Genomic DNA, 71,118 nt, shown 5'->3' on the forward strand with positions numbered 1-71,118 from the left:
TCTTTAGTGTTTTTATCTGTATGTTTTAAAATAAGTGATTATATCTAGTCTGAAAAGTGATTTTTTTTCTAATTTTTTGACAATTAATTCCACTTTTTGCACACAAAACCCCCAGATAATGTAGAAAGGTTGTTGGTTCTAAAACAATATCCATAGTTTTCAAACTTTGAGTGTCTGAAAAGTGTAAAAACACCTCCCTTGTTGCCTATGTCAAAAATGATCTTTGCTTTTCTTGATGCTTTCCTGCCATGACCTGCCATGTCATTTTATTGTCTACCTTAAGATAAATTTGTCTTGGAAATAATCTATAATAGTACAGGCAACACAGTACACCACTAGGTGTGTCATAGGAATGGGTAGTTGAGTAACAGTTGGCAAAATTAACAAACAAAAGAATATAAGGTACAAACAAACAGGCAAACCACAGATGGCCCTCTCACAGCCTGAACTAATACAAAAAACAAATAACTCAAGGGAAAACATTGCTCAGACACTAAACCATGTGCATTTGCTCTCTTTAAAAGCAACGGGTTATCCACAGCCAACAGGCCGGGCGTGCGAGAGAAGCAATGAAGTTTTAGAATTAAGAATAAAGCCATGTTCTTCCAACAACAACAACCACAAGCACCCATGCGCCAAACAATTCAAATGACCGGCATTGTTCTCCCAGAGAGGAAGCGACGTATATGATCACCACCCACAGGTGGGCGTGTGCACCAGCGCTGCAGGATGATCACCACCCACGGGTGGGCGTGTGCACCAGCGCTGCAGGTCAGCCTTTCCACATACACACCTGGCTTTAAAGTTCACCGTCCTGCATACCTATCTACTGCCAAGGCCTGAAGGGGACGGGGAGAATATTTACTTCTGCTACACTGGCAGAGAACTCATGTGAAACAGACTGGTGGAAGAGGTTTGAATGCTGTCCGGCAGTATTATGAGTGGAACGTCTTAAGGGGGCCCTCTTCCCCATACGGCCTGATCTTATAGTGTGTGCCAATTCCATTCCAGTGTGGACTGGTACACGGTGGTATTATAGGCGAACAGGAGCTGGGAGCAACTGGGGCCATACACTTCTTTACAGGGGGTATGGTCCTGAGCAAGTCATGAAGTGTCCTGTTGAAATGTTCACATTGACCGTTCCCCTCTGGATGATAAGTGGTGGTTCTAGTCTTTGTTATGCTGTAGGTGTCACACAGGTGCTTCAACAGCTCCCCCTCAAAGCTGCGCCCCTGATCAGAGTGGATTCTCCTTGGCACGCCATACACATAGAACCATCTCAGTTAGAATCTTAGCTACGGTGGAAGCTCTCTGATCAGGGGTGGGAAAGGCTTGGGTAAACTTTGAGAAAACATTTGTGACTACCAGAACATTCTCTTGTCCTGTGCTAGTAAAGTCAATGGAGATTATCTACAAAGGCTTAGTGGCTAACAGATTTCCCAAGAAGGTTCTGGCTTGGGTTGTCTTGCTTTAGCAACCACACAGTGCTCACACTCAGAACACCACTTTTGCACCTCATGCCACATCTGGGGCCAGTAGCACCTCTGTCATATCAAATCTGTGGTACTGTCCACCCACAGATGGCCGTGTGGTTGTTGTGTAGGCTAGATAGCACTTCAACTCGCAACACCTTTGGCAGTAAAAGCTGCAGCACTGGATCCCTGGGAGGAGCTTGGATTGCTCGGTACAAGGTCCCATCCACTTCCTGCATTTGGGACCACTGCTTTATCAACTGCGGACTTCCCTTGGTTCACTCCACTTGTCTTAACGGGTATGTGGTCGTCTTGGTCACCAAAACCAGGTATCTGGAAATACAGGGATCAGTCCCTTGCAGGACTTTCAGGATAAAGGGATGACTGAAATCAGCATAACCTAGGACTGGCGCTTGAACAAGCCATTCTTTTAAGGCTCTGAATCCAAAAAAAGTTCTGAAGGCAAACCTGATTCAATGTTAACTATCCAATATTCAGATGTCTGTAATTGAAATGTATGCAAATTAGTGCATAATTAATGAGATATTGTTAAATTACATCCATAAACATATATTTTCTGAAAACTTGTAATGCAAAAAAATATTGTCTCTACATAAATAATTAACTAGTAAAGTTTCATAAGAATATCAAGGAGTTACATTTTTTACCCTATTCACCCATTCTGTGTTGCCTGCCAGTTTTAGGCCACAAATGCTAATTAGCAGGTTTAAAACTAAAAAAATATAATCAGCTAAATATGATATTCAGAATCAGCACCCAAACATTAGGCAAAATACCCTCTTTACCAGCGTTTTCTCACATCTGACCCCCAAGTGATAGTAGTCCCAGTCTTAATTATGCATTATATAAATGATGATGTCATCTAAGTGTGAAAATGGATAGTTTGAAAAAAAAAATGTGAAAATCCAGCAGGATTACACAAGACACCGTACTAAATGTAGATTACACTATCGCTCATAAATGTGGAAAAGTAATTGTTTTTTTAATATAGGCGGTCTTGTGCGTCTCCACGTTTCACGATTGGCCAACGTCATCCCAACACCGAGAACGCGCACAGATCTGAGCTGAAAGCCTAGTTTGACAAATATCACATAACTGCTATCGTAGTATCACTTAACGTATACCCCTGAGTCAAGGCTTTGTGAAGCCTCGATATGTCTACATAGCCTAGATATGTCTAAAGTGCTTCGTAGTATACCCCACAGGTGTTAACGGCTCTTTACACTGCTCAGATTTTTTCGGCGATGAAGGTTCTAATTTATGCCTATCATGTGTATAAATCCTGTGCATTTTAAATTGTTTGATATAGAGGGATTGAATGAAACTCACATCCCTGCTTGTGATAAATGTTTGTGTAATGAGAAGACCAAATCATAAACATTTCGCTGTACCAAGGCTGTTTTAATTGATTGAAATAGAGAACAACAAAAACTGTAGTTATGTTGGTATTGTAGTCAATGGTAATGCAAAATCCCAGTTTAAACAAACAAAAATCAGTACATGGAGGGTTTCTCTTCTCCCTTTGGGTTGGTTACTTTCTCCAGGTTCTTGCTGATGATGTCATACAGTTCAGCCTAGGCAAAAATATACAAATCATATCGTCAGGATGTTCATATTCATATTGTTATTTTCATTCAATAAAGTCTTTAAAATGCAATACTAAGAAATAGCCTTACTTAGAAAGAAAAATAAATGTTACTTAAACATAATACATTGAAAGGGTTAGCAAAAAGCTATAGCAAAAAAACATCTGATCGTATGAATAATGTAATGCCGGTCTTCAAAGTAATATGGCCTGCAAGATCTATGGTTTACTGTAACATTTCCAGTGTTCCTGTGCATTGTACTTCCATTTACTATACCATTCACTGTTGCTTCAGAATTACATGTCATCACTATATTTGACTGCCATACCAATCTGACTCTTGTCATTGTGGTCAAGCTGTAAATTGATGCCCTGTAGAGCTGGGTTTGAAGAGGTGCGATTGGTCTCTCTCTCTTTGCTCAATAGAATCATAGAAACAAACATATTTCAGCTTTGAACCCACCCAGCCTGATTACTTACATAGAAGCCACGAATGTCCAGGATAATCACTCGGATCTCAGAGTACACTGCTTCATCTTTCTCATGGACCAAAGCACGGTAGTCCATCTAGTGGTACATGTGTGAAGGGGAGAGAACAAGGAAACAATAGTCTAAGTAAAGCATTACATTACATTACATTACATTACATTTGGCTGACGCTTTTTTTAAGCACATTATAATCATGCCATATTCTACCCAGTACTACTTTTATTAGTAATGCGCAATTCCTTAACAGCAGCTGCACACCTAAAAGCTGCAGTACACATAAAATGTAACAAATGGTCATCTCACCACATGAGTATCTTTGGAGGCTTTGGCAACTGCATCCCCCCTTTCTGAAAAGTATCTAAAATCACCAGAAGAGATTAAAGGAATGTAGTTAGGCCAGTGGTTCTCAAACTTTTTCTGTCATTCCCCACTCAAGCCCCACCTGACCCCATCAACTCTGCAAAATGGTAATGTTAAAAAAAATGGTTCCACGTTGCATTTCCTGTCTGGGTCCGCTGGTTCAGATGCTATTTTAATTCATGTTGGTCTGTTTATGACTCATGTTTGTGTGTGGTTATTTTGTTTTGAATCTATAATCTTGTCAAAAAAAAGAAAGGCATAATTTAAAAAAAAAAAAAATATCCTGATCATCGCACCCCACCCGATTTGTCTCTATTCTCCACTAGTGGGGCCCGCCCCACACTTTGGGTTATGCCATTCTTGCAATAGCAATGTAAAAAGTAAAACATTTACACTTACTTGTTTATGTTAGTCTGAAATCCCTCCACTTTGGTCTTCACAGCAGCTATCCTTTCCACTATTTTTTCCTTGAGAAAGAGGAAAACAACAATATCAAAACGGGACATAAAATACAAGGACATGTAATAGATCGTTACAGCAATTAGTGATTAAAGTGGAAATATTCTTACTTGAATGGCAACCCCAAAGTCATTTCCATCTTCAATTTTGGGAATGAGATGCTGAATCCAACAGGATACCTAAGAGATATCAGGTCAGAGCATCTTTATGATGTACTTTTTATGTAGACAACACAATTTTGATTTGGATGTATTGAAATACAATTAAAATATTAAATGATCTGAAACAGTGTCTGTGTATGGCTGCTATATACTTTTAAATGATTTGTTAAAACCAGAGATGCCAGCTCATGCTATTCATAACTGAGGAGAGACAGTTGTAGGTAGGTGAGCTCCAAAATGGAATGTGTTTGTTCTTACTGTGATACAGGTCTCCTTCAAAACCACAATCTCTGGTTTTACTATGTCCAGGAGCTTCACAATTTTCTCATTTCCCTTGATGAAGCCACACTTTGGAGCTGTAAGGTAATGTGTAATGAAATATAATGATTATGAAATATAACAAGAATGGCATTACCAAGTATCAAATGTAGATAATTTACCCTTTTTCTTCTTCTTTTCATCATCTTTATCAGTCTCCATCTCCTAAGAAAATTATTTGTGTTAATGAATTTAATCACCTTGGTAATATAATGTGAACCCTTATCTGATAACACCCCCTAACCCTAAATCCATAGGCCTACTCAAATAAATGTGTATAAAGTGCTGCTGACCTCCTCCTCTGGGACTGGGGGATCTGGGATGGGAATGTCCAAGGGGGCATGGATAGAGGAGAGGTCTGTGATGGAGAAGCGTTCGTCCTGAGAGTAAGCATGCGAAAAAGACATCGAAATAGGAGTTAGTGGAGGAAATTATTACATGGATTGAGTTAATGGTCTTGCATGCATGCATACCTGGAGCAAGTCGTCCAGTTGTGCTATCTTCAGAGGGATGTGGTTTGAAAACAGATTCTCCGCCTGAACATAAACATGTAGATTCCAAGGTGTTATTTTAAAAATGTGTTACTAAAAAATGAACAGCACAGGCCTACAATTACAACGATTTAAGTAGTACAATTTAACCTGCCGTCATGATCAGCAACACAGCTGCTCGAAAACAGGTATGAATTCTGCTCCTACCTGTCGATAGAGTGACTGGCGAAAGTTCTCAACCTGGATGGTAGAAGGAAGAATCAGATAAAATTGTCTGGATTAAATTGTGTCTGCTATCTTGCATTGGACAATAGCTACGTACAGTAGCCTACGTACAGCGACAATAGGGAAATACCAGCCCCGTTTACACTTTCGATTTCAGTTGCTGCGCGATGACTAAGGAATTTATTGCAAAGAGCAAAACCATATATTGTGTATATAAGAAGTCTGTAAAAAACATCACGTTATGGTCATGCATCATACGCTGGCCGATATTTTCAAGTATTAATCAGTAGGCTATTTGTTTTGTGCCCTCGGCATTCACTCGCATACAGCGTGGCCACACATTTGACGTTGATAGCACGAAGCCCAACGAAGTTTTTTTAATATCCAGCATTCATAAATAACTTTAATGAACAGTCAGCCCATTGACTGTACACAAACTGTTTTGTGAATAAACTGTGCTGCATAACTTCCCATCATCTTACCTTAACTATATTCTCGCGACTTATCTTGAGTACAGAAGTTTTAGACATGTTGAGACTTAACTGTTAATCTATTTAAAACTGAATCTACAACACTTATATCTAAAATAGGCTCAATATTTTTCACTTTTCAGAGACACAATCATAGACGATAAAAGAAGGTCGTAATCCGTGTTGTCCTCAATTTCCGCTTGATACTTTCGATTTGTAGATAGTCTGCACCTGATGCCACCTCCTACTTAAGTATGCAGAGGCACAATCATTTTTAAGGAAGTACAACTGAAATCTGAACTCCAGATTTTAGGCAATTCGCTTTAGTAGAGTATTTTTTTCTCAGCCAACGGGCTATACGATTTTTATGGAATGAAAAATGTTTTCATGCTAACGTTCTAAAATTGAGATAATGTCGGTGTCTGTTGCCACCGAATGTATTTAATCATGACAATTATGTGCCCAGAAAGAGGTATGTCAGACAGACCACCTTAACTCTTCCTGTAACGCCGTAACATTTCGAAGTTCTAGAAATTATGCACTTCCGCATGTGTTCAGAGTTGTGTGAACATCCCGAATAGAGCTCACTGGAAGTGAGTAGACCTCCCAAGGTGACAAGACCATTGAAGAGAGTGGACATATTACCACGCTTTAAGTCTTCGTGGTAATGCGTTACTTACAATCTTTGAGTTTTAGAAAGAACGATAACGTTACCCAACATGAACGTCTTGTAAACAAACTTTCGATATCAACACACTGTTAGCTAGGATAGCTAACCTATTTGCAAGTTAACGTAGTTGTGGAATGTCGTAGCGAAACGTTAATGTATGTTTTGTGTTTTAACGTACTGTTAGGATGCTATTGCCAACGTTGGCAATTGTTGTCAATTTGTTGCTGTACAAAGTCCGTGATGACAGTTGATGAGAGCATTAATATAAGGACTAGACGTCTTAGCACATGAATGTACATCATGTTATCGTGTTATGTCGTTCGTTCGATTTTTGTGATTGGATTAGCCAGTGTTTTGACTTTTCCCATCCACAGACTTTGTGAGGTCTCCTCCCCTCTGTGCTTTTTGCTCAACCTTCTCTCACCTGTGTTTGTTTAGAAGCCCCATATGTAAGTCAGCGGTGTTATGGCACTTTCGAATCAGTTTGAAGAGCTCAGAAGGAGGACAAAGTCTCGACTGGCTTTGTCAGGCTCCATCCCAGAAATAAGGGCAGATGTCACAGCAATGGCTGAGATGGCCCTACCCCTGTCTGAGCGGTACCAACACATCAACGCTGAAAAAATGGTTTCGGAGAATGCTGTTGGACAAAGTAAACATGAGGTGTGTGGATATATAAGAGCTGGCTTCTGATTTCTCTTTCACTTCCGTTTTTGCATTGTGTCTGTCTCTGTCTTTGTCTGCTCAATTCCCTTTCCTTTTGTGCTCTCTTCTTATCAATTATAGTATTTTCTCCCCTCTCCCTATAGGTGCTTGAGTGCTTTGCACGCTTACTCAAAGCAGTCAGTATTCTGGAGAAATATGGCTGTAATCTGACCAACCCCAACAGGCCCAAATACTGGCGCAGTGTCAAACACAATAACCCAGTCTTTAGGACCACTGTGGATGCTGTTAAGGTAGATGGGAACCCTCTGAGCCTACATACATATGTAATTGTCGAATTGTATATGTATGTGAGTCTAAGTGCTGACTTTATGACTGCAAGCAAGTCTTTGTGAAAGTCATAAAGATTGAGGTATTGTGCACAACACAAAATTGATCTTTGTTTTGTTTTGTTTTTCCACAGGGTGGTCGGGAAGTGCTTTCTCTCTATGGATATACTAGTCAGCTCCCAGATGGCCTTAGCTTTCCAGATGATGTCACAGAGCCTGATGTTAGAAGGGTGGCAGAGGTTACTGTGGAAGTCATGATGTTGCGCACAGAGTTGGACATGCTTGTCAAGGTCATCATTGTTTTTGTGATCTAGGGATCTCATACAAGCTTGTTAGGTGATGATACTGACCAAATATTTCCTTTTTTTCTGTAAGGAGGTGCATCCACATCCTGAGTTCTTTGAGATTGTTATACCAGCTCTTCAGGGACAAAATAATCCTGAAGTATGTATGAGAACTATCCTTGTCTATACCATCTCTCTTGGTCTCTCGCTCCCCCCCCACAAACACAAACACAAACACACACACACACACTCACTCTCTTCTCTCTCAATCTCTCTCATTGTAGGAGGTCATGCCTGATGCCAGTGTTATTCTTGCTAAATCTTCACCACTTCAACCCAAGATCCCCACCCATACTCATGCCCCCATAGATATATCCTTGATTCCCACTCCACCAGCCCAGCTAGTAGTGCAGTCAGATCCTCCTCTAGAGCCCTCCTTCAGACCCCACCAAGTGTGTGACATGTGTGGCGGGGCATCCACACTCCTCTGTTCCTCTTGTAACTCAAGGCCCTTCTGTGATGCCTGTGATGCCTTATACCACCGTCACCCTGATAGGGCCAGTCACAGAAGAGATAGGGTTCAAGGTGAGCAAAACTGCACCAGTCAACTATGACTTGCATGAAATGCATGTTGTTTCGCTTTAGAGCAGACAATGACTGAACAGACAAACTACTAATTAGGGATGCACTGATACCAATTACAGACTGAATGCAAAAACGAAAATAATTGTACCGTATTTCTGTACCGTAACCAAACACAGATATTACTTCCAATGGCACTAATTCTTGAGAAATTACTAAAAACGAATGTGTTCCTCTTTCAGAAAGCTGTTCCATTTGTGGAGTCTCCCCTGTGTCTGACCACTGTGCCTCCTGCAGCCAACATCTGTGCATTGAATGTGACCGGCTATACCATTCCCATCCAAGTCGCAGGGAACACAAGAGACAGAAAATCAATTACTCACCACCGGTTAAAGCTTTGAGGTTAGAGACCGATATTGGTGAAAATATCTATTCAGAATGTACTTTCTTTTCCACTCATTGTAGTCATTGGTGTGTTGGGTTTGGAGCTGTACTAGTGAAGCAGAGTCACAGTTGGCTGCCTTTGATTCCGTGTTGTGACCAGTATACCACCATCTCCTATTTATTTAAAGCTTTGAAAATAGGAACAGTTGCCCTTGTGTCCTTGTACCTGAACAAATGATTAGCATCCAGGAGAGTCTGGGTGTTTCAGGGTATACAGCCTATTTTATCCAGTTGTAAAGTGCTTATAGTAGATGAGTTAAGCCACCAGCCACAGGAACAGCAAAGCTACCATTTCATTTTATATTTAGTTATTTATTGCTCAATGTGACACCCTTACCCTGTATATTTGTATTTTAGAATCATCTGTTAATATAATCAGCATTCAGTATTGAGGAGGGTGCGTATGTTTGTTATTCCTGTATATTTCTTTACTAAACTGTTCTGTGTACCCACAGTCATTCCTTGTCCACGTGGGAGTGTGTCCGGTGCACCACAGTGAATAATGTCCAGGCCGTGTTGTGCGCCAGCTGTGATTGCCCTCGCTTGGCCAGTGCTGTCCCAGTGGGCTCTGAAGAATCACTGCAGCCGTCCACCATCACAGGTTACCCAGGCACACCTGTCTACTTGTGTTCATGCTCATACTTACCATGCATTTTCTTCTCCTGTGCCATGCTGTTTCCATCACATCTCCAATCTGCATAATTGGGTTTTCTTTATCTCCTGTCTTTGTTGTTCCTTTCCCTCTCTCTCTCTCTCTCTCTCTCAGAGTGGCAGTGCAGGAGTTGTACAGTGGTGAACCCTGGCAGCAGCGTGTTGTGTACGGTGTGCGAGCGTCCTCGTCTCGCCACGCGACCCTCCGTCAGCCCCAGCCGCTCTCTCCCAGCTCCACCCACAACACCCACACCACCAGTCCAGCTGGGCGAGAACCAGGTTAATTTCATGGCTCTGTTTGCTCATCTCTATACACTGGGAAATTAGTTTGCACAGGTACTCTTTGGTGTATGGGAGAAATTTCTGACTGGTCGATATCCACACCAGACTTTATAATGGACTGACAGAAGCGTATGCTGATCCATCTTATCATTGTGTATGCTAAGTATCTAGTGTGCTAAGCATCTCAACAGTCAAGTTCTCCAGCTCCCTCCACATTCCTCTCTCTTAATTGGAATCTTTTTGTTTTTCTTTTCTCAGTGGATGTGTGAGCACTGCACGTTTGCCAACTCATCGCCCTCAGGGCTTTGTGAGATGTGCAACCTGCCACGCCAGGAGCCTCGAAAGAGCCATAAGCCCCTCCCTCTGTCGCCAACCAACACCAACACTACACCCTCAAAGCCTAAACCGAAGCCCAGGAACATGCAACTACAGGCGCAGAAGATGAAGGAGGAGGGCCAGAAACTTGTCAATCATATCAGGGTGGGTAGATCAATCGGCCAATAAACTACAGTTACACCTCGAGGACGGATGGGTGGATAGTTAGATTTCTTTCTTTCTTTAATACTCCTAAAGGGAAATTGAAATTTCCAGTCGCTTTATACCACTACGATACAGCTAGGAAAGAAGGAACAGTAGGAAAGCACACCAGAACATAAATAGGTTAAAAAACCTGAAAATCTATAAAGAGATGGATAGCTATTGAATACATATGATGTATAAAGAGCCTATGTTGCCTCTTTTCTGTCGTTTAGCTCTGTAACACCTCCCTGTCTTTGTGATCCCTCTGGTGCCTTAGAAAGGGGAGAAGAGGGGAATGACCCCAGAGGAGGTGTACGCTGCCCTCTGCGTCTCCAGCAATAGCAACGTCAACCCGTGTGACTGGATCGCGTCTGAACTTCCCCATCTGTTGGATGAAATCTGCGCCATGGCCGTGTCTGTGCACCAAACGTACAGGAATGGGGACTCTGCAGTGGAGCAGAGGGAGGGCGCATCAGACATGAGCACTGGCACGGCTCCAGGATATCGGCGTGGGGAAGTGCAGCTGTCCAGAGCCGAGGCCAAACAGGCTTGGCTAACAGCAGGGGGCGACACTGAGAAGGCTGTGCGGCAGCTGTTGAGGAGTAGACAAGCCAAGGTAACTTGGACAAGCTCAACAGGATCTCTCTAAAGAGTCTGAACAATCCTCTTATCTCACTTTGGGTGGTTTGTTTTGTTTGTTACTGCGTATTTACTTCTGTTACGTATGATTCCCAATTAGAAACAGATAGGTGTGTATGTACTTGTACTTGTACAATGTACTTAGCCCTTTTCGTGTGTGTGTGTGTGTGTGTGTGTGTGTGTGTGTGTGTGTGTGTGTGTGTGTGTGTGTGTGTGTGTGTGTGTGTGTGTGTGTGTGTTTGTGTGTGTGTGTTAACATGTATGTATGTTGTAGATGCAGGAGCTGCATTCACTGGGCTTCCAGAACGGGGCCCAGTGTGAAGCAGCCCTGAGGCAGAGTGGCGGTGACATACGGGGGGCGCTCTCTGTTCTGCAGCGGCCCCTTCTCGAGCCCTTTCACCAGCGTGTGTGGAGCAGTCTGCCAGAGGCCCCCATTGACCTCGACAACCCAGACAAACAGGTTTGTGCACTTCTCACTTATGCTGACTGTGCTTTTTTGCAAATAACATTTTTAGCTATGTTTTTTTTTCAGTTCTAATGGCATTATTTATGGGCATTTATGTGTAAAGGTGTGATATGGCGACTCTGTCTCTCATTTCTCTATAATAGCATTAGCAGTATGTTTCGTTTTTTAAAGAAAATGTTGAACTGCAAGTTCAAGGCAATAAAGCGTCTCTGTGGCTCTCTCCACTTCTCCCTGTAGAGGATGTGTCGCAGGCTGCTAGCGCTCTATGATCTGCCCAGCTGGGGGCGCTGTGAGCTGGTACTGTCTCTGCTGCAAGAGCCAGAGATGGACTACTCTCTGGAGGATGTAGTGCAGGCTGTCAAAGAGAGCCAAGATCGGGACTTTATCCGACGCATGCTGAACAACTCCTGCACTATGTGCTACAGCAATTTTCCTCTGAACAAGGTGTGTGTACATGCACGCACCGCACACACACACACACACACACACACACACACACACATACATACATATACATATATATATATATATATATATATATATATATATATATATATATATATATATATATATATATATATATATATTGTAGTAATGTGTCCAAGCGGATGGTGAGACTCAGGCAATGAAATTCAAGTTGACGTAATTTCCTTTTGTTTTATTACTATTATTAAGCTACCGGCAGGTTTAGGCAACAGACAAAACAGAAAACATTAAACAAAAACACTGATCAAACGAAAAAACAAACATGGGACAATGCCCGCAAAAACTAGGCCCTCCATAGTAACACTCGTAACACACAAACGCCCTCTCACGACAGAGGCGAACCCCGAATGCAGCGCTCACTGACATTTTATACCATCGGTCCCAACCACACCACAGCGAATAATCAATCGCCCCTTTGACCTATTCTTTTAAGCCATAAACTGCATTAGCGCACACACTACTCTACAACATTCGTGTTCCGACATCCCCAATGCGCTGCCATACCCTAAACAACAAATAAATAATAATTGTCCTAAACACCCCTGCCTAAATGAGCGCTTCCCTTACGGGAGCACGCCCCGACCATTTAAATGCGTCCCACCCCCTACTCCTCCTGTTTGCACCCCTGCACCCCGGAAGACAGGCATACCACAGGTAAGGTGAACATTCAATACATAATACAAACTAACATACAGGCACAGTTGGAGCGATCTCACCAAGATGTAAAAAGTGTGCACATGAAACCCTCACAACCGCCCCGACGCTATGCTTTGCATCAGACCATTTAGCGATACCATGACCGCATATGACATTTCAATATTCCTTTGCTTTTTCCATACAAAGTATACAATCCAATACATCGTCATTCTTTCTTTTCACATGCATCAAAGAAACATTTCATTTACCGCACCAGTCCGTATCCGTATATAATGTCCATTTTTTTATATATATATATATATATACACACACACACACACACACACCAGATGTGGTACAGATGTGTAAATGGGTATGTTGTGTGTGTGTGTGTGTGTGGGGGGGGGGCTATCACTGTTGTCCTTCATCTTGCAGATGCAGTCCCTGACTTCATGTCAGTGTTTAATGTGCAGCGAGTGCTTTACCCGTCACTTCACTATTGCCATCAGAGACAAACATATCCGAGATATGGTGTGTCCAAACTGTGAGGAACCAGACATTAACGACCCAGAGCACCTTGACAACTACTTCTCCACTCTAGATATTCAGGTAGGAGGGAGCAGGGAGAAGGCACCAAAATGACCAAACTCTGTTATATTTAGTATGCAAGGAAGGGACTTGTCCAGTTATTTGCTGTTTATGTACAGTATATATTAGTCAGATCTTTCATCCAAGTATGGAGTGTGAAGTGCACATTTGAGGAAGTTTGTACTATATGCATAGTGCTGTGGACTTGGTGGTGGTGGTGTGTGTGTGTGTGTGTGTGTGTGTGTGGGGGGGGCTCCAGGTGGGCTCAACAGAAATATGAGATAAGAGGGGGCCACAAAATTATGTTCTTTTAACTGAAGACCTGTTCTTACTAAAAAGTCGAACACATTAAAAGATGTACTAATAATATTAGAATGGATAATAAATAGCCCTAGATGTAGGCAGTTGCAGTCAAAAAGTTTAAGAACCACTGGACTAGGCCACAGATTGCATGTTGCAACTCAATAGGTTTGGAGAGGATTGTAGTCTAGAAACACCAGTGACTGACTTTCTCATCCTCTAGCTGCGGGACTGCCTTGCGAGAGATGTTTTTGATCTCTTCCACAAGAAGCTGACGGAGCATGCCCTCATGCAGGACCCTAAGTTCCTGTGGTGCACTCATGTGAGTAACCGCTCACCTCTAGGTCCATGCATCTACAGAGTGCACTCAGATCAGCTAATTCAAGTTCAGGGCAGTGCCTGTTCATATAAAGATGGCCTCTCTCTAGTGATCACTGATGAAGCACAGAGTGAGCTATCTACTTTCTCTATTATCTGCCATCACTAAAACATCTCTCCTTCTTCTCTTAGTGTACAAATGGCTTCATCTATGATGGTATCCAATTCAAGGTCACCTGTCAGAGCTGCAGAAAGAGCTTCTGTGCCCAGTGTAAGAAACCTGTAAGTATCTTTCAACAGCAAGATGCATTTTGGAAATAATAATAATTTACAAATCTCGTCAACCCTATATTTAGCTGAGAATAGTTCAAAGACAACATATCAACTGTTGAAGGAGAAAGATTTGTTTGAGGTTTTATTTAATGCCAGCAACACATCTCAAAAAAGCTGTGTTGCTTCACCTTTTCTTTAACTACATTCTGTAAACCAGTTGCTAGAGTTTTGAGAATGAAATGTGGTCACATTGCCCGATATGGGACTTCAGCTGCTCAGCAGTCTGCGGTCTTCTTAATCTTGTTTTTCATTCAATGATGCACTCAATTAGACAGGTCTGGACTGCAGACAGGCCTTTTCAGCACCTAGACTCTTCCTCTTTGAAGAAATACTGTTTAAATATGTGCAGAATTAATTTTGGCATTTTTCCCCCCTGAAATATTCAAAAAGATCCTTCCTGAATAGACATTGTCTGGATGACCATTTGGGCTCTGTGCACTAGCTTACTTGAAGTCGGCAAACCAGTTTCCTGTTCATTGACATGGCTGTCAACAAGCACCTGAAGATGAGTGCTTTAGTTGTACCAAAATGTAAGATGCAATGTATGTAAGTCTTAATGTCTATGGGCGGCTCTAAAGTGTGCCACTTTGCTCGGCTTCAAGACGTTATTAAAGCGATTTTAGCTTCCACCTTTTTCCTAAAAACACAAGCCATTCAGTGGCTGCACAAAATAAGGAGGGAAGGATTTTCGGTGAGCACACGTTTTCAGGTGCTTGTTGACAGCGAAGTCAACGGACAGGAAACTGGCTTGCCGACTTCAATTAAGCTAGTGCACAGAGCCCATACGGTCATCCAGACAATGTCTATTCAATGTCTTACAATTAACTTACCAGAATCACTACATGCATCCTTGTGGTGTCACTTATCAAATGAATGAGGGTAATCCTCTACACACTGTCACAGATTATTTTAGGCACTAAGGCACTAAGCTTAAACTCTATGCACTTTGTACATTATTTCCATTCAGTTGTGACAGATACCGTGATGTATCATAGATAAATCTTTTGCAATGCATTGAGTTATCGTTATAGTGGCCAAACTGTTGTGACCATATCGATTTGTGAGGTACTTTGCAATTCCCACCCATCCTGTACTTACCGGTATGTACTTGTGTTTGTTACATAGAGATTGCCTTGTGTAAAAGTGACCAACTGATCATGCTTTTCAGTGGGAAGATCAGCATGAGGGTGTGTCCTGTGACGTGTTCCAAGCCTGGAAGCGAGAGAATGACCCAGAATACCAAAGACAAGGACTCGCCGGCTACCTGCGAGACAATGGAATCAGTGAGTCCCCAGGGGTCTATACCTGTGGTGTAATAGGGACATCATTTTGACACCACATTTAAAGCATGCACAGTCCAATCATAACTAATAAACACACAATCCCTCCTTAGTCTGTCCCAACTGTAGGTACCAGTATGCTTTAACCAGAGGAGGATGCATGCATTTCACCTGCACCCAGTGTCGATATGAGTTCTGCAGTGGCTGTAACAATCCTTTCCACAAGGTAACTATGCTTGTGCTGTGTGAGTCTTCTTGAATTGCTTTCGGTGGTAAGGGGTCATTTGTTCATAAAGTTATTTACCCACGTACATGAACAAAGTGTGTCTCCTTTGCAGACTGGCTGTACTGTGATACAGTGCTCTGTCACAGGGCTGCATGCCCACCACCCCAGGGACTGCTTGTTCTACCTGCGGGACTGGGAGCCAAAGAGACTGCAGGAGCTTCTCCAGGTAGGAAGAGGGAGAGCTGACAAAATGTTAAATGGCAGTAGCCCAGGGGGGCGCTAGGAGGCGCTATAGCCTGGCTCTGCTCACTTATTGCTTTTAGCTCAGTTCCCACTGAGATGGTAGTGTAGACACCCTCCTTGCCCATATGAATCGCTCAGCCAATCAGCGAACAGCGGAGGTGGATAAGGGGGATGTTGAGCATTGAAACACTGTACTGAGAACATGCAAAGTGTTTGGGGATGGCTAAACAATTACCGGTACATGTTTCCCCTTTTGAGGTTAGAGAATTGCACATTTGATTTTGAAACAGTATGTGACAAGCACCAACATCAAACCTTTTAAGGAGATTGTGTGAAGTAGTCTATTGTAGGCTTTGAATGAAACCATGAATGTAATGGTTTCACTTTGATTTGCTTACGAGAGGTCATTTGAATTACTGAATCATGGGACCCTATTAAAGCTTAACCCTATTTCAACAGCGGAATGGAGTCGACTTCAACACAAACCCGCCGAATGGCACTCAGACTGGTATGGCAAGAACTGTTCTACAAACAATTGTACTCTTTTATTTTCACTTTTTCAGTCTTGCTTAATTCACACACTCTTTTTTTTTTCACTTGATAAGAGTGATCCCTCACACGCTTATTTTCCCTTTCCTCAGGAACATGTGGAGTGATGGAACAGAAGGATGAGGGTGGGCAGCACATGGACTCTCCCTGTGGGATTCAGACCCAGCCTGGACAGGCAGGACTGTGCGAGTGAGTTGTAGTCTCCCCTCCCCACCAACACGTTTCATATTCTCATAAATCAGTAGAGCCACTAATTGAAGTAATAAAGGCTGATTGAAGTTGTCAGATAGGACTTTTAAATGTCCTAAATGTAATTTATGTAAACAATGTAGAGTAAAAAGATTTGAGCGGGGAGTTGTCTGTGTTAGTGGGAGGCTGGGAGCTCAACATTAGTAACATGACTATACCTTAGCTGTAACTGACTGTGTAGACATAACCCTGTTATGTTTTTAAAACAGTTTAAAAACGCAGGGAACTGCAGCAATAGCTCCGTTGATGATTAATCAAATGCCATGTAATGATGCTGTTTAACATGCTGTGTGTCCTCCTGAGAGACAGTGTCTTGAAGTTTCACTATAACCACCTCTCACATGTCAGAATTATTAGAGACATGACAATGTTTGGACTCTTTTATGTATTTTTTTTTTTATTTGTTTGTAGGAAACACTACCGTGAGTATCTGGTGAGTCTCATCAATAGTCACACCTTGGATCCAGCTCATCTGTTTGATGAGACAGAATTGAAGGCTGCCTGTAGGAGACACCAAATTGACCTAACGCAGGAGGCAGAGGACCAGAGAATGTACCATGCAAGGCTTTTGCAGGTGACTATTAAAGAGTCTTTGGGGGTTATTGTGTATTGCAGTATCCTGTGTGCGAGTCTGATAGTTGAAATTATACTGATGGGAGTTTTGTGTGTGTTTGTTTTTCCATGTTAGAAAATGTTGGAGATTCCCCTTGGAGACAAGGTTCCTCGAAAGAAATAACTCCTGTTTATAAAGCAAATCTTTTTACTGTTTCTGAAAGATCCAGAACATGAATCCACAGAAATGTGGGTTTTGATCTTTTTAAACAACTAAAATATAAAAATGTGATTAAATAAAAAAGGTGACTTGTGTAAAATATTAAAACAAAATATGTCTTCCACTTATTTTCTTTGGTTGAATAGTCTCATGATGCGACAAACTAGGCCTAATACAGAAATAAACATGTTTTCTCTTTTATAAATGTAACTCTTAACCGTTAATATAGGCTACATTAAAAAATGTGAGAATGCAATCGCATAGCATAGTCACAATTTATTTCGAAAGCATGGTCTCTTAGCGCAGGACACAATATAGCACACTTTTCTGCCGCAAACAGCTAAAGATGTGCAGTTGTTTGTTTATTTTGTTTACAACCGATCTCTCTCAAGAGAGGTCAAAACACCGCCATCTATCGATTTCAAAAGATACATGCCTGGGATTTCTTCGATGTCACGTGGTTTCTGGGAAACGGCTTGGTTGTTTTCTACACTAGCAGCTGAGATCTGGGAACCACAGGAACTTCCTCCACTGGCATAGTAGGATCGCCAGGTAGGCTACTATCCGACGGAAGGCTTCACAGCTCTCTGGTACGTTATGAAGTAAACTATACGTTACTGGCTATTTATATATTTAAGAAACATGTGTGCAGTAAATACCGTGAACTTTGTAGAGTTTTAAGAGGTCTGAAATACGGGACGGTTGGTAATAGGTGACGTTCTTATACATGTTTTAGCCAGCATGGTATCTAACGTTAATTTTAACTTTTAAATTCAATTGAGTATGATGTTAAAATTGTTAAACAGATATTTTAAAAAAATTACGTGTCGCTATCGTTCATCCAGCCACACTGGTCATCGGGGAGAACTGTGTTGACATGAAAACTGACTGCAACGGCAGTTACCAAAGGTTAACCAAAGAAATACGCCGTTTTTGTCATTACTGCAGATATGCCTTCGGGAATTCGGTCAACGCGCCGACTGCGCTCCTGGATGGTGGACCAGGTAAATTGTGTCTGTTGTTTCAAAGATGCGCTATAGCTCAGTGGGTTTACCTCCGTGCGAGCGCTGAGGGCTGTAATGTTAAAGTGAAAGTGGCTGGTAGCTGGGTGTAGCCTAATCCCTGATCACTGAAAGATCACTGCTGTTTTTTTTTTTTTTTAAATGGCATGCCAGCGGTTACTCCTGAAGTTACCTGGCTTCATGCCTTGTTTCTAGTATATCCCTCAGAGGGACAGAGACCTACAACCCCATGTGTTTGTGAACTTAACAGGTGAGCAGTGGAAAGTATCCAGGACTGGTTTGGGATGACCAGAACAAGACTATGTTCCGCATCCCATGGAAACATGCAGGCAAACAAGATTTCCGCAGCGAAGAGGATGCTGCCATTTTTAAGGTAATTGCAACATAGCCACAGTGTGCACTCAGCTGGCCAAGGCAGTTTGAGAAGATTTTAGAAACGTATGCGTTTCTGAAGAATAGGCAAAGTGGTGTCTTCTTATGAAATCACAACATTGTGGCCACAGATGCAGACACACCCATTGTTGAAACAAACTTCCCAATTTTGTTTTCTTGTTATTCGCTGGTGTGCTAAAACTGGTGTACACTCCCTGCAGGCTTGGGCTGAGTTTAAGGGGAAGCTGACAGAGGCTGGGCGCACAGACCCTGCTTCCTGGAAGACTCGTCTTCGCTGTGCCCTCAACAAGAGCCCCGAATTCAGTGAGGTTACAGAAAGGTCACAGCTGGATATATCCGAGCCGTATAAAGTGTACCGTCTGGTTCCAATCTCTGAGCAAGGTAGTAACATATCTAACTACCTCTCTTTGCACACTATCCACACATTTAGGCTACAAGTTGGAGCACATCGAGTTTGGGATGCAATAGCTAGCGCTTTCCCTGTCACTCTCAGTGTCCACCAACAACCATTTATTTGGACTGAGAAGCTCCTGGTTTATGATACAAAAACATATGGTGTTTCCATGAAAACAACCATAGCTGCCTTCTGTGCTTCTTTAAGTAGAGTAAATCTACAGCGAAATTTATGGCACCTATATTTTTATATTGCTTAGGCTGAGGTGGCATGTATCAACCTGTTAACACTCCTAAAAAACAAAAGACTATTCATTATTCAAGGATTAAAGTTCTCCGTCATAGGACGGATTTCCGTCAATTTGATTTTAGAAATGTCATATTTGAGATCGATGCAGATCCGATGAGAAAACAAATAGGGGGGGGGGGGGGACTGTCACCTTTGCTTTTCCTTTTTTAAGGCAACTACAAATATTAGGTAAATGTTTAAAGACCTAATGTTCTTGAGAACTTTATGTGTCTCAATATACGTATCTCAATAAGATACGTCCTATACGGCCTACGTCAGCCATGAGTTTCGCTTTGTATGTTGTAGCTACACACTTGTCTCGGGCGTTTGCTTAAAAAAAAGAACACGTATGGAGGACTATAACGGTCTAAAAGTTGGATTATAGTGACACAATCGAGACAGCTGATGAGGTTGGCCAATCCGTTTAACTTTTTTGGATATGATATTGTGAGCTCTATGTGCGAATTCGGAGGCTGTGTTCTTTCCGTGCATCAATGTAGACACTTACTATCGCGAACTCTTGTCAGGGGAGGTCATTCATTTTGGGTGTCACCTATGACTTGAACAGATAGCCTGCTATGCCACCCGATGTAGGCTACTATTATTGTTACAGTTTTTAATCAATGCAACTAACATTATGTGTAAAGCGACGCAATATAAACCGTAGCCTATGCAATTTATTATCCCGTCTGTTATGACATACAACAATGTTTTTCACAATTTGCGACGGAAGGTTTTGACTGAGCGTGTCGAGTAAGGGGGTCAGTCGTGTTTGTGACGCACAGACAGCCTTGTAGCCTATTTTGCTTAGGCCTCACTTTTAACGACAATAGGTTGTGAGTGTATGTTGACAAAAAATAACCATACAATTAAAATAGTCAACTTAAAACTTTGCTATAAAATATTATTAATTTATAGCACAAAACCATAACCAGTGGGCCTACCAGAACCTCGCATATTAGCGTCATGATTTGTGTGCGTCTATTTGGCAAGGCCACTAGCTGTCGGATGCGTTGTTGCTAAAGGAAGGCAGGTGTCAAAAGTTAAAAAATAAATGCAGATGGGCAGCTGTTGGAAACGGGGGAGAACTAACAAGCCATGGTGTAAAGAAATTAAAGTGCCAGGAGTTTGCTTTTGCGCGGTTCGCTGCAAGAAAATTGTTTATGGATGCAATAGGAAAACGTTTTAGCACGCCACCAATCAGAAGACCGCCATAAGGTTAACGTTCGTGCACTTCAGGACATCTTACCTGGTGCAACTAGCCACCACGACAGAGGTAGGCTACGTTTATCTATGGCTGACCGTTTTTACGTTTAGAAAGTAGGCTACGCATGTTCTTTCATAGCGCAACACGACCTGTCCTTAACCATATCGCAACCTCTTGTCAACCTTATACAATCTGTTGCTGAAGACAAAAGCGCCGTCTCCAGATTGTCGTTACAAATGCGCAGACCTCCTGCATGAGCACACACAGTATTGCTGCTCATTGGAAAACTGAGTTGTCTGTAAAACTCAAAATTACCATGTTATCATTAAATGCGGATGAGGCAACAAATGGAAATATGAACAATATCTAGAATGTTCTGATTTGTTACTTTGATGAGGAAATGGGAAGTCTTGCAAACTTGATTTTATAGATTTTACTTGGTGTTGAATTGCATATTAACAAGAAAAAAATCTCCCCTTTAAACACTTTTGGCCTGAAGTAATTAAATAAGAGTGTGTTAAAGCCTTTCTACAATATTGCTGCAGTAGAAAAGAACAGCAATGGCTAATCAGCAATGGTCAGGGATGGTACTAAAATATATTTTTGTTCATCAGGAAAACTCAATCTCAATCAAGAACACTCTCAATTCGCCTTATTCACATGGCGGCCATTGGCGGCTAAAACGAGGCTACAGGGTACACAAACCATAGGATTGTTATGTTCTATGCATTCACCTGTAGGTGGCATTAATTATATAGTAAGTGTACCCTGTAGCCTCGTTTTGGTTTAAACAATGGCCGCTGTGTGAATAAGGCGAATACTCCCTTTACTTTGCTGTTTGCATCTTTTTGTACATTAAAAACCAATAGGTCGCGACCGCAAAAGGGGTGTTATCTCTATAGGTAGATATGAACAACGTATGACTTATGGCCTGAAAAAAGTTCAGTCAAACTATTTTTTTTCACTTTAATCCCTGATTATTCAGTGTAACAGACCTCATGAAACAGTATTATATACAAAATAATGGAATTGATGTGGTCACATTATGTCTGTTTGAATGGATACAATTGTGTGGTAGATGTTACCATCAAACCATCAAACAGACAGTCAAGCAGCCATTGTACTGCTAGGACATGTACTGTGAGCAGCAGTAGACTTCATGCTAACCACAAGAGGAAGTTTCGGAAAATACAGTAGAGTAGATTAACTTTTTCATTACCACAGTCTTCTCTCTACTGCTTTTCTTAGTAGGGAGATGACAAAGAAATATTTTCTTTTTATTAAGTGTACAAATTAAACACATCCCTATGTTTGCTTTACTGAGAACTGATTTTGGGGACACCATCTCTTTAAAAAAAAAAAAAAACTTTCCCTTTGTTCTTCTGAATTTCTGTACAGGGAATAGTTAGGTGGTAAATATTACATTCTTCCCTGCACTGATTTCAACAGGTGTCTCATAGCGTGTCACTTGTAGACATCTTGTGTTTACATTAAGGGAAAAGTTTGGATGCCGGTAGAGGAAGCATGTTCAGCACAGCCGCTCTAAAAGGGGTTTATCAGCGTAGGCCAGCGAGTGCGGACATTGCCTGCACTTTAGATTGGAATGGAGACGTGTTATCAGACCAGTTACACAACTGCAATTTGTTCCCTGGAGACCAATGCCATCGTAAGCAACTCCCTTTTGCCCATGCAGGATGTGCGAATGTCAAACCAGACCCGTCGAAGGCACGCACTGATAGAAGGAGGAAGAGGAGGAGTCAATCAGAGAGCGAGGAGGAGCTCTCAGCCAAGATGATAAAGGAAGAACAGTCAGCAGTGCAGAAAATCAACATGGTGGGTTTTCTCACAGCAAAATTGTCATTATTCTCATAGCAATTGTCCTCATTAGAGCTGTTGCTTACAAGTTATAAATGTTTCAAAAGTGACCATGGATTATATCACAATATAATACTATATCACAATATAATACATTACAACAATAACAACTTAACGGATAACACCAGTTGGTGTAAAAGTTGTGTGTTCATGCTGGTTTTATCACATTAGTTTTGGTTTCATTTTTTTGCTAAATAATACAGTATTTCCCAGGTTCAGTATATGTTCAGAACCAATTATTTCAGAATTTCAGGACATAACATTGAATTGAATTAAAAAGAATGTGGAAGCACAGTTCTTTATCTTGGATTAACTTGTTAGCGTAGGTAATTCCATGTGTGATTATGCAAATGTCATGCAGGAAATGGAAGCTGTCTCGGAGGTGAACACCCAGGTTGTAGAGGTCACTGAGCCCACAGTTACCTTGAAGAATGATGGCCGTAAGTTTCAGTTCTTCATATAACAACGCATTATCTTAACCTCATATTCCAGCATAGTACTGACCTGATGTAGAAAGGAGATGTGATTTAGTTGAGGCTCATGAAAATCCCATTTCTTGCAGCCAGAGAAATCCAGTTGAACGTTACATTCGAGACTTCACCGCTTCCCTCCACAGGTAACATATCATGTGTCAATCTTTACATAGACAGTTTTGCAGTTGTTTGCTTCTGTTAATCTTGATTAAAAACCCTGTAACATCAGGTTAGTCCAGGCTCACTGCTTTTCTTCTTTCCCAGCACCCCATTCCTTCCTGGTCTCTGTGCAATTCCTGGGCAAGGAGGTGCTCAAACGCGAGGTTCAGGGAAGTGATGTCCGAATCACCTACATGCCTGTGGCTCCAGTCCCTCCCTCATCTCAGACCACTTTCCCCCGGATCCCCCTGCCAGATCCTCCCATCTCAATGGCCTCTGAACCAGCCATGCAGGCCATTTCCACCCTGCTGCCCTTCATGGAGAGGGGTGTGGTGCTGATGTCTACAGGAGCTGGGGTGTACGCAAAGCGCTACTGCCAAGGACGGGTCTTCTGGAGGGGGCCTCATACTGACACCCCCGATTCTGTCAACAAGATGGAACGTACTGCCGAGCCAGTGATGGTATTCAGCAGGGAGGCATTTAGAGAACGTGAGTGATTTCTGTCACTGATCTCAGGGTGCTGCCTACAGTACACAATAATCCCCATTTCATTTGAAAGATGTTTGCCTTGTTATTGTCGTTCACAATTGTATCTTGTGATTTGGACATAGAACTGCAAGACTATCAAACTAATGGGGGACCAGCTCCACAGACCAGCATCACCCTGTGCTTTGGGGAGGAGCTCTTCAGTTCAGATGACCCTGCCACTAAGCTCATCATTGTAAAGGTATGTAAACTAGACTTTAGCCAGAATCAGTTCCAGACTGCAGTGATCAATGTATTGAACAGTAATTACAGACTCCTTGATCCAGTAATTACATTGGAATAATATGTTTGATAGTAATAAGTTTACAACTTTGGCTTTGGATTAAGCCAATGTTATTTCCTCCTCAATTTCACTCAACCATCCTTCCTCTGGATTCTTACTTTCTTTTTTTATCAGATCTCCTTTCCCTGGGCAGAACAACAGATCATGGAGGTTGACACCCTCAAGGAGTCTGTGTCCATCCTCGAAAACCTTGGAGAAGTCACTCTCAATCTCATCCAGATACCCCAGTCTTAAAGGTATCCTGAGTGATAGCCCCTACCGTGGTATACCCGTGGAAGCATTACCAATGGCAGAAGCACTACTTGCTCTACATGGAAAAATCCAAGTCTGTCAATGCACTTTACACTGAAGGATTTGGTCCACAGGTGGTATTTTGACACTCTTCTGGGACAAAAAGTCAATGGAAATAACACTTAACTAGAAACTCCAACCTTCTTCCAACCCAAAACAGTTCAATGTACTGTTTTCATACTTGTGGCGTCCAACTCCCCAGAAGTATCAAACCTTCTTGTTGAGTGAGGAATGAGAGAAAAAAATAGACATGATTTGACATGATGAAGTTGAATGACCACTGTTATCCCTAGCCACACATTCTTGATAGGCATTAAATTCAGAGCACTGACTATCTAGAAATGAGTTCATCAGTGTTTGTATTACTTCTTGCCTCAAACACAGGAAGGAAGTAGGAATGCGAACCTTTGTTGTCTAACTATAATGTGCCACCTGAAATGTGTATTTCAGATCTAATACATCACTTAGTAACTGGACTACCTTCCTAAATGCATAATTCTTTGTGAAACTAGCTGTGGGTATGCCTGTTTGTCATTAGGATTACTGTTGTTGATTGTAATGGGTCTATAGTGGCTTATAGTAAGGGTTTTGCACTCCCTGCTCTCATAGACATTAGTATTAATTGGACAAAAGGATGATACAAGAGTTACACGACACTGCAGTGTAAATGAAAATCATGTTCGTCATTAGGTTTTCTAAATTGTGTCCATAAACTGTTGCTTCGTAATGAACCTGTCAGTAATGAGTTAAAAAGCAATTACAGGCCAAAGTGTTGAATTCCTTGTGCTCTTAAATGTGTTTTACTGTACATATTCTACTGTTTGTGTCACTCACAGTGAGCTGAATACCTAAGTGCTCAGTCACATCCTCTAAAATAGTGAAATATAATGTAATCCGAAAATTCCAGTATGTTTCAAAGAAGACAATTACACGCTATTGGTTGGTCAAAATGTAGATTAAAAGCATACTTTAACAGGTGTATGAATACAGCAACACAGACCACAAGAAGTAAATATTTGTTTTGTACTTTCTAATGTCCACTACAACAATTTCTTTTAGTAAAAGGCACAGAATTAGTAGTGGGATTATGTTAACTAGTTTTTTTTGTTTGTTGTATTTATCGAAAACATAATTGTTTGTCAATGGTTCTGAAGTGTGTATGTTAAAAAATAAATACATATTTAACCTATTTCAGCGTCTGGTATAGTATGACACAATGTATAGTACATTACAACAAATCTAATCAATGCAAATAATTTTAAAAGTTGCCATTTTTAGGAACATTTCACATCAGTTTTTTATTTAATGTCCATTCCTACACCCATACATAAAATCACACATTCCCGTTGACAGGAGATGCCAATTCTGCTATTTTAGCATTTAGTTTTTGATTGGTCCAGTCCTTTGTTATGTCATCCAAATGGCTATCAAAATCCACCAAAAGTGTGTGATCTCCTGAGTCCAGTAGCTGGTTGGCTATTGAACGTGTCTCTTCCCACTGTCTTAGCATTACCCTGAAAGAAGAAACAATGTTGGCATGATCTGGGTTTTCATTTAATGAGTTAATGAATTACTCATACAATGCATGGACACTTGGGAAAATGAGCAAATACATCTCTAGTCCCACAGAAAATTCAATTGAACTTTAAAGCTGATAAAGTAATTTTTGAATATCAAGAATAACAAGTATCAAGTCTTTGGTTGTTTTACTTTTGGCATAATGTTTGTGCAAATTTTAGCAAATTACATTGGGGAACGAACATTATCTTGCCATGCTAGAGCTCACAGTAATGTAATTGTCTGTGCTTAACCGGTTGGCTTCTATTTGCACACCGGTCCAGGCTGATGCTGCTTGCACAGAAATCATGACGGAAGGGAAATGTAACAAAACTGACTGGGATGTACAGCATGTAGGTCAGGGGTGGGGCTATTTCTTCCGCATTTCCATTGTGAGGTTAGGGGTGGGACTGTCATTACCATTTTCAAAAAGTTCAGCCTATAGCCTGTCTACACGACAACGCAAGGGTGGCATCTTGAAAAGTCTGGTAGCGTCAAATTAGTGGGCGCGTTCGACTTCATCTCGCTGCACAGATCTCACGGAATCTTACAATACAAACATGCATCACGTTCAGTCATATCTGCACATCGCTGGAAGAAGTTAAACGTGCCCACCATTTTGTTGCTAATGCAAACAACGCTTTAGCTCAAAACTCCTCAGATTAACAGAATTTTGCTCCCGAACGAAAGTTTGAACTCGTCATCCATAAATAGACCCCAGGTTGTTTTAACTCTGAATCTTTCCTTTAAAGACCTGAACCCATTAGGGTTGTTCATTCCACCACAATAAATGCATAGGAAGACATCCTGTATATTTCGTTCTTCCAAAAAGTGTGCAATCCCCCCTTCATACATGTGCATGTGTATGTCTTACGTGTGTTTGTCTTTCAGTATCCAGCGGGAGTCTTTGCGCTCATACATCACTATTGGAGGCACCCTGTATCCTGGAGACATTTTGGCACCATCAATCTAAAAAAAAAAAAAAAACATCTCACGTCCCAGATGATAGTATATTTTTACTACCATATTTCTCTTGAGACTTAATCAGGACGATGCAGGTCAGAATCCAGGCTTTATTCTTTTCAATGAGGGGCCTAGTGCCCCTCAAGGGAGAAAAGTACATGTTTGTGTCACCCCATCATGGGTTTCACCAGATTCTCAATATTCTCTTCAACTTCTCTGACAAACAGAGACCATATTTAAAGTTACACACAAAGAAGGAGTGACCTCTAGGTCCAACCCAGTTTGAATATGCAATAGAAAGGGAGGATGAGGATTAGGCCTTCATCAGGTCTGGTCAGCTTCTATTATCTTCTAATTAAAACTACCCCCTTTCCTGGGAAGTCCTTCAGAGGCTTGGACACATGCTGTTCTACAAACATTCACACCTTGGCGATGGGCAAAAGGCATAAACAATGGATACACTGCATACAGACCAAAGACACACACACAGGGTACACATGGGTACACAATCACAAATGACCATAAGAACTATACAGTCTTCAAGTCATAAAGACTTGAATCATTAAACCATTCACATAAAATATGAATACAAAATATTCCCTTCACAGATAAAAATTCACATTTCAGCTAAACTAAACTATCTCTACTTAGAACTAGTTATGATTGTTCAACACTGCATTTGATTAATTAATTATTGAACCCAATAAATAACAGTAGCTTGTACTACCAGTGTATTCAAATAAGACAGTCTTACCATAAGCAGCACCGCTCCATTACACTGTTCAGCAATCTTATCCGCAATCTTCAAGGCACAAGGTGTTGGACTGCAAGAGATGAAAACTAAAAGCTCAGACATTTGTACAATATTTTAGAGATAGAGATATATTCAATATTCAACATACTAATGCTGTAAGGGGAAACAAAATGTATTGATGGGAAACATGATGAAACACCTGCTATCTGATATGCACGCATTGGCTTGATAGTATCCCACAATCCTCTGCTGTGTCTGTGCACACCAAACATCCACCTGAAGATAATGCATTGCATTGAAGAAGACATTGCAAGTGTCAATGTGACCATTTATTTATTCACATCCAAAGTCAACAGATCCCTATAAGCTCTTTCTGCAGCAATTGCATTCAAAGTATATTCTATTCACAATGTGGCCATCAGAATCAGATTTATTTGGCCAAGTGTCCACATAAGGACATTGTTTCTGGCCGATGGTGTGCTCCAGTAGTACAGACAATATACAATACAATTTATTGACAATATACAACACATACACATCAATACACATAGCCTACATGACCGACAATAAACATGTTATTTTATGAGAAAGGATTAAACTGACATTTCTGTAGGCAGCCTACTTAATCAAAGCATTGGCCTACCTGTGTGAGGGCAACCTGGGTGATGGGTGCTAGGGGCAGGTGAGAGTGGAGCAGAGGTACACAGTCTGTAACACACACGCCACCCCCTGCTGGATTGGAAGATAACAGCAGGCCGTTCACGCTGCACCGTGGAAACAAGCAAGCGTGTAGATACATCTTCACATAGGCCAGGCAGGATAACTCCACCTCCCCCATCTCTATCTCTGTCTCAATGCCAAGAGAGTTATCATTATGAGTTAGATGAAAGAAATAGTCAAAAAGATTGTAACAAATATTTATTAGAGCTCCAGAACAACCAGAGACCAAGACGCAAAAATGAATGGGCGGACTAGTCTCGAAACGAGCTAGTAAGCGAACCCTATTGTAGTTTCTGCACCAACACAACCATGACACATAATGTTTACTCTAAATGCAGTGAAGATTTTGTGGAGGAACTACCGCGCACAAACTGATATCATTTGTACCTTTACTGGCGAAATCTAACGATGATGAAGCAAACAAAAAACGGCTAACTAGCACACATCTCGTTCGATGGCATTATAGGCTATGCGCCCCGTCCTTACCGTCAGTGGTTATAGTCCTGTCGAACACAAAATGCGCAAAGGAAGTAATTAATCACTTGATGTTTAAAACTATATTTCGTAACACATGTCGATTACAGAAGCTGGAATGAATGCGACATAATAACCCGTTCAGAAAACTGATCAATTTCTGACTTCCTGTACAGACACCAGCTTGCACGCCCGTAAATGCAATGTGATTCGTTACAAACATCACAATCACCCTGCCTACTGGAGCCTGACTGGAGCACATAGTTGACCACTTCCGGCATTGAATTCATCTGCAACCAATAGGCGACAGGCAGGTCTGTTTTCCATAATGCATGAAATTAAAGCAGGGGTCTCAAACTCAAATGAGTTGGGGGCCACTTCTGCCAATGTCATCTGATTGGAGGGCCACATCAGTGTTAAAGAATAATACAAAAAAAGAACGGCTATTTCCTAAAATGCAATGTTTTTTTTTTTTCAAATACTGTGTTTTCAAACACAAGACTACAAACAGAACAACAAAAATTTTTAGACACCTGTGCTAGCAACCTTAGCTTATGAATAAAACTAGATGTACCGCAGAGCGGTACAGAATATGACCGCCGCCCAGTCCAGCACATTTTTTCCACAAAAAGAAATCACGCTGAAAGGCCTATATGATTCTAACTGTCTCACTAAATTGCATTATCCACACTCAATTCTCACTGGTATCTGCTAGACAACAAGTACCAAAACATGATTAGTTCATAGATTTCACATGTAAAATTCATTTTATACAACCCCACCTCCATCTTGCCTGTTCATAATTCTGAGAAATTCTTGATTGTTTGTGTTATGTTTATGTTATGTGTGTGGGTGTGTGTGTGTGTGAGTGTGTGTGTGTGTGTGTGTGTGTGTGTGTGTGTGTGTGCGTGCTTTTGTGTGTGCCTGCGTATGTGCCTGTGCATGGAAGCGTACATATGTCTACTGTGTGAGTATGTGTCATACGTATGATTACTGTGAATGTGTGTGTGTGTGTGTGTGTATCTGTTTGTGCACATGTGTGCACATGAAATGGGTTAACATGACCGCTGGAGGCAAACATACGGAAAAAAATGGTCATCCTAGGCCCTACAGTTCTCAAGATATTCACAGAGAACTGTGTCTGGCCTACCCTCCTTTCGGGGGGTCCAGTCCAGCGGGGGGGCTACAGATCAAAACGAAAAATGACGGTTCCATGCTATTCATGTGGGGGTACATGCCCACCAAGTTTTGTGTACCCCGGTCTTTCAGTGTCCCGGGAATCCTTGTTGGTGTACGTCACTAAATGTACACATAAATTATTTTATTGTAAGGCCCCCCATGAACGAAAGTACACAATACTTGGCATGCATTTGGAGGGTGTCATAATGATCCTACACTTTCAATTTCGTGCAGTTTTGACGATGTCAGCCAGAGATATTGTGATGAAAACACCTAATTTTTTGTTTTTTAATTTTTAACTAGGTGGCGCTATACATGAAATAAGTGGTAATGGGATGGGTTGACATGGCCCCTTGAGATCAACATACCAAAAAAAGGTGGACCTCCTAGGCCCTACGGTTCTCGAGATATTCACAGAAAACTGTCTCCGGCCACCTACAGGCAAGTTGGTGTATAGCAGCGTTTGCCAGGTGGGGCGCGAACTGACGTGAAAAACAGGAGTTTTTTTTATTTGTAGCCTAGGCCCAGGTAGCACCCGATGCGCAATGGACGCACTGTTATTCATAGGGAAGCGCTCGTGTCAAGGCAGCTTAGTTAGTCCCGACCTACATGAGATTTTGAATGTTGTTGTGAGAGTGATGAATTTCATCAAAACCCGGCGCTTAAAAGCGCGTCTATTCTCCGCATTTTGCGAAGAGATGGTAGCTGACCAAAAGGCTGTACTGTTTCACAGCGAGGCAAGGTGGCTTTCCCGAGGTAAAGTGCTGTCGCGCGTGTTTGAGCTCCGAGTCGCCTCTTCTTGGAGGAAGAGCGCATGTTTGAATCTGCAAGCACGTTCACTAATGAACATTTCTTGACGAAGCTGGCCTATCTTAGCGATATATTTGATATATCTTAGCGATACATGAGTTAAATGTCCAGTTACAAGGCAAAGACAAGCACCTACCTCACCTAGCAAATAAGATTACTGCATTCACCAAAAAAAACTTGAGGTAGCCTATGGGACAGGCGCCTCGATCGCGATGCCTTTGAGATTTCTGAGCGAAATCGCTGAAACGTCTAATGTGTTAAACAGTAGGCCTACATCACATCCCTGCAAAGTTTATTTCAAAAATATTTCCCAACCAGCAGTGCTCAGTATGACTGGATTATGGATCCATTTAATGCAGCATGTTGGTATTTCATTGAATATATTGTAACGTCGGCGCAAAAAGACAGTGTTCGCGTTCTCCCGCGCAGGGGATCCTGGGATACGAGAGCGAACATTTGGGGGGTTTATGTCGTTATTCTCCTTAGTTTTGTGTGCAATGTTAGCGTCTTTATTGTAACATGTTTCCCTTTTAGTTCTCCCTCGTGTGTGATCCTTTTTGTGTGGGATGCTGCGTCCTCCCCTGTATGTGTAGTGTGTGTGCGTGCTTGACCTGCCCTGTTTGCATTGTATTCTGTGTCTATCTGTGTTCCGGCTCTCGTTCTCAGTGAATAAACCTTTTGATTGGACAACTGTGTGGTTCGGTATCAAATCGTTACATTGGTGTCAGAAGCGATTTTCGAACATGGCCTCCGCTCAGCGAGAGAAGCTGGGCGTGGGAGACCTCACCGCTGGGTGGAGGCCCACGCAAGAGGATCCAGAGAAAGTCCTTGTAAGGGCTACTAAAGAGCTTGAGACCTTCTATCGTTACCGCCGCCGGAGGAGAGGAGCTATCGCCGAGACCTGTCTGCTTCCATGGGAGGAGATCTGGCCAGATGAAGTGGTCGCGGAGAAGATGACGCTGGCCTTGGCGCCGACTCCACGGCGAGCCGCGACGCGTGTGCAGAGCCGAGGGAGTGCGGCGAGGAAGAGGTTCCTAGACGATGGACGGTTGGCGGAGCCGCTGAGGGCAGCGAACTCACGACGGTGGGGCAGGTTTTGAACTTAAAAAAAAAAAACTTTTGGGTGCGTGTGAGAGGCACCGTGCTGTGTGGGCGCCCGTTCTAGTTGGCCTGTTGGCCGGCGCCTTTTGAAAAAGTTTGTGTGTGGAGTTCGATAACACCACCATCTCGGGGGTCGTGCCTTCGCCGAGGCCGCGAAGGAGTGGAACGGGCCGGGAACAGAGCAGTACGGCTCTGCGAGATGGCAACACGAGGAGGGACGCCGAAGACGGTAGCTGCAGCGGGAGAGCTCAGCGCGGTCCGGTTGCTGTGGAGTCGGTGCCTGTCTGTCCTGGTCGGCGACTCGACGGAGTGGCGTTGGCGCAGCTTCATCTGGCCCCCCTCGAACCCCGGTGCTTGGTACAGTGTCGACGGTTGTAAGGCCACCTAGGGCCCCGTCTGGAGAGGAGGAGTGCCGCGGTGTCACGCCGCGGAAAGTGCAGGCTGAGGGCGGCTGCTGAGAGGGAGCTGGTGACGAGCGGGTCGGCCACGTGGCTGCTAGCACGCCCGTACTGGATTGCTAGCAGCGTGGCGCCCGTTGAGTGAGCTCCTGCGGCGTGCACCCCACGTGAGTTGGCGGTACTGTCGCACTGAACTGAGTGGCGGGCGACGCGCGCCGACGTTAGCATGTGGCTACCTCGTGGGCATTGCCGAGGACGGCAATGGCTTGTTGGGGAAGCTGTGTAACGTCGGCGCAAAAAGACAGTGTTCGCATTCTCCCGCGCAGGGGATCCTGGGATACGAGAGCGAACATTTGGGGGGTTTATGTCGTTATTCTCCTTAGTTTTGTGTGCAATGTTAGCGTCTTTATTGTAAAATGTTTCCCTTTTAGTTCTCCCTCGTGTGTGATCCTTTTTGTGTGGGAGGCTGCGTCCTCCCCTGTATGTGTATGTGTGCGTGCTTGACCTGCCCTGTTTGCATTGTGTTCTGTGTCTATCTGTGTCCCGGCTCTCGTTCCCAGTGAATAAACCTTTTGATTGGACAACTGTGTGGTTCGCTATCAAATCGTTACAATATTGTACAATGCTGTAAAATGGCCTATGCTCCTAATATATTGCTGGAAAACAGTAATATGTGTGTTATTATGTATTTATTTATTTATTATTATATCTGCAGCACCAGCTGATTTTAACTCTTTTGAAGGGGATATATAGAACTTGTCATTATTTCAATAAATTTGACAATTTTAAGCTTGACCTATACACTTTCTTAGAGCGATGAGGGACAGGTGGGGCTCGAGAATGCCCCCTTGATCAAAGTGGGGAATGAAAGAAAACGTTTGAGAACCACTGCTCTAAGGAGTGACTCAAAGTCACACAGACAACTGTCTCACTCTCAAGACACTAACTTATAGCTGTCTCACTCCCAGGGTACTAAGCTACACAATAACATAGTATATAAGGTATAAATTCCTTATACCTTATAAGCTCAGCTTTCTATAAGGATCTAGTTTGTTAACTACCACAGTCACGACTTGGGTCGCGATAGTCTGTCACTTTTCAAAAGTGGGTCCCCAGAAAAAAAGTTTGAGAAACACTGGTGTATAGTAACATAAATTAATTTATTGTGTGGCACCCCATGAACGGAATTCCACGAAACTTGGCGTGCATTCAGCGGGTGTCATAATGATCCTACACTTCCAATTTCGTGCAGTTTTGACTATGTTAGGTCACAGATACCTGCGATTACAACACCTCATTTTTACTTTTTTGTGTTTAACTAGGTGGCGCTATACATGAAATGAGTGGTTATGGAATGGGTTGACATGGCCCCTTGAGATCAACATATAAAAAAAAATGGTCCTCCTAAACCTTACGGTTCTCGAGATATTCACAGAAAACTGTGTCTGCACTACCCTCCTTTCGGGGTTTTTTTTTCACAGCTCAGTAAAGCCTAAAGTTGGAGACAATATAGAAATTTGCTACCATTTTAAAACCGGATTAGGCCTACTCTGGAATGTCTTATTGTAGGCCTACATGGGATTGCATTACACCTTTGTGTTCGGTAAGCTCTGCTGTTTATTCTGGTTTACGGTTTATAGTTGAATGGGCTTCTGAGCCTATATGGATGACACGACCATGCTGACAACAACCTGTCGTGGTAAGAGACAAGTTTTAATGATGGTGTGTGATTTATTCTATTATAGCCTAAGTATACACAAAACAGGCTCTGGATTAACCTAGGTTTGGGAATATTTAACATCATTGTTTCACTTTTTCATTTCAAGTCCTTAAATCACTTCCTGAAACACAATTAATGTATTTCACTGGAAGCATCTATTTTGTAGTGAGAAGGTAGGGCTGAGACCAATTGAGCCATGAGAACTTTTGCTGTGACGGACCTTTGCTGCGAGTGACCTTTCAGCACTGATGCATTGGCAGAAAAAAAAAAGAAGGCAGTGTCAATGTGTGAAGGTTCATCTGGTGTGAAAGTATGGTGTTGAGGAACAGGGCACATTTACCCATGCATTAACCCAAAACACCATTAGCTCATTTTTAACACTGTAGATAATATTGTCCTGTTGTTGAAAATATGTCAAATATGCAGATCAATTGTTTGCATGCCCCTTTCACCATTTCATCACTATCAGCAGATAAGTTTATTTTAGGCTACTGGCACTATGTCTTTCAGGGGCAGTTGTTCACTGAGGAAGTGAGAGCGTCTTCCTGTCTCTGCTTCTCAACCAATCGAGTATGTCTTAAGAAGTTGTTTCCAGTCAGCATTGATATGCTTGTGCTGTTAAGTTTATTTTTGTCAGAATTTGTTTGACTGTACAGCTTTCAACAGATCAGGTAAGGAGACAATAGTCATGACTATAGTTTGATGCTGTAACTGGGTATTCAGGAAGTATACAAAAATGAACTCAACATACAATATAATTTGCTTTTCAAGGTGTTTCTATTGCAAACAATATCACTGAGATATGATTCTGGTCAGAGAACTTATTTTGTGTGGATGTTTTCTTTCATGTGAGTATGTCTTATGTTCACTATATAATTCTCAATTGTTTCTTCATTGACATCACAATATTTTCATTGACCATTGACCATGAAAAATAAAAAGTATCAAGTAAATGCTGGTCTTACATCTTTTGGCTACAGCTGTTATATATTCAGAGTACTCTGTCAAAATGCCTCCAAACTTGGAAACAATCCATGGCTCCTGCATTTTGATCCCATGTTCCTTCACCACCAAGGAATCAGATGTGACAAGTCCCGCCACAGGGGTGTGGAGAAAAGGGTCCCAGTGGTTTCAAGGCAGTGTTGATGTGTTCAACTCTTCTAAAAGCCAAAACAAACTTCAGGGAGAGATACTCGGTGACCTTACCCAGCGGAACTGCACCTCAGTTTTATATGGTTTCACAAAAGATTATGAGGACAAATATTTCTTTCGACTGGAGAGCAATGTGAAAGTAACCTTTACTGAGTATGTTTCGATCAAAGTCAATGGTATGAAACATTTAGTTTCCAGGAAGACTTTATTCTCTCTTTATTCTCTTTATAAATGAAATGGACAAGCTTTATCAAATGTTTCTGAATATGTTTATAATACCTGTGTACTGTGTGTAATCTAATTTGTGATTCTGAAAATCTTGAGACTTTTCCCATAGCCTAATATTCTAAAAGGCAATATACTGTTCATGGAAAAATCTACCTGTACCAACAACAGAAATGCATGTAAGGTATAACTTCCACCTTTTCTTCCAGATGTGCTCCCTAAACCACACCTGACCTTGCCGCAGTCCATTCAGGAGTGCGTCCTGGTCAGTATGACCTGTACGATCTCTTCCCAGGCCCTGTGCCCCCAGGATCCCCCAACTCTGACATGGAGCCCACAGCTCAACCACAGCAGGGAAATCCTGCGGACAAAAGAAGATGGCACTCTGGAAGTCATCTCTGTGCTGAGTTTCATGCCCTCATGCTCGGACGATGGCCTGAATGTGAGCTGTGTGGTGACACACCATCAAGGCGTCACCCCCGTCCGGGAGACTGCGCTGCTTACTGTGCATTGTGAGGTTTTTCAGCTTCACACATGTGAAACCAATGAATGCTATTTCAATTATTTTCTGCAACCCTCTCAACTTCCATTTCCTCTTTCAGTCTTTCATATTGCCTTCTTTCAGATGGACCAAAGAATCTTTCTGTGTCACTGAACACCTCACAATTTGAAATCGGGAGTCCCATCACATTATCCTGCCTTGGTGTATCCAAGCCCCCTATAGACAATTATAGATGGTTCCGGAACACAAGTGGTTATCTGGAGGAAATGGACTGGACATCCCAGAATTTCACTTTCAATGTAACTCGCAGTGGCACTGTTGTGTACCACTGTGAGGGAAGAAATTCAGTTGGAGCAACCAACTCTTCAGGGCTGGAACTAGAGAGTGAGTATTAGACCAGGTTAATAGCCAGTCATATCTGAATTTATTGGAGGAGTGTTGTTGATTAAGTGTGTAATTTATCATTTTGTAGTGCCAGCCAGTGCACATTTGAAACCAGGATGGTGGCTGCTAATAGCTGGTGCTGGATTTATCCTATGTTTGCTTGTTGTTGTCTTATGCCACAGGTAAGATTCTATGTATTCATGAGTCTCATTATCGCTGCTGTCGGGTGGAAACCTTATATCTCCAAATACATCAGTGTTCAGGAAATTGAAAAAAAAAAAACTGTGAAAATATGGAGTTACAAGGTTTTGATCCGACAGCAGCGACATGTTTTATTAGAGTTATTCTTAACATTGTCACTCGGACTCATTGCCAGATGTTTTAGTTTTTGCAATCCTATCAGAGTTTTGTTCCTACCATGGTTAGATTTAAAACATTAATTCATGTTCACTGAACACCCTTTAGACATAAGAATCCACAGTCACAGCAGCCATGCAGAAGGGAGCTTGATCTTAAGGGGGTATGTACAGTGTCTCTTCATCTACAGCCTGTCAGATAAATATAAAATCTAATCTAGCCTGATTTTGTACAAAATGTTAACAATTCACAGACAATCATCACTTTGCCACTAAAGTTTTGCTTTGCTGTAAGGGTCATTAGTAGCTTTTCATAAATCTGGTCAATGTTCTATCTGTCAGAGAGTGGTGGACCCAGATATTTACATCAACGTGACAGAGGAGACCCTCCGCAAAGCTGCAGGCATCTCAGAGCCACATGACAGTGTGTACTGCAACCAGTTCCAAGCAAACAAAAATGATTTTTTGTCACAAACGGATAATGCCATTTATGCCAACCACTGATCATTGACACAAAATTGTTTGATGCATAGCATGCCTTTTCAGTGGTCTGCATAGCCTATAATGTAGCTAAACCCACGGTAGTGTAAGTTGAGTATCCAGCACCTGTATCTTAGAAACTATTCACAATTTTTCTCATGACCCTAAATTTAATTTGCATGTACTGAATCTTAATATTACTATAGCTAGGGTAGCTCTAGGCTGCTAGACTGAGCACTTTTCCCAATATGATGCATGATTGTGGGGAAAGTTGAACCAGAGCCTTGGGGGTAAGTTGACATGGAGGTTTCAAATTTGTACAAATCAGTTGTAGTATTTATTTTATGAATACCAATACAATCTGGTGACATTAAATTACTAAATACTGACTAATAACATGGGAATAATGTTGGTAAAAAATGTATTATTTATATTCACAAATTTGAATCGTAATTTAAGTTTACTTAATAGTAGGGCTGTCAATTGATTAAAAAATGTAATTGAATTAATTACATACTCTGTGATTAATTAATCTAAATTAATCGCATATATAATTTTTGCTGTGAAAGTGTTTTAAATTTTTTAAATTCAAATGAATCATTGAATAATCAGCATTAGTGACATTAAACTTTTTTATTATTATTTTCAATAATGGCCATAATAATCTATGATATGACCTAATATGCTGAGGAAATAAATTCAAAAGTGCTTCGGGAATAAGAATATTTTTTTCACATACAAGGCATTTCAGGCCACAGATATAACCTAGGGGACACAATGAAAATAAATTAACACTCCCCTCAATGTCAACACTATTTCTTTGCATTGATGTGCGACTTTAGAGTTGCAGAACTCCGGTGATATGCAAATTCCTTGCTGCAGACATTGCAGAGGACTTTATTTTAATCAACACTTTATTTTTATCAACACCATCAGGCCGTTTTTTAAAAGTAAATGTTCCAATCAATGATCTAGGCAGCACATTTTCTTCTCTTTCCATTTTACAGTCTAATGGTTACTGACTAGAACGGCTCGGGGTCAAAGGTCATACGGAATCAATTAATCTGCGCTATTTTTTTTAATCAGTTATTTTCTCTCAAATTAATTAAATCGAAATTAATCAGTTATTTTGACAGCCCTACTTAATAGTAATTGTTTTCTCAGATGGGTCAACTTACCCCTTATGTGATGTAAGTTCAGCCACAAGACCCCCTAATATTGTTGTGTAGTTGAGTCAGACACACAAGGTTTCAAATTATGGCACACGTCCTGAACTTGTTGTATGCATTAGTTTTATTCCTGACTCATATTCCTTTTCTGTACATTAATTTGAGTAAGAAAATGGCTCCAGGGCATATGAAACTAGGTGGGCATATAGCCCTATAGGCTGATAAGAAATAGTAGCTTTTTTTCCCCCAGAGGACCTCACACACTCATATACACAAACACATATTGTAAAGGCACACACACACACACACACACACACACACAAACTCAAGCACAAACACACACCACACACCACACACACACTCACCCATTTACGACTGTTTTGCCTGTATCCACGCTGGGCTTGTCAACCAGATAGCCGTATATGTCGGGCTAATAAATATTTGGCCACTTGCTAATGTCGTCTACCCATTTTGCTTTCAGCTCAGGATCAGGCAGACAATCGCTAAGATTCGCGGTTTGCGGCCCTTGACAGTGACAGTGCATGCCTTGACAGCTCAACATGCTGGTTTATTAGCTGCACAATTTTTCTGACCCCATGCTGCGCGTACACCCAACCTAGGCTCTAGATGATTACAAACATTGAAGGAGTCTATACTTGCAATGCAAATACAGATGTATTGAGGTGTCACCAAAGAATGCTTTGTTCATTGTTGCAGGCTTGTCTTAGTGAGGTAGTGCACAAACGTTTGTGACTTTGTAGAGCAGGGGTGTCAAAGATACGGCACAGGGGCCAAATTCGGCCCGCCCGCAGATTTCATAGCCCCCCCCCCTCAGATGTTTTGGGCAGGAAGGGAAAATGATAATAGATATTCATTCACATCCAGTTGTTATTGTGTGATATGCATTATCTCTATGATAAATAATAATAATAATAATATTAATATAGCACAAAGAAAAACATCCGCAGGAAAGATGGAGAAAAAGGAACAAATTTGCTGCACCAACAATGTTGGTAGCCATGTATCTCTATGCTGGTAAAAAAGAGAGAGACAGAGACAAATCTGGCCAACATTTTATTTGTACAATTGTTTTTGTTTTTTGTTTAGAAACTAGGTGGCATTTTTTTTAAGTTTATTTTTGGAGCCTTTGTCTTTAGGTGGCATATATTTATGTACATATATGGGGGAAGAGAGGGTGGGAAAAAATTCAATGTGTAAAATGCCTGTAGTAGCCATGACAGACCACGGGAGGGCAGTATCTTGAAATATAAAATCAATTTATTTGTCTTCAATGCAATGCAATTTTGGCCCATGGTTAATTAGGTTTACATATTTTATTAAGCTAGTAAGAGTTGACATTAATTTAGTTCAGTGGCAATGAGCACACAAATTCTAGACAATGTCAAAAGTTACAAGTATCCCATTGCCTTTATGTTCTATCAAGTGCTCACTGTAAAAATAATGGCTCGTAAACATTTTCATCATTATTGTTTACAATCAATAAAAATATGACCATTTCACACCCACACCCAAAATGTGCTTCTTCTGAGAGCAATCCATTTGCCAGTGAATTCGCTTGCAGGGCTATTTGAAAACATGTGACTGTGAAAACATACTGAAGTAGTGAAGTACAGTTAGCTATATGCCACTAGCGGATCAAACAATTGTACATAGACATACCTGTCATTTCTGAAAGGCTGAATATCTACTTTGAAGTATTTTATCTGTGGTGATGAGATGAGAAGTTGCTTTCTTTTGTTTTTGGTTAATTTTGAAATATTTTATTCTCTCAACTTCTATCAGTGGTTCATTTTAATGTATGTTTAATTATCTTAAACCTTTGATTGGAAAGCACTTTGGTATATATAAGTTGTTCTTAAATGTGGTATAGAAATAAAGTGACTTGTCTTGAATTAACCAACAGTATTCAGCCACATTTTGTAAAGACATAAAGTAAAGATATGATATCTCCTGAGTAGTTCTTGAAATGTATGTTTATTTCATTTGCTGAATTAATGTAATTAAGTGAGTAACAGCGAGGAGACATCACTATAAATTAACTGAGCATTAGTGCACAAGCCCAGGTGATAAGTCAGAAGCCACACCATGACTGCTGTCTCCATACACCTTCACATCAAAGGTCCTCTCACTAATAACCCAGCAACTTCATACTGTTACATGTTAAGATCATGGATGTCCCAGCAGGGATGTAGGAATCCAGGACACCTGAAATGGTCCCTATAGTGTAGAAGGATGGGTATTTGTAAATTCATGTTTTGGATGACTTCACACAGTTACAATTGATCACTTGAACTATCCTTTCTAGTTTTAAGACACATCACTGGTTGAATACACCTCCACCTCACACAATGTGAGAAACTCTGACCATCCACGAATGACCACAACCCACAGTGACCATCCATCCTGTTACAGCTGCAGGTCTTAGAAAGCCCAGCAGGGAAATAAGTGCGCCATGCACTTCCTTCTCTTCTATCACTTTCTCCTCCTATCACACTTTGACATGTCAGCACTCTTATCCAGTAATTGTATTATCTAATAATTCTAAGGTCTCCTCTGCACTGTAGCTTGAATGTTATTCTCCTCCTGTAAGTCGCTTTGGATAAAAGCATCTGCTAAATGAATAAAGGCAAATGTATCATGCACACCTGAAAAGAGTTGCTTTCTGCTGAGCAGTATGTTGTTCTTGTCAAAAGTAAAAACATAATACACCATGGTGATGTGGTACACCACTCACACTGGATCTCCATCATTTCCATGGAAGTTACCAATATTAGTTCAGCTCCATTCAGTCTCTCTGAGCAGCAGTCTCCTCTGTCGGTAATGATCACAGAGGCTTTGTATTTCTTAAGCAGATCAACTTTCCACTATGGGTTAGGATGATGAACAGTGTGTGCGCAAGGGTCTTGGTCATTGGAGTTTCAGTTACCATCAATGGCATTGAGGCGTGTCCCTGAACCTCTACTTGGGTCACCAACCAGCTCTGACAGGGTTGCTTTTCCACAAAGAGCAACATTATTAACTATTCAAATTAAAAGAGTGACATGTTTACCACACATTGTCTTTTTATGGGTGTGTTTTGTGATACAGAGAGAGTGTGTTTTGAAATTATAACCTATTCAATCCAAAGCCAAGCTAATTACACACAACATAACACACAACATAAATAAACCCAATATAGTACACATTACTTTACCCAATATTACCTGTAATGACCATGGCAGTTGTAAAAAACAATGGAACCAAGTCTTTGTCATTTGTCCTATAAACCTATTCTGAGTAAGTAATTTCCTGAAATCATTTCCTTTCCTCAATTCCATTCAGAATTACAAATGCCATGTGATTTGTGATTTAAAATCTGAGGCTTATGTGCAATTACTTTGCACATATAGATGATATAGATGCAAGCTATGTGTAATTCCTTTTAGTAGATCCTAGGGTTAACCAATGAAGAAATGTAAAAAGCACCGATAATGTGGAACATTTTAAAAATAATAAATGGTCAATTTTTTGTTCAATTTTCTTTTTTACCTTTCTTTGATGGTGCCGCCAAGTAGGGCCAAAAGCCAAATTAAACTGAATTAATTAGATATAATGGCGACAAAACAATTTAACCATATATAGATATATAATGTTTCTTATATTCATATTTCACAAATATAATAAGATGTATTGCACAGGTATATCACCCCTTTTATTCCGCACCTTTTTGGACTGTTCTACTGCTCTGTTTTATTATGGATGTCTGTGCACATAAATAGACACTCTTATCTCTCTTGCTAACATTTGTGAGTCCAGTACTTATAACAGAAGGCTATGACCGCTCAAGTAGCCAACACCTGACATCAATCACCAATTGAACAAGATTGCATTGTTCAAAACAATTGTCAATTAGATAAGATAGTACATCCTGTGATCAGATCAATCTAAAATATCTGCAGTCTTTCAACATATATTTTTGTGAAACCTACTGTCTGTGATAAAAAAAAAATGCAGTCAGAATCTAGAAAATAATAAGTGCGTCTGGTGACAAGCTTTTCTACATTTACTTACAGGACAGAGTGAAATTGCTGACACCACCAGTAATGAAACGTTCCATTTCTCATTGTATACCTACATAGCATACATTACTATAAGCAAACACACAAGAAAACATTTTCATCTGGGAATCATTTTGTATCACTCAACACCACTGGGGGTGTGGTTAGGACGAGTAACAACCCCCCCCCCCCCCCAAGAGCATTATAGTACTATATATTCGACCTATATTAAAACTATTGCCTGTCATAGGGCCCAAATTTTTGCAGCGCCCCTGCTCGGCACTCAGGACGAAAAACTAAACATGTGCCAACCCAACCACAAATGGTCTACTTTAGTGCCCTCTGCTGGCCATTGCTGTCCTGGGCCAACTGTGTTGTGTCATTTCACATCATTATTTCTTGATGAGCCTATTACAGATCCATACGGAGCCCCTATAAGGGGACATGAGCAAAAAAAAATCTTAAGTTTAGTTTCATGTGCTCGTGAAACTTTCATGTGCTCACGTGAAACTTTCATGTGCGCACATGTGCGCACATTAAAGTTTCACGTGAGCACATGAAAGTTTCGTTTGCGCACGCAACACCTTTTCACATGAAACTTTCATGTGCGCACATGAAACTTTCACGTGAGCACATGAAACTAAACTTTAGATTTTGTTTTGCTCATGTCCCCTTAGGGGCTCCGTAGCTCCACTCATTGTTGTAAGGGAGATTTTTTGTGATTTATTACGGAATAATACTCTTGATGTTTATATGATACTCTTAGTCTTGTTTTTTGTGATACATTTGAGCATTATTAATGAATAATATTCTCAACTGATGTGAACACAATGACAAACACTAGAAGTAATTTCAATACTGACATACCCAGTATGTGGAGAATGAACAGAGGAGACAGTGACTAATAGATGAGTGTGAATGGCTTTCTTAAGAGTATGTGTCAGTCCATTCACAAGCAGCACACAACACCCATCACAATGCTTTCATAAAGAATAAAGCATGCTATCTTTGCAAGATATATGATTAAATGGCTAATGGTAATGGAGGTCATTCGTGTCCTGTACACATTTAAAATAGTCTACGTCTGTGTCTAGTTGAAGTCTCTGCTGTATGTCTGTATTAAATGTATTTATTCATATGCATCACATAGTATATGATGCAATGTGTGCCTGAAAGAGTTAATTTTCCCAGAAATGCGTGACACATTATCCATATTTCTTTGTATCCTTTCCATTTTTTCCTCTTTAAAGGTGTGAAACTGTATTTCTCATCATAAGCAATACTATCTGAATATGTTTGTGGTGATAAATATGAGATCTTTCACTCTTGCTATTAACTGGTAAGAACATCCTTTCTTTAAAAGCATGGACGATATGTTTGAGAAAGTTAGTCAAAACGTGAAATATTTTTAATTGTTTTGCAATAGGATATGATGATGTGTACTTTGAACAAAAGTGGTAATTTGAAGATATGAAATGATTGATGACGATTAGATGATTATTTGTCATACTATTTATAGGATATGTGGATGTTTGAGATTAAATCTCACTTCATATGCAGGACTACCCCATAACCTCAAAAGAACAAGTAGACACCAATTTCTCTGTCATATGTTGGATTAAGTATGAAATTGTTTTCATACCAATGCAATTGTATTGTTAACAATTTAACAAGTTGTTTAGCAAGCTAAAGTCCTTTGCAGATTGATGGTTTAAACAGTGAGAAAACATAAAAACAAAAAACCTAGATATTAAAAAAGCAATATCACTGCACAATCAGATCATAAAAGGTAATACAATTATTTAAATTACATCAGTGTGGGTTCTTGGCTACAAGTCTTTGTGTGTAGGCTACAAGTCAGACTTTCAGTAAAGAAAGTGAAAATAAATCCTGCATCCATATATATATCACATAGCCTATATATATTATAATTATTATAATTATTGGATCAGTGTTTGACCTGAAAAGACACACACACACTCAAAAAACATTAAACAAAAAAATGCGAAACTTCTATGTCAGACAAGCCTAAAGTGGTGAAGACCATACCACACCTTACTACCTAGTAGCCTAGTCTGAACAGTAGTGTTAACAAGTCATCTGACCTTGAGGATAGGTTCTGGTCCATGAAAGGGAATTTTGATAGCCCTATAGGCTGTATACATCAGCAGTTAGGATATGCCCCATAATTCTAATTGAATGTTCATTTCTGGAGGACTGTCTGGGGTGAAACAACTCACATCTCTTCTACATAATACAAACGTCATGTATGTTCTGAAAGTGTTTGGAATAATGGATACTGCCACTGAACACTTTGGTGTACTTACCACTAGGGTGCACTGTTTACATATTTTTGAAATAATGGTCCGGCCGAGACTAAGTCCAATACCTGAGACATCCAACGGGACCATTTTGGGATGAAGATGGCCTCTCCTCAGTCGCAGGTCAGGTACAATGTATGTTTGACCAGTTGCAGTGACATAGTATGTATTGATATGTCGTTATGCAATAAATAAGAACAGCTTTGCTTCGGCAAAACAGTTTGCAAATGCGTTTATGGGTCTAAAATAGTCTGTTTTGACGAACATAAATGTTTAAGACACAAGATTGTCAAACTTATCAAAGCAAGTAAGGGATCATGGTAGACTGCAAAAACAAGGATTCAAAACCATGCAAGTCCACTCACAACATGGTATGATTATACTTTTTCGGACTCAGAAATACTTTTGGCACTTTTTTCAACACGTTCTTTTCGCAATCCGCAATAGTCCAAAGCCATTTTGACCTGGCACCCTGTAGGCAGTGTGCCATGTTATGGAGATTAATGTTACATAAGACGGCCAGTTCACGCTGATAATTACAAAATTGAGCAGATTATTCACTGTCAATTTTCAATCGAAGTTGATCCTATTAACTATTTTGGGATTATAGCCCTGTAGTGTTCGTGTTTCCCTTGTGTCTTAGTCAAATTGAGTTCTAGACAGTTGTGTACTAATGTTGACAAGGCCTATGTGAAGTAAACAAAACTAAATTTGGAATGCACAGGGACAGATGTAGGCTAACGAGTAGGCCCTACATGTGATTGGCATTTTCCATGACAATGTAACTTAAATAAATAATACACTCGCTTGTGTTTTTTACCTGGCTGTGCAAAAAAAAAAAAAAGTTAATTGTTGACCGTGATGAGAGTATAGGTTATATTGATGAACTTACAGATAAAACGAATGCATTGATGTAGCCAAAATGTTAGGAGAAAGTTTTTGTAATTAATGTGTTCACCACAGCAGTTCTGCAGGGATAATTAAGTAGACCACCTGTGGACAGCCATTCAATTTAGTCTTAACCTGTAGGTCTATCATTCATATAAGACAACTGCTGCTGAAAAGACATTGATGCAATGCTCCCAAAATTCTTCTCGTGCTTGTAACAGTAAGTGAGGCCCCCCAAGACCTAAAATTCAGCAACGTCCATCAAAGCACAACGGTTGAGAATTGGACACTAGAAAAAAAAAACGAAAAACGTTTTTATCTTCATGTCACCTTTATTCTTGGCTTGAAAAGAAAGATCAAAGTTTCCGCAGATGAAAAGAGCCCGTTCTCTGCATTTAAACCCCATTCATTTGGCCCTCTTTTAGTAAATTAAGTAGCAAGCCACTAGGCAAGCACGTTAAGAGTTCAACAATTATGGAGATTCTCCAACGCAAGCTCGCTGCCTTTAATTACGCGTCGGATAGTTAAAAAGGGTTCCTTTTTAGAGAGCATCACAAAAGCATCCTTTGCAAGCATCCTCAACACGGTGACCGCAAGGAACCACAGAGTACTCATTATTACTACTGAATAGCCTATGGTTGTGGGGTGGGGGTGGGGTGTTGAGGTGTCGGCAGACTTAAGAAGAATTCAGAGATACAATATTTTTTGGAATAGTTTTATTGACAAAATAAAGGTCATATTGGCTTTCAAAGTGACATCTACATTTGTACAAATTTACAATATTTTATAAATCTCCTTTTGTACAGAATTTACACATTTGTACATTACATAAATACACTTTATCCTTTAAAAACATTAATAACCCGTATTATATTTGGGCGCTATGACATTAAGGCTTATTTTGAAACCATCTTTGATATTCGAAGTTGTTGTGAAAGGTACTCTGAACTACCTGACACCGTGGTACAACTTTAACATTACAAAAGTTTCACTTTGCAGTATGCACTTTTGGAGAGCAAACCATTCTGAATGATTTGCAGCGAGGCGGTTAGCCTACTCTCAGTTCAGTTGACCAGAAACTGATTGTAGCCTGTCAGGGATGTTAGTGGATTGGAATTAAGTAGTGGTCATGCCAGGTAGCATCAATCTGTAAAACCAGTCCCCCAAACGCGTTCTTATGGAAAACCAGCAATAGTTAATTTGTATGCAAATGTCAGAGACAGGCGAATGGGCTATCTCCACAACAATTAGCAGCCAGTTATGTTAAACCTGCGACAATGGCATCTGCTTGGGGCAAGACACTGAGCTTGCAGTGCCCGACCTCCACGTTAATCCTGTGCTTACGTCGCTGTACATTGAGCCACTGGTTCCTTTGCTCCCCCAGCAGCAGCGCGTACAAAAAGTCCGCCAGGACTCCAGCGTCTTTCCAGACCAAATCCATACGCCAGACGTGATACCCACTAAAAGGCACATAAAGTACTTCAGCATAAAGACGGCATAGTCCGGCTTTTTAAGATCCTGCTCCATTAAGCAACAATTGTGGCTGATTTCCCAACTCTGTCGGTTGTGCTGCTCATAAAAATAGCACGCAACTATAATGGTGGCAGGTACAGTGTAGAGCACTGTAAAGATGCCTATTCGGATCATCAGCTTCTCCAGTTTGTCTGTTTTTGTGCCACCTTGTTTGATGACACTGCGGATTCTGAACAGTGACACAAACCCTGCCAAAAGGAACATTGTGCCAATAAATAAATAAATGACCAAGGGTGCCAAAACAAAGCCCCTGAGATTGTCTAAATTCTGATTGCCCACATAGCATATCCCTGCTACTGGGTCACCGTCCACTGAACTAAGAGCCAAAACTGCAATGGATTTCATGCTGGGGATTAACCAAGCAGCCAGGTGAAAATACTGTGAGTAACTTGCAATGGCCTCATTCCCCCACTTCATGCCGGCCGCCAGGAACCATGTGAGCGACAATATCACCCACCAGATTGAACTGGCCATCCCGAAAAAGTATATCAAAAGAAACACAACAGTGCAAAGCGCAGGGCCAGTTGTCTCGTAATGTATGTGTTCCACGTCATACTCCCGGTTGCACGCCACCTTTTCATGTCCTGCGATTAGTCGAACAATGTAACCGATGGAGACAAACATGTAGCAGGCAGAGAGGAATATGATTGGCCTCTCCGGATACTTAAATCGTTCCATGTCGATTAAAAAAGTGGCTACTGTTGCAAACGTGGATATGAAACACAACACAGACCACAGTCCAATCCAGAACGCCGTGAACGTTCTCTCGTCTTGGGTGAAATAGGGGTTGTGGCAGGGCATTGCGCAGTTCAGTGTCTGTCCAGTCTTGACACGATTGTAAAGCGGATGTCGATCGCTAATAACCGGCACCATGGGTGTACGGCACTGGCAGCCCGGTTCGCAGGGTGATCCCGGGGGTTTGGGCTTGCTGGGTCGGCGACTATTGTTTTTGTTAGGATTATACGTCTTACCTGGATAATTGGTAGGCTTTGAAAGAACCGGAGAAACAGTGGTGGAGTCAGTTCTGTTATAGTCCATACAAAGAGTGTCTGGAGTCCCTTGCACCGGTAGCAGGTCGCATCTCATGCGGTCTGGCCACGGGAAGCCGTACTGCCTCATCAGCGGCGCGCAGCCTGCCCTTGCCCTCTCGCAAACACTCCGGCAAGGCGGTAGCGGTTTCTTGTAGTCCTCTAGGCAAATAGGAGTGTACATGCTGCAGAGGAAGAATTTGAGATCCGGTGAACACTGTATTTCTACGAGAGGCCAAAACTGGTGGACCTCCAAGCCCGCTTCGTCTTGAGTGTCATGGTTGAACTGGTTTGGCATATACGTGTAGTTATATCCTATTCCTTTACACAAAGGTACAGATATTTCTTGACACGTAATCTCCTTTGCAGTGGTGCCACTCGAGCTTTGCAAAATACCGAAAGCAAGTAGCAGGTAAATTCCCAACAGGTAGCACGCCATCCTTATTCAGATAATAAGGTCTCTCCTCTGTTGACAAAACAACTGCGTTCAAGTCCTCCACGTCTGTCCGCTTGTCTCGGTATAACGCTGTCCAATTAAATATTGAAAAGCGAATCCATCTCACCGCACTTATTTGGCACGGAGTTGCAACCAATTTGCAAACCGTGTACACGTACAGAGGAGGAGCGGAGAAGAAAAATAGCCCTTAGGCGTGCAGTCAAAATGGCTGAGGATATGAGAATGAATCCGAGCACCGGCTATTCTCCTTGTTCGCGGCGTAATCCACAGCACCCAGGAAACAGCTGCCTTGCCTCACGCTTTAAGGGGATTCACTCGTTTGCTGTCTTTGAAAACGGGTGGAAGTTTTGAAGTTAACTGCCTCTCCCGCTAAAATACGCAATCTACATTTGTTGCGTGTATTAACTACGCGTCTTCCCATACAAATCCGTGCGGCTGATGGGGCGCTTTGCATATTTATACGGCAGGCTGCAGAGTCACACCCCCGCGCTGGATGGTCTAATCAGTGAACAGCAGGGGCGGAACATTGGGACAAGTCAATCAAGTTTCCTTATGGTACTCTATTTCGGTCTTTGTCAGCGTTGCTCAGGGACTTGTTAAACTAAATAACAATCGTTTATCAGTAATTATCCTGTGCAAATATGTGTTTTTAAACTCAGTCGGCATATAGGCCTACAACAATTGCCTACCCCAATCTTGAATTTTCTCAGATTTGTAAAATAGGTATCTTGTTTTGGAATCAGTTTTATGAAATTAAGTTAACCAATTGCACGAATAAGGCTATATCAGTTCGCTTGACATGTGGTGTTAAAATGGCTACATTCTACTTTTCCTTAATACCATACATAATTTGTTACGAGCGCTTCCTATTTTGCCGGTTAATTTGCGTTTGATAGGACTTCCAGGGGGTTGTCTTCCATGCCGAATGGAGTGTTTATTTTTTTAATTGAGGTGCTGATGTTTCGTTTAGCACCTCTGCATAGGTCTCACGCAGGGGGCGTAATTACTTGAGTACTCAGAACAAGCCCCTCAGTTTGTAAAACAGGGCCACTGTGACAACCTACCTCCACCCCCAACAGTGTCCTCCATGGTCAGTGGAAAATACAGATTTTGCTTTTCTGAAATACCACTAGATAAACAGTGTCAACGTTAGGAAACCTAGTGATAACTACATTTGACACTTAATTGTGCAACTCAGCATAACATTGTAATTTGTGCATTAATTACACATCTTAGCCTGTAAACAAGTTGTGTTATTTATTCCTATATGTTTTTAAAAAGAGGACATATTTGTTTAGAAACCAATCCAAATCTTTTGTCATACTCAAAGCCAGATTCTCGGGGGAACCAGCCAAGGACAAACAGGTGTCCAGACTGAAGCTTGTAATAAAATCAGCAGATAAATATCAGCGTAGCTCATACTGGTCATCTCTGTTACCGCTCCCCATATTGATTAACACAGAGATAGGCCTTAGCCTAAGAGTCCAACTGTTGAATTGTTGAGCCATTCACCCCCAGCTCCCTCAGTCTGCTTTTCAACCCCAGCAAAACCTCCACAAGCCTCCCTCCAAAGGAGGGTTGAATTACACATCATCCCTACATTCCTGTTCTAAGAGCCTAGAAATGGAATTAGTGCATCTGTTCCAAAGTTAATTTTCAAATTACCACGGACTGTGTATGTGGCAAGGAAAACGTATACAGGCAGCATTTGAGGTATTCAGTGGTGTTATGTTTTTTTTAATTATTTTTTTAAGACTAATTGCAATTTTTTAAAGTAGGCCTATACCTATATTTTTTATTCGTTGTAAATCTGGATGTTTGTTTCAGCTGGTCAGTGGGTCGATCATGAGCAATATATCTCACATAGTTTACAAGTCTAGGTCTACAACTAATAGCATTTCTAATAAAACTGAGGCAATTAATGAAAGAAGCAAATAATAAACCTCTATAAATGTGTAATGGAGGAACAAACAGTTTGTTTAGGAGAGCACATCTTCTTCTGTAATGACCTCCCCACAAAGTAAACTAATGTAACAATACAGAATAGCTAATGAACCTTCTAGTTTGTATGCGAACCATTCAAATTGTGTTTATTGAGAGGGCACACAATGCAATTGGATTGAATGGTATGAGGTCTGACATTACATATGTGTGCCTTTCAATTAAGGCAAGTTTGGCTAGTCAGAGCAATACCTTGTGCCAATTAGTGTTTGTAATAGTATCTTTGCTATTGTTCTTTAGTTAATATTCGGTGTCTCGCTCATACCCACACACAAACACACACACACACACACACACACACACACACACACACACACACACACACACACACACACACACACACACACACACACATACACAGAGAGAGGGGGAGAGAGGGGATGTAAAATAAAAATAGTCCACCACACTGACTCCCTTAGTCTGAGAGACAGGTAATGATTCACAGCAAACTCATGCACTTACTCCTGATTTATGCCTCAGGGTGGGGTTACTGAGTGACAGGGGAGCATGTGAAGAAAGACTGCCAGGGCAAGTCTGTCTATACACTATTTACCTATGGTCAAATGTGTAGTTTAACCTCCATGAGCTGTGAGTTGTTGCTTGTCAGTGGTTTTGTATTTTGCTGTTACTCTGTCAGCATTGCCAAACAATCAAAACGATAGACAACCACCACCATGGTAAATTTCAGAGAGGGGGTTGGATGTTTCTCCCTTGAGCCGGCAACTAAGTCAATTAACAGACTGGTGGCAGAAACATCTTGTGTTTACGAGTTAATTTACCATGTTTGTTCTCTACACAAGCTCTTCCTAGGGGAGGAGGGGGGAGGGCAAGTTCCCAATCCCCTCTTCAACTCAGCCACCCCTCCACCTTCTCTCGGTCCATCTGGGTCTGTTTGCTTTGGGCTTGGCTACTAATCAGTTTCATGTTGGGGGGCTGGGCTACAGTTCAGGCACCCCCATCTCCCAGTGGATACCCTGTGCCAGGCCCTCCCCTGTGGTACCCTGAGGTGACAGAGCACGCACCCCATGAATTACCTCACCTTCGCCTCATTACCTTGACAAACAGTGCCGGCCCCTCTACTCAGTCCACTGCTGGGGAGTGACAGGCCAAGGAAATGGAGTGTTGGTTTCTCTTCCTCCCTTCCATTCCACCATCTTTCCCTCTCTCTCTCTCTCTCTCTCTCTCTCTCTCTCTGTTGTTCTTTCTTTCGTTAGACAGAACATGACATAGTCTTAAAATGTTAAGGACTGTTACTGCACTACATCAGACTCTCTGAGAGTTTTCAGCATTAAAGCAGGTGTATGAGAATTAAAGCTTTTCTTTTCCGTTCAGGAAGAGCTTTGTAAAAGATCATATTTCTGTGAACACAAAATTATTAAGGTTGGGTTCCAAACCCCAGCGAGTCCAGCCCCCGATGTTTTGTCCTGAACCTGTTGACATTTGACGCCACTGACAGGTGTAATGCTGCTGTTCATCACCTTTCTTAAGCACTTGAGTCATATGCTCACCACACACGGCCGGCGATGTGACAGTCAAACGCGACAGTGGAATTCTGTTAATTGCTTTTACACACACTACTGGCGACGTGATCACCCATTGATTCAGTGGAGATACACTGACCAGACAGCTGTTTACTATTATGACGTATCAAAATCACCCTGAAAAAAAGAAAGGGGCCGATTAGAGCAATGTGACAGCCGTAGTTCCACTTGCCGTATGCGTTGCCCCATTCACTTCAATAGATTCTATTCAATATTGCCAGTCGCCAGGCATAAATCGATGTTGTGTTGCCGGCCGTGTGTGTAGGCCTTTAGTTTAGCACTAGACTGTGTCTGTCTGCTGACTGAGGGCACAGTCACTAGGCTCCTAAGATATGGGAGGGACATTTCACCATACTATACAAGATTAATGTGACTGAGCAGCTAGGGTGTAGACAAAATTGGATTAAACAAACCTTGTACGCATTCTAATTGTTTTTCTGCAGATATAAAAAAAAACACATAGAGCAGAGTTAACTGGGTTATCTAGAGCCCCTGTATTTTTGTAATGTCTAACAAAACATTTCAAAATGTCAGAATGTGGAGTTAATGGTTTTGTATTGAAATATTATTGACTGATTGATTGATTATTTTATTGAGTTTATTTAATGATTTTCAAACTGACTCCACAGTACAGAGATTATGCACATTAAAAATCACTGAGGATGAAAACATAATTTAGCCTTGAGGCTTATTTTCATTGTGGTCCTCGAGAATATTTGTTATATTTTAAATTCACTACATTAGTAGTTTTTTTTAAAATTTCAACCGTTTAAAGTTTTCAGACTTTTTGAAATGTAAAAAAAGAAACTTGTAACAAATCTTGTAACCTTGTTAACAAAATCTTGTAATAAGGTAAAAAAAATCCCCTCAAGGTGTATTCCTTTTACAATATTCTACTCACTTTACCAAGTAGCCTACTGCTGACATAAAGGCCAACAGCCAATTCCACACAGGAGCTGTGGGACCCCTCTCCTCATCCCAGCCATCACCTGCTCTTCTGAGCGTGTCAGAGGTCACTGAGATGCCTGCCCTGGGCTAGGCTGAGTGACTGACAGCTTATTTAGATGTCATGTCTTTCAGCATCACACTGATGTGCATGGGGAACAGCAACACAGTCTAACAACTCAAGACTTTTTCAGTTGAGGTTCATTCTATACTATGGCCATGCCCATGCTATACCCATACCATGTCTCTCTCTCAACGGATTCTCAGAGAGAGAGAGAGAGAGAGAGAGAGAGAGAGCATGTAAAAATGGCAGCACAGGACAGTTGGAAGGCTACATCATCATGATAGAATTCTGACATTTTGGATGTTCCAGGCAGGGAGTTGGGCGGGCAGCCATCCTGTCAAACTCTTGCACTGCCATACCGTGTCTCCTCCAGCATGCCACCCTGTCCACCTCCTGAGCTTGTTAGCAGCCGGATTAAGACATGTTTATTTATATGGGGGGGAAGGGGGGGGGGGCAGTAAGAGTGTAAATATGGGTAAGAGCAGCTTACTTATTCATTTCCATTGCAGGTTCATGGAGGATGACAGGCTGCGTGGGGTATGGCGTGGCACTGATGCCGATTCGGAGCGCGCTCTGTTTGAAGTCGGCCGAGAGAACATCTGTAGAGAAGCTGACACTGCTGTGGGCATGCAGACCTATGAAGGAGAACTGGGCTGCCCTCTCCATGCTTATAGTATGAGGACCTTTGGGTTGACCTGTGACTCAGCTGAGGTAGCAGAAGTGACTTCTCCACACACACACACACCACAAACACACACACACACACACACACACACACACACAAACACATTTTCTACCCCCCACCCTTGTCTTTTTTCCTTATCCCTGTGGGCATCAACATTTCTTTACTGGTGTTTCTAATCATTCCGCCACGTCTTTGTATAAAGATTGGCAGGCTTCTGGATGGTTCCTGACACCAGCTGAATTATACACACAGCTCAGTGGATAACGAATGGCACATTTACCTACATTACATAGATATGTGTACGTAACTGTGTCGCAGACTTAATACTGCAGGGGATTTGTGAATTGCCAGACTCTGATGAAGCAATTCCACTTAGTCTACTGGGACAGAGGAACTGCAATAGTCTGATATGAATGAATTGGTTTTAATTTAGTTACTGCCAGAGATTTTAGAATGACTATAACCGCGGGAACGCCAAGAGTTTCCGTTTGAAAAAAATGGTGCCGGTCAAAGGTTTCCGGACCTTTTGTAGCCAAGAAATATAGACGCACCCTAGGGCTAGTCTAGCAACTCTCCGTTGGCTTGTGAGCTCGAAAAATTAAACTTCTATCAGGCCAATCAAATCTGTATAGAGTCGTTAGTAATGATTGATGGTAGAGTTGCAACGGTTTGGCTTGAATTCCCTGCTACTTGAAAACAAATAAGATAATGTTGCTGTTGGCGAACAGTGTGACACGAGTTAAGCTTTTATTAAGTTGGCAAAAGTTTGAACTAGCCAACTAGCTCCGCTGGTGGGAAACGCATGGGAATCATAGCGCTGTCCTATTGCGTGCAGAGAGAATTTGAAAGATAACCGATTATCCCGCCCCTCGGACTGAGTACTGCGAACGGTGAGTGCCCAGACCCTACATTTTAATGTGGGTCTGGCTCGTCAGGCTAGACCTTTTGATGATATGCCGGTCAAATATCCTATTATCGCTTCTTAATGAGTCAAGTTGAGGAAAACTGGAGACAGGCTATGTAGCTTAAAGAATGACATAATCAGGCTGCAGAATGCAACATGTTCATTAGCCTGACTTAAACATGCTAAGATCTAGCCAGTCTCTATGCTGTTTTCATGGACAGCAAGAATAGACCTCTCCAGAATAAGTCCCGCCTCCGTAACTTCCGTATCCATCCAACTTCCGTGCGAGGTTGTTAGCTGTTATTGAGATATTTGAAAAAGAAAGAAGTTGCCGACACTAAAGACACTAAAGACATGACGAGATTAGATTTTTTTTCACATATAACAGATAATGATAAGCAGACTAGGAATCAGAGGCTGAATCGTATTGAGTCGATAGATTTATTTTGCATGACCTTGATCAGAACAGTAACATTTTCAGAATGTATTAACAACCTATCAAACATGATGATTTCACGCAGGGTTAGTGCCACCTCTGTAGACAGGCTCTGGTGTCACGAACTCCATTTCGGTGAAGACAAACTATGAAACATTGCCGTTGCTATGCAACCTTGACTGGGGGAGTCGCGGCGTCTGAAGCGTGCGTTAGCTTAGTGCTTCTTACTGATATATTTCTACTTTAACGGCACCGACAATCAAAAAACCCAGTGGAAACTAGATGGCAGAAGTGTGTAGGCCAATCGGCCCACCATTTTTTCTACTTCGCCACCTACAGATGTTTTACCGGTACGATATTTCGAAACGCCATGTTATTTCCCATAGACATTCGACGCCCGGAAGTTGGATGGATACGGAAGTTACGGAGGCGGGACTTATTCCGGAGAGGTCTATTCGCTTTGTTTGTTGTTTTAAATAGGCTACGTTTTTTGTTGCTGCACCACTCCAGTGGTTAAACAGTATCACTTGCTCAGATGCGCACACATATTGAATGAGCGCTCACACCACTACCCAATGCTATGCCTCTTTATTTGATAACAAAATTAAGAAATATTTCCTATTCTGGAAAATATTTAGTTTCTTTTTCTTTCAGTCTGCAGTTCAATGATACCATTTGATTGTGCCGCAAATTATCAGTGGACCAGCAATCTCCTCGTCGAGGAAGCCCTAACCCTGCAGATCATAGACAGAGAAAGCATCCTTTGGGAACAGAACACAGTTACATGTCCAGTGTAGCCATGGGTCTGTCTACACAGAGAATGACAAGTGTTTTGGTGCGGCCGCACCCCATGCAACTCCACTTCCAACATCACTGATTCCGACAGATACGCCCGACACATCTGAGGCTTCAGGCGTTACCAATGTATCATCATCCATCGCGTCTGGCCTCTGAAAAAAACTTTTAAGGCTACTCTGCCTAGGCCTGGCCATGTTTGAACCGTCCCACTCATTCGCTTATTGTTTAATAGACGTTTTAAGCGTGCGCTTCCTATTTGAAACGCAGCATGCACGTGTTGTTTAATAACTTTCAAACCCACTTTCAGAGCCTGTTCCTTTAAAACATAGCCAAAGAACATATTCTTGCTTTAGTATAGGCCTACATTTTATGCTTATTCTCTAATTAAAATTGTGTTGGATTATTATCCTATTTCAATCGGCCAATTTAATTTAAGAGATTTAATTTTATCAGACATTTCATTTTTATTTTCGGCCAATGTCCGGCAATTACCGGACAACTGAAACCCTGACTGTGTCTCTACCCTCTGTATGGATCTGCCATGCCCCAGTAAACTTTCACATTTGAGTTTGAACAAGCTCCTGTATTCGTGGATAATAACAGGAAAAGGATATATTTCCCCCTAATCCATAATGTCAAACCAGCGTAGTTTAACCCAAAATACCAGCTAAGGTGCACATGTTGCAGTGTGAATCAGTATGCACATGTGTATGTTGTATCCGGTGCACTGCAGCAATGCACACAGCAATGTGTGTATGTGAAGTATCTTTTTTTCCCATTTTCCCTTTACAAGTAGTTGTTCAAGTTTCAGCATGCAATAGTGGTCTACTCAAAAGGAGTTTATATAGCACATTGTATTGCAAGAAATATGTTGTGTGATGTGAGTAATGGGGGCTTTGCCTCAGGTCTGTGTCTAGCAATGCCTCTGGGCTCAGTGTACCTGATTGTTTGTGTACAAAGGGGGAGAGAGGGAGAAAGAGAGAGAGAGAGAGAGAGAGAGAGAGAGAGAGAGAGAGAGAGAGAGAGAGAGAGAGAAAGAGAGAGATTCCTGAAATCAGGACTGCTAAAACCTCAGCAGTTTTACGGCATCTGAACGCTGTTACTGACCTTTGGTCCCAAGCACATAAACATAAACCTTGACTTTGGGATAACACCATCTCAGTCCAAAGGTGCAGTGTGTTCATGATGGTTAACTACATTAACCTGATTTCACAAGAAAAGAAATAACTGAAACGCACTACACACTTGAGTTTTCTTATTTATGCACCGACTTCAGAATTATTCATATAGATATTCAGGAACACATAAAGCATCTTTAATATTTAAAATAGTTTATTAGACATGTCAAATACTTTTCTCAAAATAATCTAAATTACAGCAAATATATGCAAATCTAATAATAATATGGTAATGATAGTAACATGATGGCATGTATCTATGTAGTACTGCATGTATGAGTGGGCCAGGGTATTGTTTGTATTTGTGTATGTCATAGGGTGAAGTAATGATGTTCTGTCGGTCTCTATCCATGAGTGGTAAGTGTGCTTGTTGCCTGGACTTGGAGAGCTGCGCTGACTCATTGTCCTGGAGAGTACACATATTTTTCTGCAGTTTTTAATGCTCTCTGTGCAACTTGAGGATGGGTTTTTTTTTTTTTTAATTATTTTTTAAATGATTCAATATTTATAGTCTAAATATCTACAATTCAAATATCAAGAGTGCACTCCTGTCCCAACCTCACTCGCTCTGTCTTATTCATGTAGAATTATATCCAGTGATGTCTCTTTGGTGCTGAAAACAGAGGAGGGATTGATCCCAAACCATGGAACTGAGGTCAGTGTTCTCTCTGAGCTCTGAGTGTGTTCTCTCGCTTTTTAGAATGTCAAAAGAATGAAGGAATAAAAAGGCCCAGGTTCTACAACAGCTCCAGGGGATGAAAGCCATTCTCGTGACAGACCTCTCTTTAATTTGGCAAATGATAATTGGACCAATTGAATTTGCATAACGGTGTGGGGCGTTGCATGTTTACGCACTGTGTGGCATTAGCAAAATGAGATTGGGTGGTGAGAGCTGTGTGGGGCTCTTTGTTTTATTTGGGGGCTGATTGTATCAATGGAGGTTTCACTCTCAGCATATGGCAGATCTTATCTGGCCAAAGGAGGTAAAGAGTAGACTAAATGGCAAACACCAATTAGATGGCTATCTGCACTCACAGGTGATTTGCTGAGGTACTGCACTGCATAATCTGCAGATGTTCCAGGGTGTTATCTCTGTGCTGACACAGAGGACCGTCGTGTCAATCATTTAACCAATCAATGGCTACATATTCAGAAACTATCATGTGTTCCACAGCCTTCCAATGCAATGATGAAAAACAGAATATTAATAATGAGAATGGATAAGTGACTAGTGCTTTTCTTAGCTCACAAAGCAGAAAAGTTGAATGAATATAAATACAATATATAATTTTACGGACTGTATCTATAGGAACAAGCTATTCAGTTTGGTAAGTGCTGGCTTTATGTTGTCTACGGTTTTAGGTGCCTATTACAGTGTCATTAATCAAGCCTAAAAATGTCTTTTTAACAGAGTGATGTCATATAATCTCATGCAGTGCCAACATAAATACATGAGGGGATTTTTGTAATGCTCTCCAAGCTTGTAATTTATATGCCACTTTAAAATTAGATATACTCCCTGCCAGGATCAACACAGTGCTGGAGTATTTGTGGTCATGCACAGCCCCTCCACATACTTTTCAAATCAGTTTTGAAAGTTTTCTCATTTAAAACATATGTATTGCAAACATAATATATTTACACATGGTATCATCTCTATCTCTAATCTTTGCGAGGTACCATACATTGAATTGAAGGACCAATGACAGTAGTAGAGAAGACAGCAGGATACACAATCTCAGTTGAATTCAACACAGAGCTTGCCTGTTGATTGTGTACTTTGAGTTGTGTAGCCACCCCTCTCATTGTATTGTATTTGCATCTCGTCATTTCCTCACAGCTATGCAAAGGTACAAAGGTAAAGCTACACACCCAAACCACGAATGAGCTCACTCTCTCTCTCTCTCTCGCTCTCTCCCACACACCCACCACCCTTGCTTGTTCACAGGGGCGTAGCAGTGCAGAACTAAGCTAAAAACGTATAGGCAGGGGCATATACACGTCTGAAGTGACTGACATGTGATTGATTAGAACACAACACATACATCTAAACCCTACCATGTTTTTCTCTCTATCTCTCTCACTCCTTTCACTCTGTAACCTGATGATGGGACAAATCCAGAGAGGAATGGCTTGAGGCAGAGGCTTGTGCAGGAGAGGGTCAGTAGGAACAAAGGCCATTCAGGTAGAGAGCCTCTCACACAGACTCTCAGGCTGATAAGAGAGGGCCAGAAGGCTAACGTACAAGCACTCACATTGTGGCTGCACGTTAGACAGACCTGAATGCTGTTTTTTCCCTTGTAGGAAGAGTAGGAAGTGATTGGCAGGTGAGTAAACATGCTAAAACCCCAGAATGGACATTCCAGAAATGACTACTGGTGTTTAAAATGAACATTCCCCACACAAGGGTGGCCGAATGTGTCGTCTCAGAGATGAGCTATGAATAACAGGGCTACCGTAGACAAAAATAGTTCATTTTGTTTACCCTTGACCATCTTGTAAAAGGTGGCAGTGTGAGTGCTGTCCTGTGAGAAAGTGTGGCTTTCTCTGTTTGTGCAAAGACACTTTGAGCCTTCATTTGTCAGCAGTTGCATCCGGACAACATATCACTTTCAGCCCTCACTGAGGCAGGTAACTGGAGATACATGAATACAATGAAAAATGGACTTCCTTCCGGAAGTTACTTCTGTCACCAAATGCAATTGTATCTCAAACACTTCCAATGACCTCATAGATATCCAGTATCATGGGAGTTGTTTTGTCAAACAGAAACATGACTTTATGTGTATCCTCACCACAACCGTCTGTTTCCCTCGATGTTATCTTTTGTTCTTCTGTTTCAGACCTTTAGAGTATGTGACTCATTATTTACTATAATGAACTAAAATGAACACCGTTCACCACAAGAAGAGTGACTGAATAATATTTCAGGTTCTAGGTTCTAGATTTTCAACAACAATCTTATTTTCATCATCTCTCTTGCACATTCATGAATTGAATTCATGTTCAGTATTTGCTATTAGTCATATCAAGAAAACATATTAACAAACAACAAACAAAAACACATTTTTAGTCAGTATAATACTCTTTGTCTCTCAAATTGTCATTCTCTTCTAAGCAGTATTTACCATTTTTGTGGCATCTAAAATAAACAGCAAAATGTAAAATATATTTGTAGAAAAGGTTGGGTAATCTGCGTTTTTTTGTGGATTCTCTTTCAGTCATCCCTGAAGCTTGAGTGTCTCCTTTTTGGCCTCTCCTAGCTACAAGCAATAACACACCGTTCCCTTGGTGATCCTTTTTGCCAGGGTAGCCAAGCTCTCTCTCTCGCTCGCTCTCAGCACATCACCTATTCTTCTCGTTCACCTGCAGCCACTTCATGTTCTCTCACACACTTTGTGTGTGTGTGTGGGCGCGAGTGTGTGAGAGAGAAAGTGTGTGTGTGGGAGGGAGGGGGGTTGGGTGTGTGTGCGTGCATATGGGGGGGGGGGGGGGTAGGAGCAGGCAGTATAACTGGTATATATATATATATATATATATATATATATATATATATATATATATATATATATATGTATGTATGTATGTATGTATGTATGTATGTATACACAGACATTTGCATTTGCGTATTTAGTTATGTAATAGATGCTACAGAACAGTTTTGTATATAGTAGGCTATAGTATATAATATTTTTGGTATAAATGGTCTTTCACTATTTGTAACTATGTTCATGTCATTTGTTGGATTCACATTATTAGGAGATGTAATTGGCAGCCAATTTCAGTAACCCCTCCTCCATCTTTCCTCCTTTGCTTCACCCTTCTGTGTGGGTTTCAGTCTTATATCAGAAATGTCATTCTCTCCTTTGTATCTGGAGGCCTTTTGCTATTGAATGAAGCTTTCTAGATTCCTTTCCCTCCTCCTGGCCACTCCAGCCCTATGCTTCTCTCTCTCTCTCTCTCTCTATCTCACTCTCTCTCTCTACCTCTCTATCTTTCTCCCCCCCTCTTTCTCCCTTCCTCACACACACTCACACACACTCACACTCACTCTCTCTAGTGCCTAATTATGAAGCAGCCTCAAATAAATACATTTATTTTACAAGAGGAAAAAACCCCACATACTCTTTTTGACAATAGACAGAATTCTATTCTCAGCCACTGCGCATTGAGTGTGGGCACTTAGGGATTGGACAGGCCAGAGATTTTCTGGGTGCAGCAATTGTGTCTCATTATTCTTACAGTAAAGCAGGGGAGCTATACAGGCTATGCAATTAGCAGGCTGAGCTTTGAATAGGCCAGTTAATCAGATGACAAAGACTAGGGCAGAGCCCCCATTAGGCCCAAAGGAAGTAAGGCCATTGTCAGGGACACAAGGAATGCTTGCCGAGATGCCTTCATTTAGGACAAATTGGGCTGAGGTATAAAAAAGAGGCCTTTCTTTGCCTTTCTTTCCCCTTTTTTCACTAACTTCCTGCTTCTCGGGCATTTCAAAAAACAACACTTTGGGAAAAAGCCAGAGGCTCTCACTCAAATGGACATGGCAGGGAATAAATGATAAAAGAATGAAAGGTTTGTTGTAGGTTTAATTCAGAACTTTGGTGCAATTTAAGTTTAGTCTTTAAAAATGATCACCTTTTTTCATCGTAACAATTAAGGCAGTTGATTAATGATCTTCACTGTAAGAAGTTACAATTATTGTGAAGCAAGGCAAAGTTTTTATGTTTTTTTCATCTTTGATTTTAGAATAAGAAATGGACAGAGGCTGTTGGTGCCTCTGTGTGTGTGTGTGTGTGTGTGTGTGTGTGTGTGAGAGAGAGAGAGACAGAGAGAGAGAGAGAGAGGGGGCGGGGGTTATGCCCATCTAGTCTAGATCTGAAAACTGCACAATGAAGAATCTGTAAGACCTTTTAACACATTGGAGAGGGTTAGACAAGCAGAGCAAAAGCATTCAATAAAGCATTAAGCCTTTAATTATTGACATGTAATTAGCCTGTTTTTTATCGTCATGAAAGAGGACACTCAAAACTTTCCCAGTGTTTATTCCCAGTCTTCAGTTTGCTGTATAATGGCAGTTCATTAGGTAGCCTATAATGTGTTCTTGTTGTATTAATTATGAAGAGAAAGTGTTAATGTTTATTTAAACAAGTTCATGTTTATTTATTTACACATGTTAGTTAGCATAGTATAATCCCTATGCTTGTTCACATCTTGACACTGTTTTCCATATGAATATGGATGCCCAGAGACGTAACACCTGATGATGTCTCAAGAACACTGTATTGATAGTAGTATAAACCCCTCTACAAAAAAGTTGGTCTGCTGTGTAAAATGTAAATAAAAACAGAATATGATAAATCTGCAAATCTCGTAAACCTACAGTATAGTTGCAAAAAGGACATAGACAACATATTACATTTTGAAACTATACATTTGACTATTTCATAAACTATATACATTCATTTTGAATTTGATGCAAGCAACACATCTCAGAAAGTTGGGATGGGAGCAACAACAGGCTGGAAAAGTTGTCTAATGCTCAAAGAAACACGAGAAGGAACATCTCACAGCTAATTAGGAAATTTGATTGAGTATGAAAGTAAACATCAATATAACAGGGAATCTACACCGGGCGCATAACTGAAGCGTCCTGTTCGCGTTGCGTCTGCTGCAATAATTAGCTTCCACTATAATCAATGGAAGTAGCTACACCAGACGTGTACGCGTACGTTCGAAGAAAAAAAAAATAGACCAGTCTTATATAATGGATTTTAGGTGTTGCAAATGGAACACTTCAGTTACACGCCTGGTGTAGGCCTATAGCTTCCCTATAAGAGTCATGTTCCTCATGTTGGTCTCTAAAAACTGTACCATGCAAAGAAACACCATATTTAGACATGCAGATCCAGAAACACAGCTGTTTTATATGGGCCCTGAGGCAAAGTGGAAAACTGTCCTGTAGTTATGTGTGTCAAAATGTCTCATTCTTTTCGGAAATCATGGACTCTGCATCTTCCAGGTTGAAGAGGAGAAGGACCATCTAACTTGTTGCGCAGTTCAACAGCCAGCATCTGATGGTATGGAGGTGCATTAGTGTCAATCAAATGGACAGTTTACACAAACCTGAAAGGCACAGTTAGGTTTTGAGTGACTTTTTGAGGTTTTTGATGCTGTCATCCAGGTAATGTCTGTCAGGGAAGACTTTGAATAGTTAAGAAAAACAGTGCCAAACTGCATGCAGCATATATTAGAATACAGGTGCTAAAGTAGCCTGCGGTCAAGACCTGTCACATTGGTTGCATCATGGAACGACAAACACAATTACGAAGAGCCCAGACTGTTGAGCCGCTGAAATCCTATCAGGCAAGAATGCAACAGCATTTCACTTTCAAAGCATTTACAGTTTGTTGTTAAAAAAGAGGTAATGCAACATTAATAAACATCAAACAACTTTAATAACAATTTGGCATAGATCAAATCTTGCTAGTATACTTCAGCAATATAAGTGATGGACACCTAGATGGCTAATGGGAATGACAGGTTTCTATCCTTCACAGATTAAAAATAGATACAAAAAGTAGTTGCGCTCAAAACTTTTACTTCTAAAGTGTCTATGTCAGAAGTAGAAAATTGTTGCAACATGTTGCTTTAAAAATCCTTTTAACAACTATTGACCAAGGCTATTTCTCTTTCTATAGCAAGTAGATGATCATAGCCTGTGTTAAAATATTTCAGAGCCCAATGCATGTATGACCACACTAACACACAATGAACAGTGGTGGATCCTCCAAAACTTTGAATATCTGACAATGTGGACCTCCTTTCGTGCTATCGTGCTATTTCTCTGCTTCAGACAATGGCAGCTAATGAGTTTTCCATTGCCCAGCCCTGTATGCCTCATTAGACAGAGGCAACGCTAACCTAACTGACAGACCACTAATCTCACACTTCTGGAAACTTTCATTCTGCCTCTAAAATGGAGGCAACAGTGTCTTACTGTTTGTCTTACACAACAACTGCTGTTACCCACAATCTGTATAGTGAGATTATCTGAAACACAAACTCCACATAAAAAATAAAGGCTTGAAATGAGCCCATGCAGACTTCACTAGACAATAATATTTGCTATAATTATCTGAGAAAATGTTATCTTAATGTCATTAAAACAAACAGGCATGAGTTGTCGTTATTGTCCAAGCATTGCTTTGTCACACCCAAAAACATTAAGCGCAAAACAGACGTGTATTGCAGTCTATTAACTAATAGAGTGATGAAAAGAACTTTGTGTGCTTAGTTTAAAAAGGAAGACATTCTATAAACTAATCTTCTTTATTTTCCTAGCCAGTCTTAAAAGCAGTTCCTCCCAATTTGCAGGTGCTAATGATTATTTGGCCTACAAAGTACACAAGTGATTACTCTAAGCACTCCCCCTCTCTCCCCATTGACCTATTTGATGGTATGGGAAGCCATGTCATTGTCTTGTAAATGGAAACTTGCTGTGAGCACACTGACTGTCACATTTTCACTTACTCTGGACAATCCGTTCCAATTCAACTGAGCAAATACTGTTTTTCCAGCCAGGGCCCAGCTTTGTTGAAGCCACCTGGTTTCAGCATTGAGTGGAGATGTATGGGGGCCTCTTGCCTAAGCCAGTGGAAATGTCTCTCAGCACCTATTGGTCTATCTTTTTTGTTTTTCCATTTAGTTTGCCATTCCTTGTGTGTAGAAATTTGTTTTCCTTTGCTTTTCTTTTTTCAGTGTTCATTTTAACAGCATTCAGGGAGAAGCCTTGTTCTCCCTGTGGTTTCTGTTGGATTCCTATAATCATTTCTGGTGATCAGACTCACAGTACCAATACACATAGACATACACATGCACATAATACAAGGAATTTGTGAAGCCTTTCTGTGACTCATCGTGAGATGATATGAAATCAAAACCCACGGCAGAAGGAGGTTATGATAGTTGAAATAGTCAAATCAAGTCGTTTATTTATATAGTGCATTTCATACACAGACGTCATTCAATATGCTTTAGATAGTGCAAAAGACATGTAGATGTACAGTTCATTCTGACATGAAGTAGTCCAAGCCATTAAAGCAGCCCTAAATAGTTTTTTTTTACCTTAATATGATTAAAATAATACACTCTTAAAAGGGCGAACAATACTTCTGCCAGTGTTGTAGTTGTGGCAGCTGTGGCCTACTGGTTAGCGCTTCGGACTTGTGACCGGAGGGTTGCCGTTTCGAACCCCGACCAGTAGAAAGCGGCTGAATTGCCCTTGAGCAAGGCACCTAACCCCTCACTGCTCCCTGAACGCCGCTTTGGTTGCAGGCAGCTCACTGCGCCGGGATTAGTGTGTGCTTCACCTCACTGGTTGCTGAGTGTGTTTCACTAATTCACGGATTGGGATAAATGCAGAGACCAAAATTCCCTCAAGGGATCAAAAGAGTATATATACTTATACTTATACTCAAGTCCGAGTCATGAGCTAAATTTAGAGACTCGTGACTTGACTTGGACTTGAGCACTGAATGACTCGAACTTGGACTCGTACATTCAGACCATGCAGACTCGGAAATTGAGACGAGGACTCAACTTTTTTTGTAATGTCATTAGGCTATAATTGTAATATGTCATTAGAATATTATTTGGTGGCCCCAGCTGTGGCGCAACTGGCTGGGGCACCTGCACTGTACGCTGGCGACCCAGGTTCGATTCCCGCCCTGTGGTCCTTTCCGGATCCCACCCCAACTCTCTCTCCCACTTGCTTCCTGTCATTCTCCACTGTCCTCTCATTAAAGGCATAAAAAAAAACCAAAAATATAAAAAAAAAATATATATATATATTATTTGGTATAGGATTTTAATATCTAAATTATTAGTGCAATGGAGTGTTATTGCTTCATGTCATACATCACACATCACGCCATGTTCTTACAATAACGGACGTTAACTTTAATGGCGCCAAAAGCCTGGAGACATGAATGCCCCGAAGGTTGTCAGTTTTGCTTTTTTTTTCGACTCGGACTTGCCTGGGATGAGTAGTGGACTCGACTCGGACTTGACTTGGAATTTTTTTTAATGACTTGGACTTGACTCGGACTTGAATACTGGAGACTCGAACCTGGATTCGGACTTGAGGCATAGTGACTTGACTACAACCAGAGAGGGTTAAAGCGGTAATCAAGGATCTTTGCTACAACACTGACTTCTGCCATACTCTGAGCAGCTTACATTGCTTGTAATATAGGCTGTTTTTCAAACGTGTGGTAGAACTGAGCCCTGCCAAGCCGGATCCTTCAAAGATGAGGCAAGGTTTCTTAGTAGTAGAGCGGCTACAAGGCCAATTTGGCAAGAATCGTGCAAATTATGATACAAGCATGAAACTTGGTAGGTATGTGCTTATGACCAATACAATCAAATCTACCTGATTGGCCACTTGAAATGGTGGCCATTTTCCAAGATGGCCGCCAAAAAAGACTCCAGAAATTCATTTATTGCATAGAATTGACCTAGCAAATTATGATACAAGCATGAAATTCGACATGTATGTGCTTAAGACCAATACAATCAAATCTACCTGATTGGCCACTTGAAATGGCGGCCATTTTCCAAGATGGCCGCCAAAAAAGACCCCAGAAATTGATTTATTGCATAGAATTGACCTAGCAAATTATGATACAAGCATGAAATTCGACATGTATGTGCTTAAGACCAATACAATCAAATCTACCTGATTGGCCACTTGAAATGGTGTCCATTTTCCAAGATGGCCGCCAAAAAAGACCCCAGAAATTGATTTATTGCATAGAATTGACCTAGCAAATTATGATACATGTTGAGTTTCGTGCTTGTATGTGCTCAAGAGCAATACAATGAAATCTACCTGATTGGCCACTTGAAATGGTGGCCATTTTCCAAGATGGCTGCCAAAAAAGACCCTAGAAATTGATTTATTGCACAGAATTGTCAAAGCAAATTATGATGGACGCATGAAATTTGGCATGGATGTGATCAAGACCAATACAATCAAATCCACTTGTGAATGTGGTGTAAAAAATTGTTCACTCTCCTTAAATATGTTTCCATAGATGATGAAGTGATACAGATATTAAAAATGTTCCACAATGACAAATAAGCCACTTATGACACACAAATAGCATGGTGATAACATGCTAATAATGCCAGTTCTTAATGTTGCGTGATGCCACCCCCCACCCCATCAAAAACAAATAAAATGGTTATGACATGCTAATAATACAATGACACTAATATGCTAATAACGGCAATTCATGGTTTTCTCGATGTTGCTGTTAAACAAAAGATGCGTGTACACCAGAAACAACCTCAGCTACCAAGTAGCCAAGGTTGTTGAAGAAGCTTTGTCATGAATTCGCTTTTTTCGCTCTGGACGTGACGGTTGCTGTGGAGCCCAGCACTTCGCGCTGTATTAATAGGCAGATGCTAGTAGGGCGTGTTGTCTCTCCTATGTGGGGAGATGGGTGGCTTCCAGTCAAGGTTTTTAATCCCACGTCAGCTGCAGTAACCTTATGCAAAAATGCGAAGGTAGCTGATGTATATCCATGCGTTGCACTGGAGGATTTTGATCAGGACTTTGTTTCGCAGCATGCAGCTAAAGTGAGTGCAGGTGGCTCTCATGGCAGCTTATCTGTCAAGAGTGATCTTGGCAGCAGTGTTGCTAATGGTGACTCTTCGCTGCAGGGTCTTGGACTGGGTGCTATACCCACTGACAACAATTTCCTTGCAACTTTAGGTGGCAATGTGTTTTTCTCCACCATGGATCTCACGTCGGGTTATTACAATGTGCCGTTACATGAGGATGACAAGAAATATACAGCCTTTTCATCGCCATTAGGGTTGCATGAATATAACCGGCTCCCTCAGGGCCTTTGCAATAGCCCAGCTACATTTATGAGGATGATGCTCTCTATCTTTGGCGATCAAAATTTCTTAAGTCTCCTGTGCTATTTGGACGATGTCCTTGTATTTGGCAGGTCTGAAGGGGAAAGTTTGCAGCGCTTACGCGTGGTGTTTGAACGGCTGAAAGGGCACAACTTGAAGCTGTCGCCTGTGAAGTGCAATTTTCTTAGGAGATCTGTGAAGTTTTTAGGGCATATCATTTCTCAGGATGGCGTGGCTAGTGATCCAGATAAGGTTGAGGCTATTGTGAATGTTTCAAGTCAGATTTGATGGAGGCTGATGGCGTCACGCCATCTGCAACCAAGATCCGCTCCTTTTTAGGCATGGTGGTTTACTACCAGCATTTCATTGAAAACTGTTCTGTGATTGCGAGGCCACTTTTTGCACTTACAGGTGGGTCTAAGCGACCACGCAGGGGTAAAGGTGTGAGTAGACCTGTGCAGAGGAGGAAGCTCTGCCCTCAGGACTGGTCCCCTGAGTGTGCAGAGGCTTTCTGGGCAGCAGAAACCGGACGTGAAAAAAGGTTGCACCCATAGATGCAAGTGCTTCCGTTTGGGGCTTTTGTGCACAGCACTATGTGGTTGAACTTGCACATGTGAATAGTAGATGTAGAGCACTGTTACAGTGACTCAATTAATTCCAAAGGGTGAAATGTTGATGGTGTTTACTTAAAAACACAATTGAAAAATTGCTCACATTTGCTGTGAAATGGACTGTTATTTTTCCATGCTGAGATACTTACTGCCATATTGTTCTTCTTGGCATCCGAGTTCTTTGCCTTGTTAAAGTTACCAAAAAAAACAAAACAAAAGAAAACATGCTCTGTTATCGCCTGCTCTGGTTATACAGTCGTATTTTAGATAGGCAAGTTGGTGCACAGCTCTGTCAGTCCTGATGCTGGAAAATGGCCGCCATTAAAAATGGCAAATCAGGCAGATTTTATTGTATTGGTCTTGAGCACACACATGCCTAATTTCATGCTTGTATCATAACATCTTTGGTCAATTCTGAGCAATAAATACATTTTTGGGGTCTTTTTTGGCGGCCATCTTGGAAAATGGCTGCCATTTCAAGTGGCCAATCAGGTAGATTTGATTGTATTGGTCTTGAGCACATACCTGCCGAATTCCACGCTTGTATCATAATTTGCACGATTTTTTCTGTAGCCGCTCTACTATAGCATTCGCAAAACAGACTAGCGAGTTTGCAGGAAGCTGTAGGTGTTGATAGTTGAAAGTCATATGCCTCCTGCCTGCTTCTTATTGAAAAACAATGAATTCACCACTGTCATTCTCCCATGTCAATAAATTAAATTACAAGTTTGATTAATTTGCTAAAATAAACCACAGAGTGAATAACCCCCCCCCCCCCCAATGAATGACAGGAGACATAAGACTGTTGTTTTAGTTAATCAGTTTGGCAGAAATAACAACAGGGATGGGAAAACATTTCAGCATGGGTCACAACATAGTATGATAGGCCTACAATGTGAGATGAAGATGGATTATGAATTATCCACACGTGTTATGTCAAGCATTCATTATAATGTGCAAAAACCTACCAACAGCCTTAACAACTTCACGGTTACACTTTACACAAATCAACATATGTACTGTACCATATGTAGCCTACCAGGGCCAGATTACCATTGACACTGGTGGTATTTAAAGGAACACGCCACCCAATGTCAGTAGTAATATATGTTCTTACCTTAACTTTCACGAGTTGAGTCATACCTCTCCCGTGTCCGTACGTGCACTCAAACGCTCTGGTGCGCGGCTGGACTGTGTTAGCATGTTGCTATGCTAGCGGGCTTTGACGGCAACTAAGCGTAGAAGTAATCAAAAACATCCACGTTTTACCGACTTAAATACAGTTGCACGAGTAGTTGATAGAAATGCTACGGCCACGCAACGTGAAACGTGGCGATTTTCCAAGCGAATAAACCGGAGAACTACAATGTGTGGCGCAATAGCACTTGGGAGTACTTCGACCTATAGCGTAGTAGTATTGTTAACACCTAATTGTAGATCCTATCCACCACAGAGTTTAGAATCCATGCTGGATCGACCCTCAGCCTCTCCCTCCCCTCTGAGCGAGAGAGAGGCACACACACTAGAGATGCGCTGATGGGCTATTATTTCAACCATAACTGCATAGCAAAACTTATCATCCATCAGCCATCCATCAACACCAAAGTTTTTTGACCAATTTTCGAAACGGCACCCGCCCACCATCCACTGGTTGTTTTAATGTAAGCTATATGGGTGATGCAGCGCTGCTGACGTGAGGCTAGAAAGCCCTTGCCTGTTCTAGGAAGACTGATCCAATGCAGCAAATATATTAAAAGCCTAAAGTCGTACATTGGCTATGTTGTAGCCTATCCCCAGAATATCAGCAGCAAACTCAGTCTCTGTCTCGCAAAACAGTCTCCAAATAAAACGCACATCGGCCTGTTGCCTTTTCTGCCAGCTTGTGAAAATATATCGTCCAAAATGCTTGATTGCATTGCATTCTCCACATTTTTAGCTACATTTTCATGTACCACATCAGCATTTTTGTTCAGTGAATATTTTGTAAATTGCTTTACAATTACCGTCGGGCCTATAGGCCTATTGCCTGGCTTGCCTCAGCTTCGGTCACGTCCTTTTACAATTTTATCATTGTAATAAAAAACGCAATTTGCCACATAATTTCAACATGCTCCTGGCCTACTAATTAATGCCTATTGAACTTTATTTTTTGCAAAAAGAAAGAAATCCTTGATAAAATAACAAGTCATTCACATTATAGGCTACTTTACACACTGTTATGTCAGGGTGACTGAAAGCCTGTTCTGAAGACTCCCATTCATTTTGACTGCAAGAGCGCGTCTTTTTCAGACAGACAGCGCAATTCATTTCAA

General features: G+C 41.3%; 5 protein-coding genes across 6 annotated transcripts; 2 read left to right on the forward strand and 3 right to left on the reverse strand.

Annotated features, from left to right (window-relative positions):
* Window positions 1-2,873: 2,873 nt before the first annotated feature.
* Window positions 2,874-6,275, reverse strand: psme2 (proteasome activator subunit 2). Of its 2 annotated transcripts, XM_076290430.1 has the most exons (11): window positions 6,064-6,275; window positions 5,564-5,596; window positions 5,339-5,401; window positions 5,159-5,245; window positions 4,988-5,030; window positions 4,806-4,903; window positions 4,497-4,565; window positions 4,327-4,394; window positions 3,871-3,925; window positions 3,559-3,645; window positions 2,874-3,067 (listed from the first exon to the last, which is right to left on the reverse strand). In XM_076290430.1, the coding sequence occupies exons 1-11, from the start codon at window positions 6,109-6,111 to the stop codon at window positions 2,987-2,989; spliced, it is 732 nt and encodes a 243-aa protein (XP_076146545.1). In that variant the 5' UTR covers window positions 6,112-6,275; the 3' UTR covers window positions 2,874-2,986. The 2 variants fall into 2 exon arrangements, with proteins under 2 accessions (XP_076146545.1, XP_076146546.1); XM_076290431.1 differs by lacking the exon at window positions 6,064-6,275 and having other exon boundaries at window positions 5,511-5,598.
* Window positions 6,276-6,609: 334 nt separating this feature from the next.
* irf9 (interferon regulatory factor 9) lies at window positions 6,610-25,677 on the forward strand. Its single transcript, XM_076291130.1, has 32 exons — window positions 6,610-6,715; window positions 7,160-7,381; window positions 7,528-7,674; window positions 7,845-8,000; window positions 8,086-8,154; window positions 8,279-8,579; window positions 8,819-8,978; window positions 9,476-9,621; window positions 9,787-9,950; window positions 10,212-10,433; window positions 10,750-11,088; window positions 11,386-11,571; window positions 11,815-12,021; window positions 13,135-13,308; window positions 13,811-13,909; window positions 14,098-14,187; window positions 15,407-15,521; window positions 15,632-15,744; window positions 15,857-15,970; window positions 16,447-16,495; window positions 16,629-16,725; window positions 17,197-17,359; window positions 17,562-17,586; window positions 18,506-18,561; window positions 18,830-18,952; window positions 19,173-19,353; window positions 22,555-22,694; window positions 23,098-23,176; window positions 23,299-23,352; window positions 23,474-23,857; window positions 23,980-24,095; window positions 24,312-25,677. The coding sequence occupies exons 2-32, from the start codon at window positions 7,187-7,189 to the stop codon at window positions 24,429-24,431; spliced, it is 4,584 nt and encodes a 1,527-aa protein (XP_076147245.1). The 5' UTR covers window positions 6,610-6,715; window positions 7,160-7,186; the 3' UTR covers window positions 24,432-25,677.
* On the reverse strand, window positions 25,425-29,157 carry emc9 (ER membrane protein complex subunit 9). Its single transcript, XM_076290432.1, has 6 exons — window positions 28,969-29,157; window positions 28,406-28,608; window positions 27,962-28,038; window positions 27,763-27,832; window positions 26,920-27,014; window positions 25,425-26,002 (listed from the first exon to the last, which is right to left on the reverse strand). Exons 2-6 carry the CDS (start codon window positions 28,598-28,600, stop codon window positions 25,822-25,824), a joined length of 618 nt encoding a protein of 205 aa, XP_076146547.1. The 5' UTR covers window positions 28,601-28,608; window positions 28,969-29,157; the 3' UTR covers window positions 25,425-25,821.
* Window positions 29,158-34,776: 5,619 nt separating this feature from the next.
* Window positions 34,777-40,954, forward strand: LOC143131056 (myelin-associated glycoprotein-like). The gene is made up of 8 exons (XM_076290433.1): window positions 34,777-34,835; window positions 34,936-35,012; window positions 35,145-35,492; window positions 35,751-36,053; window positions 36,167-36,427; window positions 36,516-36,609; window positions 36,893-36,947; window positions 37,126-40,954. The coding sequence occupies exons 2-8, from the start codon at window positions 34,967-34,969 to the stop codon at window positions 37,285-37,287; spliced, it is 1,269 nt and encodes a 422-aa protein (XP_076146548.1). The 5' UTR covers window positions 34,777-34,835; window positions 34,936-34,966; the 3' UTR covers window positions 37,288-40,954.
* Window positions 40,955-46,408: 5,454 nt separating this feature from the next.
* fzd8a (frizzled class receptor 8a) lies at window positions 46,409-49,129 on the reverse strand. Its single transcript, XM_076290434.1, has one exon. It carries the CDS (start codon window positions 48,697-48,699, stop codon window positions 46,963-46,965), a length of 1,737 nt encoding a protein of 578 aa, XP_076146549.1. The 5' UTR covers window positions 48,700-49,129; the 3' UTR covers window positions 46,409-46,962.
* Between the last annotated feature and the right edge of the window lie 21,989 nt (window positions 49,130-71,118).

The sequence above is a fragment of the Alosa pseudoharengus genome, unplaced genomic scaffold (assembly GCF_046254945.1).
Source record: "Alosa pseudoharengus isolate Yale_2024_CS ecotype anadromous, Long Island Sound unplaced genomic scaffold, YU_APseudo_1.1 YU_APseudo_1.1_scf_18, whole genome shotgun sequence".
Taxonomy (NCBI): domain Eukaryota; kingdom Metazoa; phylum Chordata; class Actinopteri; order Clupeiformes; family Clupeidae; genus Alosa; species Alosa pseudoharengus.

What these genes read in the sequence shown, in the direction of transcription:
- psme2 (XM_076290430.1), bottom strand. Translation starts at nt 6,111, where the DNA reads ATGTCTAAAACTTCTGTACTCAAGATAAGTCGCGAGAATATAGTTAAG. An exon ending in CCCCAGTCCCAGAGGAGGAG is followed by an intron (nt 5,031 to 5,158) that starts GTCAGCAGCACT and finishes TAATTTTCTTAG; the next exon opens with GAGATGGAGACTGATAAAGA. An exon ending in ACTTTGGGGTTGCCATTCAA is followed by an intron (nt 4,395 to 4,496) that starts GTAAGAATATTT and finishes CTCTTTCTCAAG; the next exon opens with GAAAAAATAGTGGAAAGGAT.
- irf9 (XM_076291130.1), top strand. Translation starts at nt 7,187, where the DNA reads ATGGCACTTTCGAATCAGTTTGAAGAGCTCAGAAGGAGGACAAAGTCT. An exon ending in TCCAGCTGGGCGAGAACCAG is followed by an intron (nt 9,951 to 10,211) that starts GTTAATTTCATG and finishes TTCTTTTCTCAG; the next exon opens with TGGATGTGTGAGCACTGCAC. An exon ending in GGTTCCAATCTCTGAGCAAG is followed by an intron (nt 19,354 to 22,554) that starts GTAGTAACATAT and finishes TTGCCCATGCAG; the next exon opens with GATGTGCGAATGTCAAACCA.
- emc9 (XM_076290432.1), bottom strand. Translation starts at nt 28,600, where the DNA reads ATGGGGGAGGTGGAGTTATCCTGCCTGGCCTATGTGAAGATGTATCTA. An exon ending in CCCAGGTTGCCCTCACACAG is followed by an intron (nt 28,039 to 28,405) that starts GTAGGCCAATGC and finishes CATTATCTTCAG; the next exon opens with GTGGATGTTTGGTGTGCACA. An exon ending in ATGGAGCGGTGCTGCTTATG is followed by an intron (nt 27,015 to 27,762) that starts GTAAGACTGTCT and finishes TTTTTTTTTTAG; the next exon opens with ATTGATGGTGCCAAAATGTC.
- LOC143131056 (XM_076290433.1), top strand. Translation starts at nt 34,967, where the DNA reads ATGATTCTGGTCAGAGAACTTATTTTGTGTGGATGTTTTCTTTCAT. An exon ending in TGTTTCGATCAAAGTCAATG is followed by an intron (nt 35,493 to 35,750) that starts GTATGAAACATT and finishes CTTTTCTTCCAG; the next exon opens with ATGTGCTCCCTAAACCACAC. An exon ending in TGCGCTGCTTACTGTGCATT is followed by an intron (nt 36,054 to 36,166) that starts GTGAGGTTTTTC and finishes GCCTTCTTTCAG; the next exon opens with ATGGACCAAAGAATCTTTCT.
- fzd8a (XM_076290434.1), bottom strand. Translation starts at nt 48,699, where the DNA reads ATGGCGTGCTACCTGTTGGGAATTTACCTGCTACTTGCTTTCGGTATT.